Source organism: Camelus ferus, chromosome 19 (assembly GCF_009834535.1).
Source record: "Camelus ferus isolate YT-003-E chromosome 19, BCGSAC_Cfer_1.0, whole genome shotgun sequence".
Lineage (NCBI taxonomy): Eukaryota > Metazoa > Chordata > Mammalia > Artiodactyla > Camelidae > Camelus > Camelus ferus.
In genome coordinates, this window is record NC_045714.1 from 24223781 (window position 1) to 24283100 (window position 59320).

Consider the following 59320-nt stretch of genomic DNA (forward strand, 5'->3'; position numbering starts at 1 on the left):
GTGTCCTTTTCTCTACATTCTTTGCAGCACTGAATATAAATAAAAATCTTTTTAATTTATCCAAAATCTGATGGGCAGAACATAGCATCATGTTTCAATTTGCATTTCAGGTTAGAAGTGAGGAAAATTTTTGAAAACTTTTTTATTTTTCTTGACTATCTTTATTTCTTTAGTGAATTGACCATTTATGACTTTTCATATTTTTCCATTTTTATTTGTAGAATATGGGTGTTATATATACTTTTAGCCATGTATATTTCAACATTGATTTTAATGTCTTTATGTTTTAATTAAGTGATACAGTAATTTTTAAGGTTAATGAAAACCACATCTATTTTTTGTAAACAATACCTTTACTATCTGGTTTGAAACAGAAGAAATCAGGTCTTTTAATCTTTAGTATTTTCTGCAGTGTGCTTTGATTAGAAAGTCTCGCCTCCAAACTAGGATTTTAAAGGCAGTTTACTGACTTCATCTAATACTCTTGCTTGTTTTCAGTTCTTAGGCACTTGGAACTCATTTAAGATGTAAGAAAAGAATCTCATTCCCCTCATTTTATGCCCAAGTTTAAGATGAACTTCCTGATTTTCCTAACAAATGTTTTGAGTCTTGATTGGAGTTGCACTGAATTAATAAATCTGGGTGCAAATTGATAATGTTGTAACACCAAGTTCTTCCAAAAGGATGACAGTATTCTCTCACTTTATTTTACTCTGCTCTTCTTTTATTTCCATCAGTCAGATTTCATATGCATGCACATATCCATCTGTATACATATATTATGCTTCATATTTCTTTTTAGGATACAAGATTTAATGGATTTTGAACAAACTGTGAATGCAACCTATTGTTAGGATATAAGAAAGTAATTGGTTTTTATGTACTTATCTTCTATGGTACCAGACCAGGCTTTCAGTTGATTTTCTTGAATTTTCTGGTAAACAATCATATCACCTAATTATAATTTTGCCCCTACCTTTAATTTATATAAAACTCCTTTCTTCTCTTGAGACTCGGAGAAGATGGCAGAGTAGAAGGGTGCTCGCAGCTCACCCTCTCCCACAAATGCACCAAGACCCACATCCACAGACCCACTCAGCCAACCAGAGCACCTGCGGAACTCCGACAGAACATTGCCCTCTTCAAAAGATAAAGACGCTAAAAATCTGGTAGGAGAAAAGGAAAAAAGAAAGAACAAAAGGCAAAGCAGAGCGGGACAGATCCCACGGGGAGGGAAGCAGCAAAGGAGGACAGGCACTTGCTCGCTGGGTCTCCCCTCTCCAACTGAGAGGCCAGCAGGACGGAGGGGGAGCCTCCGAGGCTCGGATCTGTACAGAGCAGCCCTTGACTAACAGAACTAAGTTAAATGGGCACAGAGGGTACCCCCGACACCCAGCCTGAGATGCGGGCCGGCAGCGGCGGGCAGGGCCAGGCTGCACAAGCCGGGCGGAGGACGGGGGCGGCTGCACGGAGGCAGCCCCGGGGGAACGCAAGGGGCTGTGCGCTGTGGCTGTGGGTGCACAGGGCAGAACAACCTGGGCCCTCCATAAAACAGCAAGGTTGATGTGCCCTGGGGGGGAGGGTACATACCGCCATCTATGAAAACCCATGGAAAGTTTTCGGGGGAAGAGAGGTGGGGCTCAGGAACAGCCGCCATATCCTCTGGCGCTTAGCACCCAGGCGGGGGCGGGGGCGAAACCTGCATCCGCACCTAAGGGCTTAGCAGCCTCAAAGGCCAGACTGAGGCTTGCCTACAGCCCAGGGCATATAGGATCCTTCCATCCTGGTCCCTCAAAGAACTTGCGCCACAAAGACAAACAAGGAGCTGGGTTTTGGCTCGGAGCAGGGACAGGGCTCCACCCACAGAGTGCCGACCAGGGCGGAGCGCGCAGCCGCACAGAGCAGCGGAGCTACCGGCAGCGCAGGTAGAGGGAGAGTGGCCCCCCGCCTTTCGGGCAGGAACACAGCCCCTGACCGAGGTGCTGGGAGGGGGCACGACCCGCCCTCCTACCTGGCCAGTCTGCAACATCTGACTGCGGCATCCGGAGCGGCAGCGACCCGCCCGCCCACAGCAGAGGAGAGCTGCACCTGACCCAGTGTTAGGAGGAGGCGCGATCTGCTTGCCGACAGGTGCTGGGAGCAGCACAGAAGAGGGCGCCAACAGAGGGCCTCTGAAAACAGCAAGCTGAGCTTCCAGAACAGGACGAAGACAGAAAGACTTCACATTAAAAGCACACAGACTCCAGGAGAACACCGACAATCCCCCCCCTTTTTTTAAATCTGTTTTTACCTGTTCTATTTTCTATTACCCTATTAATATTTACTTCTTAATTCATCTCTATTTCTCTTGGGTTTTGATGTCCTGTTATTGATTAGACACAGGTTTCAAATACATCTATTCATCTCCCCCCCCCCTTTTTTTTTTTAAAGGTTTTAAAAGGACATCTACCCGATTAATACTCTGCTTCAACTCGCTCTTCTACAATTCATTATACACTGTTTTCAAACTTCTTTCTCCCTTCTTTTAAAATTCTTTCTCTCTCTCTCTTATTTTTTTCTTTTTTTCCTAAGTTCTATTCCTAAATAGGCATTAGAGAGATAAACTCCTTAAGGACCAAAATAGACAACTGATACTCCATAAACCACAGTGCCAAGAGAGGTATGAGTAAGATGAAGAAGCAGAGAAACCTTTCCCAGTTAAAAGAACAAGAGAAATCCCCTGAAAGAAAGATCAATGAAATAGATATCGATAACTTACTAGATCAAGATTTCAAAAAAGGAGTGATCAAATTGCTGAAGGAATTAAAAGAGATAGTGTTTAGAGATATAAAATATGTCAAAAATGAAATTGAAGCTATAAAGAAGAGCCAAGTAGAATGGGTAAACTCATTGACAGAGATGAGGAATGATCTAATAGCTGTGCAAAACCGACTAGATAATGCAGAGGAACGAATTAGTGATCTAGAAGACAGGGCAATAGAAAGCACCCATTCAGAAGAACTACAAGAGAAGCAAATAAAAAATAATGAAAATAGCATAAGGGACCTATGGGATAATATAAAGCGTCCCAATCTTCGCATAATAGGGGTCCTAGAAGGGGAAGAAAGATCAAAGGGGATTGAAAAGGTTTTTGAAGAAATCATGACTGAAAACTTCCCAAACTTAAAGAAGGAATCAGATATCCAAGTACAGGAAGCTCAGAGGGTCCCAAACAGGAAGAACTAAAATAGAGCCACACCAAGACATATCATAATCAAGATGGCCAGAGTCAAGGATAAATAAATGATTCTAAAGGCAGCAAGAGAAAAGCAAAGAGTAAGTTACAAGGGAACCCCCATAAGGCTCTCAGCTGATTTCTCTACACAAACACTACAGGCCAGAAGGGAGTGGCAAGATATATTCAAAGCCCTGAATGAAAAAAAGATGCAGCCTAGGATCCTTTATCCAGCAAGGCTATCCTTGAGGATAGAAGGAGAAATAAAGAGTCTCACAGACAAAAAAAAAAAAAAAAAAAAAAAGCTACAGGAGTTTAGCAACACTAAACCCATGCTAAAAGAAATGTTGAAAGGTCTATTCTAAATAGAAAAGCAGCAGAATGCTACAGAAATGAGAAACCCACAACTGGAAAGGTGATAACTCGTGAATTACAAATAAAGTAAACACAAAATTATAAAAGAAGACATACAAATCATTGAGAGTGGGAGAGGGAGGCAGGGAAATATAGAATATATTTTTTTCTTTGTTTTTTAAATTTTTTTAACAGTAGGATGGGTTTGAGATCATGTTACTATCAGTTTAATAAAAACAGTTATAGTAATGGGCTAATAGATTTACAAAAAAGGGTAACCACAAGCCAAAAACTTACAAGGGAGTCACAAAAATTAAATAAAATCAATGATAATACAAAGGAAAATTACCAAACCACAAAAGGAAGAAGAAAGGGACAAAGAGGATATACCAATTCAACTGCAAAGATAAGTTCAAAATGGCAATAAACACACATCTATCATTAATTACTTTAAATGTTAATGGACTAAATCCTCCAGTCAAAAGACACAGAGTGGCAGACTGGATAATAAAGCAAGAACCTTCAATATGCTGCATACAAGAGACCCACTTTAGGGAGAAGGACACATATACATTGAGAGTGAAACGATGGAAAAGGATATTCCATGCAAATGGAAAAGCCAAAAAAAGCAGGTGTTGCAGTACTGACTTCAGACAAATTGGACTTTAAAACAAAGACCATAAAGAAAGATAAAGAAGGACATTTTATAATGATTAAAGGAGTGGTACAAGATGAGGATATTACACTCGTTAATATATATGCACCCAATATAGGAGCACCTAAGTACATACAACAATTACTAACAGAGATAAGGGGGGATATCGATGGGAATACAATCATAGTTGGAGATTTTAACACTGCATTAACATCACTAGACAGATCTTCCAGACAGAAAATAAATAACGCAACAGAGAAATTAAATACTACAATAGAAAAACTAGATTTGGTGGATATTTTCAGAGCATTACACACCCCAAAAATAGGATATACATTCTTTTCAAGTGCACATGGAACATTTTCCAGGATCGATCATGTACTTGGGCACAAAAGAAACCTCAACAATTTTAAGAAGCTAGAAATTATCTCAAGCATCTTTACTGACCACAATGCCATGAAACTGGAAATCAACAACAGAGAAACAAAGGAGAAAAAAAGGAAAGCGTGGAGATTAAACAATATGTTATTGAAAAAAAAATGGGTCAATGAGGAAATCAAAGCTGAAATTAAAAAATAACTTTAGACAAATGATAATGAAAGCACAACCCCTCAAAACCTATGGGACACAGCAAAGGCAGTGCTAAGAGGGAAGTTTATAGCAATACAGGCATTCCTCAAAAAAGAAGAACAATCTCAAATAAACAATTTAACCCACCACCTGAATGAATTAGAAAAAGAAGAACAAAAAGCCCCAAAAAAGCAGCAGAAGGAAGGAAATAATAAAAACCAGAGAGGAATTAAATACAATAGAGTTTAACAAGACCATAGAAAAAATCAACCAAACCAAAAGCTGGTTTTTTGAAAACGTAAATAAAATCGACAAACCTCTGGCCAAACTCACAAAGAAGAAAAAAGAGAGAGCACAAATTAGCAAAATAAGAAAGGAAAATGGAGAAATTACAACAAATAAAATAGAAATACAGAATATCATACGAGAATATTATGAAAAACTATATGGAACCAAACTGGATAACCTAGAGGAGATGGACAAGTTTCTGGAAACATACAGTCCACCAGGACTGAATCAAGAAGAAACTCACTACTTGAACAAACCAATCACTAGAAATGAAATCGAAATAGCAATAAAAAACATCTCTACAAATAAAAGTCCAGGACCAGACGGCTTTCCGTGGGGAATTCTACCAAGCATGCAAAGAAGAACTCTCAAACTCTTCCAGAAGATTGAAAAGGAGGGAATACTCCCAAACTCGTCTATGAAGCCACCATCACCCTGATACCACAACCAGGCAAAGACACTACCAAAAAAGAGGATTACAGATCAATATCACTGATGAACATAGATGCAAAAATCCTCAGCAAAATATTAGGAAATAGAATCCAAAAGCACATAAAATATATTATACATCATGATCAAGTGGGGTTCATCCCAGGGACACACGGCTGGTTCAACATACACAAATCAATCAATGTAATACATCACATCAACAAGAGAAAGGACAAAAACCACATGATCATCTCAATCGATGCAGAAAAAGCATTGATAAAATTCAACACCCATTTATAATAAAAACTCTCGCCAAAGTGGGTATAGAGGGAACATATCTCAACATAATAAAAGCTATATATGACAAACCTACAGCCAGCATAGTACTCAACGGTGAAAAACTCAAAAGCTTCCCACTAAAATCTGGGACAAGACAAGGATGCCTACTATCACCACTCCTATTCAACATACTCCTGGAAGTCCTAGCCACAGCAGTCAGGCAAGAGAAAGAAATAAAAGGGATTCAAATTGGAAAAGAAGAGGTAAAAGTGTCACTATATGCTGACGACATGTTACTATATATAGAAAACCCTAAAAGGTCCACACAAAAGCTACTAGAGCTGATTGAAGAATTCAGCAAGGTAGCAGGTTACAAAATTAACGTTCAAAAATCAGTTGCATTTCTTTACACTAACAATGAATCAACAGAAAAAGAAAGTAAAGAAACAATCCCCTTTAAAATAGCACCCAAAGTAATAAAATATCTGGGAATAAATCTAACCAAGGAGGTGAAAGAATTATACACAGAAAACTATAAACCACTGATGAAGGAAATTAAAGAAGACTTTAAAAAATGGAAAGATATTCCATGCCAATGGATTGGAGAATCAATATTGTTAAAATGGTCACACTGCCCAAGGCAATCTACACATTTAATGCAATCCCTATCCAATTACCCAGGACATATTTCACAGAACTAGAAGAAATGATAATAAAATTTATATGGAACCATCAAAGACCTAGAATTGCCAAAGCATTAGTGAAAAAAAAGAAAGAGGCTGGAGGAATAACTCTCCCAGACTTCAGACAATACTATAGAGCTACAGTCATCAAGACAGCATGGTATTGATACCAAAACAGACATACAGACCAATGGAACAGAATAGAGAGCCCAGAAATGAACCCACAAAATTTTGGTCAACTAATCTTTGACAAAGGAGGCCAGAATATACAATGGAATAAAGATAGTCTCTTCAGCAGATGATGTTGGGAAAACTGGACAGCAGCAAGTAAAACAATGAAGCTAGAACACTCCCTTACCCCATATACAAAAATCAACTCAAAATGGATCAAAGACTTAAACATAAGACAAGATACTAGAGGAAAACATAGGCAAAACATTATCTGACATACATTTCAAAAATTTTCTCCTAGAAGAAATTAAAGCAAGAATAAACAAATGGGATCTAATGAAATTTAGAAGCTTCTGCACAGCAAAGGAAACCAGAAGTAAAACAAGAAGACAACCTACGGAATGAGAGAAAATTTTTGCAAGTGAAACCGACAAAGGCTTGATCTCCAGAATATATAAGCAGCTCATACGACTCAATAAGAAAAATATAAACAACCCAATCCAAAAATGGGCAGAAGACCTAAACAAACAATTCTCCAAGGAAGACATACAAATGATCAAAAGGCACATGAAAAAATGCTCAATATCACTAATTATAAGAGAAATGCAAATCAAAACTCCAATGAAGTATCACCTCACACCAGTCAGAATGGCCATCATTCAAAAATCCACAAATGACAAATGCTGGAGAGACTGTGGAGAAAGGGGAACACTCCTACACTGCTGGTGGGAATGCAGTTTGGTGCAGCCACTATGGAAAATAGTGTGGAGATTCGTCAAAAGACTAGGAATAGACTTATCATATGACCCAGGAATCCCACTCCTGGGTTTGTATCCAGAAGGAACCCTACTTCAGGATGACACCTGCACCCCAATGTTCATAGCAGCAGTATTTACAATAGCCAAAACATGGAAACAGCCTAAATATCCATCAACAGATGACTGGATAAAGAAGAGGTGGTATATTTATACAATGGAATACTACTCAGCCATAAAAACTGACAACATAATGCCATTTGCAGCACCATGGATGCTCCTGGAGAATGTCATTCTAAGTGAAGTAAGCCAGAAAGAGAAAGAAAAATACCATATGAGATCGCTCATATGTGGAATCTAAAAAGCAAAAACAAAAACAAACAAACAAACAAAAACAAAGCATAAATACAAGACAGAAATAGACTCATAGACAGAGAATACAGACTTGTGGTTGCCGGGGGGGTGGAGGGTGGGAAGGGATAGACTGGGATTTCAAAATTGTAGAATAGATAAACAAGATTACACTGTATAGCACAGGGAAATATTCATAAATTATTATTGATTACCCACAGAGAAAAAAATGTGACAATGAGTGTGTATATGTCCAAGAATGACTGAAAAATTGTGCTGAACACTGGAATTTGACACAACAATGTAAAATGATTATAAATCAATAAAAAATGTTAAAAAAACTTTATTTTTCTTTTAATCAGGGTTTTTCAGGACCTCCAAATTACTAAACAAAAACAGGATACTAGACATCTTGTTTCTCATATTAATGAGAACCTAATAATATCCATAAGAAGTTTTTAAATTTCTAAACTAAGAATTTTTAGGAAGCATAACATTAAGATACACCATATGCCTTTTCATCATACACTGAAATAATCATCCTTTCCTTCTCTAATCAATTAACATGATAAATTAATATACTTCTTAATGTTAAATCACTCTTGTATTCCTTAATCATATTTTTTTAGCATATTTCTATACTTACTTTTTCAGATTTTACTTAGGATTTCTGTATCTGTATTAAGTGAAATTGATCCATTGTATTCTCTTTTTTTGTACTAATATTTTAGTATCAATAATCTCATAGAGTAAACAGGGCAGTTTATTCTACCTTTATCTAAAAAGTTTTAAATAATAGGAAAACTTCTGACCTTGGAAAAGAGAATACAGCCTTAAAACCATCTGAGTCTAATGCCTTTGGAGCAAAGAAATTATATGTGAAAGATATTATGTTTCAAAATTTATATTTGTTGTCTTTTCTTGGGTTGATTTTGCTAATAATTTATACATCAATTATCTGTTTCAATACATTTTTATTTGCAATATAAATTATACACATTATCTTATAATTTTAAAATCATCATTATCTCTTGACAGTTCCCATTTTTCACTTTTTTTCTTTTTCATTGTAGCATAGTCATTTTACAATGTTGTGTAAATCCACTTTTCATTTTTAACATTGTTTTTTCTCATCACTTCATAATCAGATTGTTAGTTTGTTCTATTTTTTTTCCTTTCAAATTAAATTTGCTCTTGGCTTAAGTTAAACAATTTCTTTTGTTATATTTATTTAATTTTATGTGTCTTATCCATATTAATTTCTTACATTCTTTTAAAGAAATTCTCAAAATGAATATTTAAGCAATTTATTTCCCATCTTCCTTATTTCCTAAAATGAATACAATGCTCTCAGCATCAGCTTGTCCTCATCCCAAAGATTTAGATATGCAGATTTTTACTGTGGTTCATTAGTAATTGTCTGTAATTTGTTTTCAATTCCCTTCAGCCACAAGACAATTAGAAAAGTACCTTTAAATTTTTTCACATCTTTAGGAAATTTTTTAGGTATCTTTTCTGTTCTTTGATTTCAGTTTTATCATATGATCAAATAAGCTGACCTCTGAGGTATAACTTTTTAAAAATTTATTAAGATTTTCTTTATATTGTGATACATGCTTAGTTTTTTTCTTTCATAAATACTTACAAATTAATGTACCATCCTTCTGAAGTATTTCATCTTTTGTATTAACCATTTCTTGAAAGGACTTCAAAGAAGACTTCTTTGCTTAAATTGGTGCTTCTCTTCCATGCTAGAAATGTTTTTTTTCAAATATGTGGAGATTCTTGCCAATCCATTTGTATTTGTAAAGAAGAATACAGTAATGAGTACTGACTGGAGATAGGTATCCTCAAAACCACCAAGGTGATAAGTACATTTAGACTACAAAACATGGACATACAGTAAATATGCAGATACCTTTAGTGTTTGACTCAAGTTCAAAGTAACCCAGGTTACTATTTTGTTTCTCTCTTTGGCATCAATCCTCAAACCAAGAGTCTCCTCTCAGGACAACAGAGACCTTATTACAAATGTTTTTTTTTTTGCCTAGAAGATGGAGGCCAGATCTGTTCTGTGATTGACCGCTCTGCACACCCTTGCAACCATTTACTGTATCAGCCACCCCAGAAATGACTATCATTGACTCAGAACTTGGGGGATTTTCTGAGTTCCACTGGAAGCAACATTACACACCTCTTTCATGTCACTCTGTTCTAAGTTTCATGAAGGTGATAACATAGGTCTTTTTCAGTTATGTAACTAGCCCTATCATCTAACACCCATCACTAGTGCCTGGTACTAAATAAATGTGCAAGAATATATATTTGATTTTGATATCAATGTGATTTCATTGACTTTAGAACTTACAAGGTCATCAAATTTCTGGCCCATTTATGAAACCCTTCTGCTTCTGCCCTTTTTCCTCATTTTTATTTATTTACTTTTTCATTGCAAAAGGATTTTGAAAATGAGGAAAGTAAACAAATGTGCTTGATTGTTTTAGAATTTGCTTAACTGTGGCACTGATCACTCACATTCAAAATCCAGTTATCTTATATTTTCTGGATTAAAAATTACATAGATATACCCATAATAATTGATTCCAAATATTCTGTAAGTTCTAGAGTGAACCACAAATAAATATTAAAAATCATTAATATAATTAGGAAAGACAAATCTGAATATATCAAGTCAATCTATTATTTTTTTCAAAATAAAACAATCGTTACTTCATACTGGCAAGTACTGAAGATCTGAACAAATTCTTTTAAGAATTCTTGAATGTTGTCTATACAAGCAAGAGGCATGTAAAGTACTAAATATATCTAAGAAACCTGGAAGTAAATTATAAAAAGTAAGTTTTCTATTTGTCAGATAAAAAACATCATAAAATATAATAAATAATTTTACCAAATATTAAAAAAATGAATTTTGCTTTTTATTTGTCCACATATGGTTCTGCTTTTAGAAATTTCTAAAAGCACTGCAAATCTAATCAAATTTCTTTATCATTTTATTGTCTATCACTTGTCCATTAGATTATCTTTTGTAATATAATATACAAATATAGCTACTAATGAAATTACCTTCAAACCAAGAGATAAAAGATATATATGGACCAACACCACTGCTAGTGAAGCCTGTGTACTCCTCTCTGCAATAAATGCATGTCAGAGATTTTGTATATATATATATATATAACACCTTTTGGTTAAGAGCATAAGGAGACAAAGAATTGTTATTTCCTAGAGATGGTTTCAAAACTCTAGTGAACAATATAATACAACACTGGAAACCAGAGATATCATTATGTTTCTTAAAGTTCCATAGACTTGAGTATAAAGTTCTCTCCAAAGCCATGAATGCCGTCATCATTCTTCCTGACTCCTGTCCTTGACTAATGGGCTCCATTCTACCTAACACCAGGGTTCCCAGGGAATTAGGATGCAGGAACAACAGAAACATGTTCTCCTCTCTCCTTAGATGCCAGTTAGAATTCAGAGATTTTTGTAAGAAATCCTTTAATCACATCAAGAAATCCTTTCCTAATACCTCTGACTGCCTAAGCCAAGAAGAAAGAGCTGGTAGTCAGAGGAACATCTTAAAAGGAAATGTAAATATGCAGACCAGGTGAGAAATATTAATAATAACAATACTATAAAACAATGACAATAACAAAAAATTTGACTCTGCTTATCACTTACTGTGGGCCAAGTACTTTACTTAGATGATTACATTTGACCCTCCAAAGAGAGATCAGGAGTTATTCCTCACACTACATATGAGAAAAGAGAGATTTATTGTAAATACCCCAATCACTCAGTGGCAGGGCTGGGTTTGGCCCTAGTCTACTCCTCACTCTCAATCTCTAAGCCTCAAGGCCTCTCTCAGAAAGGAGACAGTAGAGCATAAAAAATAAGAAACCAGAATCAAATTTTTAGTCCAAGCCTCTAAGCTCAAAAACTTCATTTTTTCCCTTACTTATGAATTCTTTATTCATCCTATAGTGCTCTTTTTTTCTTCCAAGAAGGGAGACACTGGGTGTCTCCAGAATGGCCTGAGCAAGGCTCTGCAGCACCAGCCTGTCCCACCTATGATCCTGGCTGGTCACTACTTTCCCATCCTGTAGCTCATATACAAAATAAAGGCAAAAAAAAAAAAATGAAGCATTAGTAAATAATTTAAGTTTATGTGAAGTAAGTTCTAGAGCTTCAAATCAAACATTCCTCATAAAACTATTCAAACCTGTCCTCTTGTTCCAGGGCTTTTATCACTTGTATTGATATTTTAAAGTCTGCTCTTCCATCAACAAGTATTTTGATAAGTTTCTAACATCCATTTTTTAAGTACCATGAAATTGACATCCCTTTCAATAAAATGCCCACTTATTATAAGACACAAATATAAAAATACATAGACATTCTTTAAAAGAAGGGACCACAGATGTTTCTTTAATGTATTCTCAGAGGACAGTATGTTACTTGGAATCTAAAAAAATTTGTCATACAAAGCTAAAACAAGAACAACAACATTCCACTATTCCAAATGCTATGTAGTATGCTGTATTAGGTCCTGGAAAAAGAAAAAAGAACCCTAGTAAAAAAAAACTAGTGATTTGGGGAAATTAAATTTTATTTGGTAAAGCCTAAATAAAGCGTATACTTTAGTTAAAACTATTGTACCAATGTTAATTTCTTTTTTTAACATGTTTTATTGATTTATAATCATTTTACAATGTTGTGTCAAATTTCATTGTAAAGCACAATTTTTCAGTTATACATGAACATATATATAATTCATTGTTACATTTTTTCTCTGTGAGCTACCATAAGATCTTGTATATATTTCCCTGTGCTATACAGTATAATCATGTTTATCTATTCTATATTTTGAAACCCCAGTCTATCCCTTCCCATCCTCCACCACCTTGGCAACCACAAGTTTGTATTCTATGTCTATGAGTCTGTTTCTGTTTTGTATTTATGTTTTGTTTGTTTGTTTTCCTTTAGATTCCACATATGAACGATCTCATATGGTATTTTTCTTTCTCTTTCTGGCTTACTTCACTTAGAATGACATTCTCCAGGAATATCCATGTTGCTGCAAATGGTGTGATGTTGTCAGTTTTTATGGCTGAATACTATTCCATTTATATTTATTATACAATATACCACTTCTTCTTTATCCAGTCATCTGTTGATGGACATTTAGGCTGTTTCCATGTCTTGGCTATTATAAATAGTGCTGCTATGAACTCTGGGGTGCAGGTGCCTTTTTGAAGTAAGGTTCCTTCTGGATATGTGCCCAGGAGTGGGATTCCTGGGTCATAAGTTAAGTCTATTCCTAATCCTTTGAGGAATTCCATACTGTTTTCCACGGTGGCTGTACCAAACTGCATTCCCACCAGCAGTGTAGGAGGGTTCCCTTTTTGCCACAGCCTCTCCAGCATTTATCATTTGTGGACTTTTCAATGGCCATTCTGACTGTTGTGAGGTGATACTTCATTGTAGTTTTGATTTGCATTTCTCTGATAATTAGTGACATTGAGCATTTTCTCATGTGCCTATTGATCATTTGTATTTCTTCCTTGGAGAATTGCTTGTTTAGGTTTCTGCCCATTTTTGGATTGGGTTGTTGTTTTTTTCTTATTAAGTAGTATGAACTGCTTATATATTCTGGAGATCAAGCCTTTGTTGGTTTCATTTGCAAAAATTTTCTCCAAATCCGTAGACTGTCTTTTTGCTTTACTTATGGTTTCCTTTGCTGTGCAGAAGCTTGTAAGTTTCATTAGGTCCCATTTGTTTATTCTTGCTTTTATTTCTATTGCTTCAGTAGACTGTCCTAGGAGAACATTTCTGAGATGTATGTCAAATAATGTTTTGCCTATATTTTCTTCTAGGAGGTTTATTGTATCTTGTCTTATGTTTAAGTCTTTAATCCATTTTAAATTTATTCTTGTGTCTGGTGTAAGGCAGTGGTCTAGCTTCACTGATTTACATGCTGCTGTCCAGTTTTCCCAACACCATTTTTTGAAGAAACTGTCTTTATTCTATTGTATATTCTTGCCTCCTTTGTTGAAGATTAGTTGACCAAAAGTTTGTGGGTTCATTTCTGGGCTCTCTACTCTGTTCCATTGGTCCATATGTCTGTTTTTGTACCAATACCATGCTGTCTTGATGACTGTAGCTCTATAGTATTGTCTGAAGTCTGGGAGAGTTATTCCTCCAGCCTCTTTCTTTCTCTTCAGTAATGCTTTGGCAATTCTAGGTCTTTTGTTGTTCCATATAGATTTTATTATGATTTGTTCTTGTTCTGTGAAATATGTCCTGAGTAATTTGATAGGGATTGTATTAAAATTGTAGATTGCCTTGGGCAGTATGAGTATTTTAACAATATTGATACTTCCAATCCAAGAGCATGGGATATCTTTCCATTTTTTAAAGTCTCCTTTAATTTCCTTCACCATGGTTTATAGTTTTCTGTGTATAATTTTTCACCCCCTTGGTTAGATTTATTCCTAGGTATTTTATTACTTTGGTGCTATTTTAAAGGGGACTTTTTTTTTTTTTTACTTTTTTTTCTGCTGATTCATTGTTAACGTAAAGAAGTGCAACTGATTTTATGAACGTTAATCATGTAACCTGCTACCTTGCTGAATTCTTGATTAGTTCTAGTAGTTTTTGTCTGGACCTTTTAGGGTTTTCTATATATAGTAACATGTCATCGGCATATAATGACACTTTTACCTCTTCTTTTCCAATCTGGATCCCTTTTATTTCTCTCTCTTGCCTGATTGCTGTGGCTAGACCTTCAATACTATGCTGAATAGGAGTGGTGATAATGGGCAGCCTTGTTCCAGATTTTAGTGGGAAGCTTTTGAGTTTTTCACCGTTGAGTACTATACTGTCTGTAGGTTTGTCATATATAGCTTTTATTATGTTGAAATTTATTCCTTTTATACCCACTTTGGTGAGAATTTTTATCATAAATGGGTATTGAATTTTATCAAATGTTTCTTCTGCAACTATTGAGATGATCATGCGGTTTTTGTCCTTTGTCTTCTTGATGTGATGTATTACACTGATTGATTTGTGTATGTTGAACCACCCTTGTCTCCCTGGGATGAACCCCACTTGGTCATGATGCATAATCTTTTTTATGTGTTGCTGGATTCTATTTCCTAATATTTTGCTGAGGATTTTTGCATCTATGTTCATCAGTGATATTGGCCTGTAATCCTCTTTTTTGGTAGTGTCTTTGCCTGGTTGTGGTATCAAGGTGATTGTGGCTTCATAGAACGAGTTTGGGAGCATTCCCTCCTTTTCAATCTTCTGGAAGTGTTTGAAAGTTCTTCTTTGTATGTTTGGTAGAATTCCCCGTGGAAAGCCGTCTGGTCCTGGACTTTTATTTGTAGGAAGGTTTTTTTTATTGCTAATTCAATTTCATTTCTAGTGATCAGTGTGTTCAAGTGGTCAGTTTTTTCTTGATTCAGTGTTGGTGGACTGTAAGTTTCCAGAAATTTGTCCATCTCCTCTAGGTTATTCATTTTGTTTCCATATAGTTTTTCATAATATTCTCATATGATATTCTGTATTTCTATGTTATTTGCTGTAATTTCTCCATTTTCTTTTCTTATTTTGCTTATTTGTGCTCTCTCTTTTTTCTCCTTTGTGAGTTTGTCCAGAGGTTTGATGATTTTATTTACTCTTTCAAAAAGCCATCTTTTGATTTGATTCATTTTTTTTCTATTTTTTCTTAATCTCTATTTTATTTATTTCCTCCCTGATCTTTATTGTTTCCTTCCTTCTGTTGTCTTTTGGGGTTTTTTCGATCTTCTTTTTCTAATTCTCTTAGCTGGTGGGTTAGCTTGCTTATTTGAGATTGTTCTTCTTTTTTGATGGAGGCCTGTATAACTATAAACTTCCTTCTTAGCACTGCCTTTGCTGTGTCCCATAAGTTTAGTGTGGTTGTGTTTTCATTTTCATTTGTCTCAAAGTATATTTTAATTTCAACTTTCATTTCATCATTGATCCATTGGGTTTTTTTTAATAGCATTTGTTTAATCTCCATGCTTTCCTTTTTTTCTTCTGTGTTTCTCTGTAGTTGATTTCTTGTTTCATGGCATTGTGGTCAGTAAAGATGCTTGAGATAATTTCTATCTTCTAAAAGTTGTTGAGGCTTCTTTTGTGCCTAAGTACATGATCGATCCTAGAAAATGTTCCATGTGCAATTGAAAAGAATGTCTATCCTATTTTGGGGGGATTGTAATGCTCTGAAAATATCCACCAATTCTAATTTATGTATTGTACCATTTAATTTCTTGGTTGCCTTATTTATTTTCTGTCTAGAAGATCTGTCTAGTGATGTTAATGTGGTGTTAAAATCTCTGACTATGATTGTTTTCTCAACAATATCCCCTTTATCTCTGTTAGTAATTGTTTTATGCACTTAGGTATTCTTATGTTGGGTGCATATATATTAATATGTGTAATATCCTCATCTTGTATTACTCCTTTAATCATTATAAAATGTCCTTCTTTATCTTTCTTTATGGCCTTTGTTTTAAAGTCCAATTTGTCTGAAGTCAGTACTGCAACACCTGCTTTTTTGGCTTTTCCATTTACATGGAATATCCTTTTCCATCCTTTCACTCTCAATCTATATGTGTCCTTCTCCCTAAAGTGGGTGTCTTGTATGCAGCATATTGAAGGTTCTTGCTTTATTATCCAGTCTGCCACTCTATGTCTTTTGATTGGAGCATTTAGTCCATTAACATTTACAGTAATTGATGATAGACGTGATTTATTGTCATTTTGAACTTATTTTTGCAGTTGATTTGGTATTTCCTCTTTGTTCCTTTCTTCCTTTTGTGATTTGGTAATTTTTGTTTGTATCTTGGCTTTTATTTAGTTTTTGTGAATCACTTATTTTTCTGGTGATTACCCTTTTTTGTAAGTTTATTAGCCCATTTGCATAACTTTTCATTAAACAGACTGTAATATAATCTCAAACCCATCCTACCATGAACAAAATGTTTTAAAATGAAAGAAAAACATACTCTATATTTTCTTGTTTCCCTCTCCCACTCTTAATGATTTAGATGTCTTCTTTTACAATTTCATGTTTTTTTCTATTTGTAATTCATGGTAGTTTTCACCTTTCCAGTTATAAGTTTCTCATTTCTGTAGCACCCTTCTTTTTTCTAATTAAAGTAGAGCTTTCAATATTTCTTTTAGCATGGGTTTATTTTTGCTAAACTCTTTTAGTTTTTGCTTGTATGTGAAATTCTTTATTTCTCCTTCTATTCTAAAGTATAGCCTTGCTGCATAACGTATCCTAAGCTGCATCTTTTTTTCCTTCAGGACTTTGTATATATCTTGCACCTCCATTCTGGCCTGTAGTTTTTGTGTAGAAAAATCAGCTGAGAGCTTAATGGGGTTCCCTTGTAACTCATACTTTGTTTTTATTTTGCTGCCTTTAGGCTCATTTCATTATCATTGACTCTGGCCATCTTGATTGTGATATGTCTTGGTGTGGGTCTGTTTGGGTTCTTCCTGTTTGGGACCCTCTGAAATTCCTGTACTTGGATATCTGTTTCTTTATTTAAGTTTGGGGAGTTTTCAGTCATGATTTCTTCCAATACCTGTTCAATCCACTTTGTTCTTTCTTCCCCTTTTGGAATCCATCTTATGTGTCCATGCTTTATATTATCCCATAATTCCTTTATGTTGTTTTCATTTGTTTTTATTTGTTTTTCTCTCAGCTTTTCTTACTGGGTGCTTTCTGTTGTCCTGTCTTCTAGGTCACTTATTCGTTCCTCTGCATTATCTAATCTGCTTTGCACAGCCTTTAGATCAGCTGTCATCCCACCAAATGAGTTTACCAATTCTACCTGTCTCTTCTGTATAGCTTCAATTTCATTTTTGATGTATTTTATATCTCTAAACACTATCTCTTTTAGTTTCTTCAGTTCTTTGATAACTCCTTTTTTGAAATCTCACTCTAGTTGGCCATCAATGTCTATTTCATTGATTCTTCTTTCGGGGAATTTCTCTTGTTCTTTTAATTGGGAGTGGTTCCTCTGCTTCGAGTTACTCATATCTCTCTGGCATTGTAGCTTATGGATTATCAGTTATCTACTGTGGTCCTTAGGAAGTTTATTTATTTATCTATCTAACACCTATGCAGGAATAAAACTTAAGAAAAATGGAAAGGATTTTAAAATAAAGGAAATATAAAACGTTTGAAAACCATGTGTTACCAATAACAGAAGAGCAATTTTAACAGACTAGCAATTGAGTTGAGTTGTCTTCTTAAAAAACCTTAAAAAGAAAAAAGAAAAATAGCACAAAACAATATTTGAAACCTGTGTATAATCAATAACAGGAGATCAAAACCAAGAGAAATAAAAATGAAATGAGGTGGATTTTTAAAAATAATTATAATGAAAATATTTTAAAAGAAAATTTTTAAAAGGATTAAAACTGGATACATATATAATTGTTTAAAATGTAAAAATTAAAAAAGTAATTGAAAATAGAACAGAGGAAAAAAAGATTAAAAAGGTGAGTTTCTCTTGGAGACTCTGTACTCGTAATGATTTTATAGATGTCTTTCTGTCTTTGCCCTGATCATGTGCCCTACCAACACTGCAGTCAGATGTTACTCTTTTTCTTGGTGGGTGGGTGGGTCACTCCCCCTTCCAATGCTGCACTCAGGCAAGGTAGGCCAGCGGTTCATGCCCCCTCCCAACACCATGATCAGGTGCTGCTTTCCTGCCAGGAAGACCAGTGGCCACCTGCCCTTTCTCAGTGCCAGTTGCTCCCCTACTGTGTGGAGTTTCCTGCTCTACCTCAGGTCCGAGCTCCATAGGCGGGCTCGGTGAAGACCACAGAACAGCCTCAACTGTTCTCCACACCAAAATTCAGCTCCTTGTTTGTCTTAGCAGCATGAGTTCTCTGAAGTACCCAGGCAGAAAGATTTTATCTGCCTCGGGCTGTAAACACGTCTTGGAATCAGGTTTCGACACTGCCCCTGCCTGGGTACTAAGCACAGGAGGATATGGCAGCTGTGCCTGAGCCCCGCCTCTCTTCACCCAAAAGCCTTCCACGGGTTTTCAGAGATTGGGCTATGTCACCGTTCCCTCCAGGGCATATCAGCCATGTTGTTTTATGGAGGGACCAAGTTGTTTTGTCCTGTGTACCCACTCATCCATGGCATGCAGCACCCTGCAGTCCCCTGGAGCTGCCTCAGTTCAGCTGCCCCAGTTCTCCGCCCGGCTCAGGCAGCCTGTCCCATCCCCCACCTGCTGACTCGCATCTCGGGCTGGGTGTTGCAGGGACCCTTTGTGCCCGTTTAACTTAGTTGTGTCAGTCAAGGCCTGCTCTATACAGATCTGAGCCTCAGATGCTCCCCCTCCGTCCTGCTGGCCTCTAGTATCACTTCTGCATATAGTGGCAATTTTATCTCTTCTTTTCCAATTTGCATCTTTTTTATTTCTTTTACTCTCCTGATTGCTGTGGCTAGGACTTCCAAGACTATGTTGAAATGAAGTGGTGAGAGTGGACCACCTCCTCTTGTCCCAGTATTAGTGGGAATGTTTTCAGTTTTTCACCATTGAGAACTATGCTGGCTGTACGTTTGTCATCAATAGCTTTTATTATGTTGAGATATGTTCCCTCTATACCCATTTTGGTGAAGTTTTTTTTTTTTAATCATAAATGGATGTTCAATTTTATCAAATGTTTTTTCTACATCTATTGAGATGATAATGTGATTTTTGTCCTTTCTCTTGTTGATGTGGTGTATTACACTGATTTATTTGCATCTGTTGAACCATCTTTGTGTTCCTGAGATGAACCCTGCTTTATCATGGTGTATGATCTTTTTTATGTGCTGTTAGATTCTGTTTGCTAATATTTTGTTGAGGGTTTTTGCATCTAAGTTCATCAGTGATATTGATCTGCAATTCTCTTTTATGGTAGCATCTTTGGTTTTGGCATCAGGGTGATGGTGGCTTCATAGAATGAGTTTGGGAGTATTCTCTCCTTTGCAATCTTTTGGAAGAGTTTGAGAAGGACCAGTGTGAGTTCTTTATATGTTTGGTAGAATTCCCCAGTGAAGCCATCTGGTCCTGGCCTTTTATTTGTAGGGAGATTTTTGTTGTTGTTGTTGTTGTTGTTAATTCAATTTCATTTCTAGTGATTGATTTGTTCAAGTTGTCAGTTTCTTCTTGATTCAGTATTAGTGGACTGTATTTTTCAGAAACTTGTCCATTTCTTCTTGATTATCCATTTTGTTTCCATATAATTGTTCACAGCATTCTCATATGATATTTTGTATTTCTGTGGTATTGGTTGTAATTTCTCCATTTTCCTTTTTTATTTTGCTTGTTTGTGCTTTGTCATTTCTCTTCTTCGTGAGCTTGGACAGAAACTTGTCAATTTTGTTTATTGTTTCAAAATACCAGCTCTTGGTTTGTTTGATTTTTTCTATTGTGTTTTAAAAATCTCTACTTTATTTGTTTCCTCTCTGATATTTATTATTTCCTTCCTTCTGCTGACTTTTGGTTTTTTTGGTCTTCTTTTTCTAATTCTTTTTGATGGTAGGTTAAAGTGTTTATTTGAGATTGTTCTTCTTTTTTGAGCAAGGCCTGTGTCACTATAAACTTCCCTCTTAGCACTGCCTTTGCTACATCCCCTAGATTTTGTGTGCTTATGTTTTCATTGCCATTTGTCTCAAAGTATTTTTAATTTCTTTTTTGATTTCATCATTGACCCATTGATTTTTAGTAGCGTGTTGTTTAATCTCCATGTTGTCATTTTTTTCTCCTTTGTTTTTCTGTAGTTGTTTTCTAGTTTCCAGGCATTGTGATCAGAAACGATGCTTGAAATAATTCTATCTTCTTAAAATTGTTGAGGTTTCTTTTGTTCTGGAGAACATGATCTATCCTAGAAAATGTTACATGTGCACTTGAAAAGAATGTATATTCTATTTTGGGGGGACATAATGTTCTTAAAATATCAGCCAAATCTAATTGTTCTCTGGTATCATTTAATTTCTTTATTGCTTTATTAATTTTCTGTCTTGAACATCTGTCCAGTGATGTTAATGTGGTGTTAAAATCTCCTACAATGATTCTATTCCCATCAATTTCTCTTTTTAAATTTGTTAGTATTTGCTTTATGTATTTAGGTGATTTCATATTGGGTGTATATTTGTTAATGATTGTAATATCCTCATCTTGTGTTACTCCTTTTTTTCATTGTAAAATGTCCTTTATCTTTCCTTATGGCCTTCGTTTTAGAGTCTATTTTGTCTGAAATCAGTATTGCTACTCCTGCTTTCTTGTCATTCCCATTTATGTGGAAAATCTTTTTTTACATCCTCTCACTCTCAATCTATGTGTGTCCTTCTCCCTAAAGTGGGTCTCTCATATGCAGAATATTGTACATTATCTGGCCTGCCACTCTATGTCTTTTGAATGGAGCATTTAGTCCATTGATATTTATAGTACTTATTGATAGATGTGTGTTATAACCAGTTAGAACTTAGTTTTGCAGTTTATTTTGTATTTCCTCTTTTTTCTGTTTTTATTTTTCTTTTTGTGGTTTGATAATTTTCCTTTGTATTATCTTGGTTTCTTTTTAGAGTTTGTGTCTCTGTAGTTTTGTATGTATATTAACTCGTTACTTTGTTTGTTTTAAACAGATAGTAATATAAGCTCAAACCCATCTTACTGAGAACAAAACAAAACAAACAAAAAAAGAAAAGTAAAAAGAAAAAAAGAACTGTATGTTTTCATTCTCCCTTCTCCCAGCCTTAATGATTTAGATGTCCTCTTTTACAATTTCATGTTTATTCTGTTGTAAGTCATTGTAGTTTTCACCTTTCCAGTTATGGTTTTCTCCTTTCTGTAGCAGCCTGCCTCTTTTCTATTTAGAGTAGACCTTTCAATATTTCTTTTAGCATAGGTTTAGTGTTGTTAAATTGTTTTAGTTTTTGCTTGTTTGTGAAGTTCTTCATCTCTCCTTCTATTCTAAAGGATAGCCTTGCTGAATAAAGTATCCTAGGTTGCATCTTTTTTTCATTCAGGACTTTGAATATATCTTGCCACTCCCTTTTGTCCTGTAGTGTTTGTGTAGAGAAATCAGTTGAAAGCCTTATAGGGGTTCCTTTGTAACTAACTCTTTCTTTGCTTTTCTACTGGTGCTTTTAGCATCATTTCTTTATCCTTAACCCTGACCATCCTGATTATAATATGTCCTGGTGTGGGTCTGTTTGGGTTCTTGTTTGGGACCTTCTGTGCTTCCTGTACTTGTATATCTGATTCCTTCTTTAGATTTGGAGAGTTTTCAGTCATGATTTCTTCAATTACCTTTTCAATCCCTTTTGCTCTTTCTTCTTCAGTGATCTCTATTATGCATAGATTGATATACTTTATACATCCCATAGATCCCTTATATTGTTTTAATTTGTTTTTATTTGCTTTCCTCTCAGCTGTTCTGATTTGGTGATTTCCTTTGTCCTGTCTTCTAAGTCACTTATTTATTCCTCTGCATTATCTAGCCTACTTTTTGCAACTTTTATCTCAGCTCTCATCTCAGCAAATGAGTTTTCCAGTTTTAATTTGTCTCATTTTTATAATTTCAATTTCCTTTTTTGATATATTGTATGTCTCTATACACAATCTCTTTTAGTTCCTTCAGCACTTTAATCACTCGGTTTTTTTTTTTTATTTTAAGATCATGATCTATTAGACTATCAAGATCAATTTCATTGATCATTCTTTCACCAGATTTATCTTGTTTTATTAATTGGGAGTAGTTCCTCTGCTTCTTCATTTTATTTATGTCTCTCTGGCACTATCTTATGGAGTATCAGTTATCTACTTTGGCCTTTAAGGGGTTGGTTGCTAGGTTTATTTATTTATCTAAAGGAAAGGTGGAAATAAAACCAAAAAATTTAGAAGAAAAAATTTTTTGAAAACAGTATATTCAATAACAGAATAAAACAAAGAGAAATAAAAATCAAGTTGAAACTTAAAAAAACAAAAAAGTAATAAAAGTTTGAATACAGAGTATGATTCATAACAGAAGAACAAAGAAATAAAAATGAATTTGAGAAAAATTAAAAATAATAATAAATGTATTTTTTAAAGAAAATCTTAAAAGGGATTAAAAATAGAGACTAAAAATTTTTAAAGAAAGTAAAATTTTAAAAAGTAAAAGAAAACAGAAAAGAAAAAATGATGCAGTCCCATGGAGACTGTGTGCTCTTAATAATTTTGTCAAGAGTTCCTTCTTAAGTATGGGTGGTTGCCAGGTCTTCCTTCTGTGCCTTTTGCCTGTTATCCCTTTGGTTGTGGTTGTGGCCAGTGATCTGGTAGCCAGAGCCTTCCCTGGCTATTGAATGGGGCTTTCTTTCTCTTTTGTTTGTTGTCACCCCTATCTTCCGCCTGCTGCATGAACTCCACTCCCTGGTTCTAACAGTCCTCAAGACAGGCCCCTTGTTTGTGCTGCTCTCCTAGCTGGTCAGCAGGCAGGTTTCATCTTCTCCCAACTCCTCATCTTTGTGCTAAGCTAGGGCATTTTAGACAGGTGGGTCAAGCCCCCTCTGGAAGCCAAGGTCCAGCACAGCCCTTGTGCATGTTAGGAGGGAAGGTTGCTTCCCCTATCAGTGCCACTCCCCACTTCATGTCAGGTCTTTAGACGGTCTCAGGGAAAATAGCCGCACCAGCCCTTGTCCCTGCTCTGTGACAAAATACCACTACTTGTTGGTTTGTCTTAGAGGCCGGAGTTCATAGAGGCACCAGGGCAGAGTGATTCTACCTGCCTGGGGCTGTAAATAAATCTCAGCTCGCCTATGTGTTTGCAAAGCCCCTAGGTACTGATTCAGGTTTTGACCCCGCCTCCACCTGGGCAGTGCACACCTGAGGATATTTTGGCTGTTGTTCAGTCCTGCCTCTCTTCTCCTGAGAACATGCCAATAATGGTGCTGCAGGTCTGTGGAGACAAACGTTATGGCACCCCTCCTCCCAGGGCACACCAGCAGTGATGGTTTGCTTTTTTTTTTTTTTTGTATTTTATGGGCGGCCCATGTTGTTCTGCTCTGTATACCCTCCAGGCCATATGGCAAAGCACACAGCAGTCCCCTGAGGTTGCCTCTGTACAGTTGTCCTGAGTCCTCCTCCCAGCTTGGGCAGTCTGTCCTGTCCCGCCCCTGCCAGTTTGCACCTATGGATGGGGGTTGCAGAGACCCTTTGTGCCCATTCAACTTAGTTCTGTCAGACAAGGGCTATCCCATACAGATCGGAGACTTGGGGGTTCCTCTTCCATCCTGCTGACCCCTCTGTTGGAGAGGGGGAGACCTAGCAAATGAGCACTATTCCTCCTTTGATGCTCCTTCCCATGGGACAGGTCCTACACTATTTTGCTTTTTCTTTCTTCTTTTTTTTTTTTTTTCCTTTTCTCCTAGCAGATTAGTGGCATATTTTGTCTTTTGAAGAAGGCGATGTTCTGTCAAAGTTCAGCAGGTGTTCTGATTGGTTAGGTGGGTTCATGGATGTCAGTCTTGGTGTATTTGTGGGAGAGGGTGAGCTAAGAGTGTCCTTCTACTCTGCCATCTTGTCCCTTCTCAATAATTGCCTTTCAAATGGAATTAAATGGTGTTCATAAAAAAAATTTTGTTTAAAATCTATATTCTAATGTAACAATTGCTACAAATAAAAAAATTAACGATAAATTACATGGAGATTGTTTCCTTTCACTGCAAGAATTCTGCAATATGAGTTTTCTGATGAAGAAGAAATCCAACTGGACAGTTTTGGGGAACCTCCACAATGCTGGCCCCATCTCTCACTTACCATCTTGCACTCAGTCCTCAGTGCAATCTAAGGAACTCTCAAGGTTTTTTCACTCACATAATTAAGTCTGAGCCTCACAATTAGTATCTTTATTCACAAATGATGTCCTCTCACTAAGTATTGAGCACAAACCGGTTTTGATTATGGTAGAAGGGAAGCAGAACATTAGACTTTTAGACCTGAAAGGAATCACACGGGTAAATGACAGAGATAACATCAAGGTCAAGTAAATAATATTGCCTCAAAACTGATAAATAAAATTGTGCTTGAGTTGGAGAAGATTAATTAAAACTAAAAAGAAAATCAACATCTTCATTTTGCTAACACTTCAGGGAGGAAATGAAGATTCTGAGCACTCAAATTAAAGAGGCGATATGGTATGTCAGGAGGTGATAAGTTTTACTAATAATAGAAACAGGAAAGGGTGAAACAGTGGAATTGGGGGTAGTTTGGTAGAAGTGGCTCTTTAATGTGCCCACCACCAGGGGACACTTAATCATTGTATACACTTGGAGAGGAGCCTCCTGTGGTGCTGGGACAATACAGGTCATATAACACTGATCATCATGTTTGGGTGTGTCAGCCAAAATCCAGAGGGCAAGAATGCAATGAGCAACTGGCAGACATGGAGGTATAGGCCACCAGGAGAAAGAGGGAGCTGACACCACAAATAAGAATTTTATTTCTACTTAAAAGGACAGTGCTACCACTTTGGAAAAGGCAAATCAGGTGGAAGACCAAGACAACGTTTTAAGAATGAAGACAGTGGTGGCGGTACCAAAGCGAGCAGTGAAATTGGAGACAGAGAGATGGAATTGGATCCAGGAAGAATCATACAGGCAGAGACCATGAGACATGATGATGCATGTGGATTTGAGAGAAGAGAAGAGTCAGGATGAAGATGAAAATTCCTATGTAAGCATTTGCACTAGAGATTGTGTCATCCAGAGAAATAGAGATGAAGGCAGAGGAGAATATTTAGATGAGAAGTGGAATGAGACTATTTGGAAGGAGACTTTAGACAAGGTCCCATGACAGTAGAATAAAAATTCCAAGTGCTGAGGTTATTACAAAGGTCTCAGGCTCAGGAATTCATCACAACTGCAGCTATCTATATGAAGGGTCAATGGGGAGTAAAGTTACTTTAACAGAGAAATAGTCCAAGGGCTCATCAATTTCACAAGATAAACTCCAGGGACCTGTTTGTGCTCACAGGTCAAATTAGGTTTCCCAGCATCAACAAGAAAACAAATGGCCACACTCCCTGTGTCTGTCCCCAGGTGTTGGGGCTTGGGTTGTACAGAATCTCCACCCTGGTCCCATTTCACAACAAAGGAAGAGACATCTCAGGTAGTCACAGAGCCCTTGAGAGAAATGAGGACTATGGTCTGAACCATTACATATGGTCATGGTAAAAGAAATACTTATTTTCATTTGGCTCTTGTAAAATGATGTCAATCCATGTTTGACAAGGAGACTCAGGCTTTGTTTGGGTTTTAACTCTGAAATTTTCCTCCAGGTACTGTTTTTCCTTTACTATCCAGTGATCTTGGGTTGGTAAGAAAACCCACTTTTCCTTACGCTTCTGAGGGTAAATTCCAGCACTATCATCCTATGAATCATTGAATCCATTACCTTCCACTTCCCAATGCTGGGGTTCAGTATTCTTTAGCCAGAATGCCAGAGCACATGCAAGCTGCATGAGTCTCCCTAAGCTGCCCAGCGATTACCCAGAAACTGCCCAACCCAGGCATGAGAAGGGAATAAAAACACATAGATTTTTTGGATTTTCTCATTCAATCCTCCTGAGGACAAAACAAGAAAATATTTACCACATAAAACCAAGGTGAAAACCAAGATGCAGGACAGTGCACTCACTGCTACTTAACCACTCTTGTGAGAAAAGGCCAGTATTCCCAGGGCTCTAAGATGATGACACCGCATGTGAATTTTAATCTAATGTATCCTGTGGGAGACAGTGGGCCAGGGAGCACAGGGAGATTTTCTAAACTGTCTTAAAAGTCAAGTTGTTAATAAAACCATTTGTGGTGCTGTGTTATGGGAATATCTGAAGATGATATATGTATTGAGAGTGCATTTTGGGAGCCTTTTCTAGGGAGCATAAATCCAAGTGGTTGTGTTCAAATTCTCCAAATAGGTCAGGAGTTTCCTATTCCATGCAGATATTGAGAGCTGCAAATGAGCATAACAAGCCTGTTGGTGGAAGTTTCTGAGCGGTTGTGCAACCATGTACGTATGCATATTATATATGCACATATAACTGTACATACATTTAAGTATATTTACTGATATATAGTTGTTCTATATGTAAATTATAGTGCTGATTGGATACACTATCTTTTCTATTTACTTGAAATACATTAATATAAACCTTATTTCATATTTTTCTATGATCTATGTAGTTTTTTCCTGTTCCTTTGGTACCTCTCTTCCATGTTTTTCCCCTTCCCCTTTCATGCTAGAAGAGGTCCGCATATGTCACATAGTCCTCGCCTGACCATTCGTGTTTGTGTGCTTGGTAGGAATCAGCTGAATATGAAAGCTATGTGCCTGCATGATGACTTGGATCTCTCAGTGTTCTACTCTGTATTAACTAGGGAGATGCATATGGATCTGGAAGTCTTTGAGTTGGACAGCTCCAGATATCCCACAAGTGTCCTGCAACCTCCCATCTGGCAATACTGAGCATGGCTGCCAGGATTCAGGAAGCTGAACAAGGAAAGAAGGGGTGGGGGTTCAGCTTAAAATTTGTAAATAAGGCTCTTGTTTTCACTAAGACAGATTATCCCCCACCTCACCTTTGCTCTCAGCATGATTTTTATGAGATTTAATCATTTCTGAAACTATGACCCATTTCAATCCTGAATGTTCCACTTTAAACCTTTATATGGCTGTACTACATTTATCCATTCTCCTATTGCCAGATATTTAATGTGTCTCCAGTTTTGGAAAGAATGAGGGGAAAAAGCTGCTATAAATATATCATTACAGTTTTTTTTTTTTTTTTTTTGGTGTGGAACTATTTTTCCCATGGGTAAAAAACTGGGGAGGGGGTCAGGAATTACTGATTCACACACAAGGTGTGTGGTTAAATTAATATTTCCAAATGTTTGTATCATTATAACATCTTATCTTCAATCTAAGAGCTCAAGTTGCTCTATATCATTCCAGTACTTGATATTTTGTTAGCTATTATAATGGGTCTAGTTGTTATTGTTATTTAGCATAAAAGTCAATATGTTATTTGTGTTTTACTTTTCCTTTTATTTATATATATATATATTGTAATACCCTTTTAAGGGGGGAGAGGTAATTAGGTTTATATACTTGTTTTAATGGAGGTACTGGGAATTGAACCTAGGACCTCTTGCATACAGCATGCATACACTCTACCACTGAGCTATACTCTCCCCCTCCTTTTGTTTTTCTAAAGAAAAATGTTACCCATTTTGTCAACTGCCAGGGACACGTAAGTCTTGATGATGGAGAAGTGCACCACATGCACAGTTGAACCCAAAATGAGTTATTTCTTGGCTCCACAAGGTGAGTGCAAAGCACCAATACCACTTGGTTGATTTTCTGTCACCTTAATGTCACTTTCTTAATGCTAATTTACTGTTTCTGTGTTTTTTGCTATGTTTACATCTATAAGCTGGTGCCCATTACTGGCAACAATGGTTTGAAGGTTGTTTTCTATTTGTTTTTAAAATTATTTTTATTTAGATATAATTCACGCAACAAAAAATTCAATATGTTAACCATTTAAAAATGTATATTTGGGACATCAACACAATGGTAGAATCGGAGTCTCCTCTCCACTCCCATGGATGTACTAAATAAAAGCTACATGAGAATCAACTTGCTGTGAGAGACATCTAAAAACTAGTGCATTCTCCTACACACTGGATGGCTGGGCAAATATCCAAATGTTAGGAAAAACTGAGATACACCTGTGCCATAACCCCAGTGCCCAGCACTGAGCCTTACACTCAGAATGCAAACCCAACTCTCATCTTCTAAGGAGCACAGAGTTGGAACACAGCATCTACGGTGCCCAGCTTATTGTTGCCTTCTGAGGGACTGGTCCCTAAATCACTTAGCTCAAGGAGCTCAGTGGGCTCAACATTCATGTGTACCCCAGGGAACCACAGGTAAGAAAGCAGTGGTGTTAAATGGGTGTGCAAGCACATCCAAGGGTCGTTCCTCCTAACTCAGCACCAAGCAAGTGGGCAAAACACTCAGGTGCCAGTTTTTCCCTGGAAGTGTGTAGACAGCACATGGAATGTTCCAACTATCCCAAATGCTCCCTGAAAGTCAGACTTCAAATTGCTTGTATCTGGGAGCATTCAGGGTCCTCTGGGAGCCTGAATGGGCAAGCAGGCACTTTCTGTTGTTCCTTCCTCCAGCATGCTCCATTGTGGTGGGGATGTGTTTGTGGTGAGGGGAAGGGAAAAGTCTTCCAGCTTATCCTGGAAGGAGAAGGTCCATATGCCTAGTACCCTGATTTTTCTAGCACCTGTTTCTTGGGAGTTTAGGGGGCCCCCCATTAACTAGTCACATTCAGTGTCTACAGAGAAGGAATCAAAGTTTTTTGTTTGTTCATTTTTATTAATCATTCTCATGCACTCTCCTGTAACTCCTCTCTCTCACTCATCCCAGAATAAATTCAAGATCACAGATCATTCCTGGAAGACATTTCACTTCACATCTACTGCTCCAACTTTACCAGCTGCTGCACAAGGATCTGTCTTCTAATTTGCCTATCTCTGGAAATGAGGAGAAAGTCAATCCCTAGCTCCCTGGGAGGTGGGTACTTAATGCAGCTTCTTTCCCCAGCTAGCTCCAGAGACAGACTCAAGCCTCCAGCTAACCTACCCACATCTGAGATATGACAGAACCCAGCAATCACTAGGCCCCCAGGAGTGACAAAGCACAAATCACTGTTTTGAAAAGGTATGCAGTCTGAACAAGGGTTCAGGCATTTTTCACAGATTCTCTCCCCACCATAATACAGAGTGAGTGGGAGAAAAATTCTGGTTCCCAGCCTCTACCTAAGGAGAAGAGAAAATTGGCCACACTTGTAATAGAAAAGAACAATCAAGCTCCATGTTAGATGTGTTCCTTTGACTTTAACCCTGTGCTCTTTCTTATTCCTTGTCTTAGTCTTGCTGATTCTGCACCTTTTGTAAAACAATGTTGCAAATAGCATGAAATATACAGGAGAGCCTATTCTCAAGGCTCTGACCTTTAATGATATTAGTACTTTTCCATTCATATAAAGGTAACAAGTTGCAGAATAGAAAATAACTTTTGTTTTGTTGGAGTTTTACAGGGACACCATGACCTGACCTACAAGGACAGCTGCAAGAACAAAGGATTCCAAGAACAAAGAATTCCTACACCAAGAAGTTTACAACAACCACATACCCCCTCTGTTTTTAGTATAAAAGGAGACTGAATTCTGGCATGGGGAAGATAATTCACAGCACATTTGCTGGCCATCTTCTCAGCCAGCTTTCTGAATAAAGTCACTATTCTTTTCCCCAACACCTCATCCCCTATTTTATAGGTCTGTCATTTGGCAAACAGAACAAGTTTAGACTCAGTAACACACTTAGAACATCCATTTTTCTGGCTGCTATACAATAGAGTGACTTCTATCTTATCTGCCTCAAGGCATTGATGGGCCTTGGTACATTCTAATTCCCTGGGGGCCACTACGAATGAAGATGGCAGCCTAGATCAGCACAAAGACAAGTACCAAATTTGTGGACTAGCTGATTGGTGAGGTTTATCTCTTCTGTGAGGCCAGGATCCTTTCCTACAAGGTTCTCACACTGAAAACTGGAGAAAATGAGCTGCACTTCTAGCAGGGAAGAAGGAAAGTAACTATTTTGAAATAAGCCAGAATATTCTGTTCTCCTTAATAAGTCCTGCTCTCAAGAAAAACTATTTTACCTTACCCTAAACAACTAGGTTTTTATCAAAACACAACTGACCTGAAGGAAGAAAAATATCCATATCCATCTAATTGTAGAGAAATCATATAAATGTAACACATATAAGAAAAGCAGCAGGTAGAAAGCTAGCTTTTATTTAAACCAAAGAACTTACACAGAAAAGAAACTCTTTTCAATCAATACAAAAATATGTTATTGATAATGTATCCCTTCAACAAGAACACATTCCCACTGTTGAGAAAATACAGGTCTGTAGTCACTCTGGATGGGCCTTCAGAAAAGCTCCAGACCTAGTGTGCAAAAGAAAACTATACAGAGGTTAATTCTCACTGCAGGAAAGTGGGGAGAACAGCTTTAATTTAGAGAAAAAACTCAGGTTACATGGAAAAATTTTTAATGGGAAGCAGTTCAGCCAATTACACATTGGAAGTCTATTACCCATAGAGACATTTGTAGGACATGAGGATTCTCACTGCATTAAACATTCTCAGTGTCATAAAGGAAAGAAAGCCTTCGGTGATCACTCATTCCTCACTCGATTTTTGTGATCTTCAGATCATCATGATCACAGACCCAAATCTAATAGTTCTGAATAATCATTCAAGAAACAACAAAACATAGGGGCATTTTACAACATTAACATTTATTACAGTACCATTTAACATGTTTCTACATAAATTAACCCACTTCACATCATTAAAGTTATCTCCATCAATAAACAACATAAAGATCAAATACAATTTGGGAAAATGAAAGGAATAATCCTTTTATCACCACTAATTTTAATACTGACATAACTTCTTCCTCTAAAATCAATTTTATCAGTAATGGTCTAAGACTTTAAGTTAGCATAGTTCAAGAGCCTTCAAACTCTAAGCAAATCCAATTAATTTCTGAAAAATGATTTTAAAATTTATCCCGCACAAACTGAATACAAAGTTAACATTTTCTTAAGCTAAATCGTTGCTAGATTTCTTGATTTTGACTCCACAATATTTTAATTAATAGATAATTACTCTAATCAACTGGTTTCAAGGGGAACAAAGCAGGAGAAACCTTAGTAGAATTGAATCTGCTTCTTTGAACTTGCAGTTCAATTACATTCACCACAGAGCATGGCAAAAAGAGGGCTCAATCTCTGTCTTTAAATGTAAAGTCTGCTTTTTCAGCCATTTTACTTATTCTCAACTAAACATAAGGATATCAGCAATTTTTATCCACTATTTAGTGTCTGAGCTGAAATGGCAGGTACTGGCTTAAGCCTTTTAATCCATGCCAAACCAGGTTAACCTGGAGCTTTACTAGGAGAAGACCTAATCTATAATGTAGTAATAACCACCCACACATTTGTAAACATTTTCTTCATACTTATACCTATCATAATTGGAGGATTCATAAACTAAGTTCCATTAATAATTGGAGCACCTGATTGTTTCAAAAACTCTCTCCATCATTTGGACTTTTGCTTACATCATCAATAGTTGAAGCAGGTACGGGATCAGGTTGAACCATACACTCCCCTCTAGCTGATAATCTAACTCATGCGGGACCTTCCACTGACCTAACAATTTCCCCCCACATTTAGCATGTATTTTTCAATTAAGGCTGCTATCAGTTGTATTACAATTATTAATGTTAAACCACCAGCCTTATCTCATTATCAAACATCATTAATTGTCTGATCAGTCCCACTACAGTCTTACCATTACTACTATTGTTCCCAGGCTTAGCAGCTGGAATGTCTATATTATTAATAGACCACAATCTAAATCCTACTTTCTTTGTGGTACAGGAGATGCAATTTTATATCAACATTTATAATTTCACATGTTGTTACATGTTACATATAATTCAGGGGAAAAAGAACCTTATGGATATACAGTTAAAGTTTTAGCTATAATACCCACTGTTTTTTTAAGGCTTTATTGTATGAGTTTATTCATATATTCACAGTAGACATCAATGTTGACACAGAAGCATATTTTACATCAGTTACCTTAATTGTTGCTGTTTCTACAGAAGGAAAAGTGTTTAGCTGACTTGAAACCCTCAATGGAGGTGATATTAAATGGTCATGAGCCATATAATGAGACTTAGGTTTTATTTTCTGATTTACAGTAGGATATCTGATAGGACTTGCTTTAATTCATCCTTGGGCATTGTTCTCCACAATACAAATTATGGAGTAGCACATTTTCATTATGTCTTATTAATAGGAGCAGTATCTGCCATGATAGGAGGTTTTGTTCACTAATTCCCATTATTTTCAGGCTATACTCTTAACCTAAGCAAAAATTCAGTTTACAATGTTATCTATAGGTGTTAACATAACTTTCCTCCTATTACACTTTCTTGGACTTTCAGGAATGCCATGACATTACTCTGATTAATCAGATCCACATACAATATGAAATACCATCTCATCCATAGGTTCATTCATTTCATTCACAGCAGTAGTATTAATAATTGTAACATTTGAGAGGCATTTGCTTCTAAAGGAGAAATATCAATAGTAGAATTAACAACTACTAACCTCTAATGAAAACATGGCTATCCCACACCATATCATACATTTGAAAGACCTACTTACACAAATTTAAAATAAGAAAAGAGGGAATTAAAACCTCCTACAAATAGTTTCAACTTAAAACCATAACCACTTTTTCTCAAAAATTGAGATTCTAGTAAGAATTATATACTTTGTTAAAGTTAGAGCATAGGTTCAAACTCTTACATCTCTATGGCATATCCATTGCAGCGATGTCTCCAAGATGCACACTTTTACACTTTCATGATCATGCATTAATAATTGTTTTCCTGAATAGCTCCTTAGTCCTTTACATTATTTCATTTATGTTAACAACAAAATTAACTATCAAAAGGTCACTACAAGCACAGGAAGTAAAACATTTTGAATTTTTCTACCAGCCATTATCCTGATCTTAGCTACACAAATATCACTAGAAATTCTTCATATATTATACAGAATTAATACTAATTTCCTTACTATGAGGGTCATCAATGATGAAGCTATGACATACAAATTAGGATTTAAACCTCAATTCCTAGGTAATTTCTAAATCAGACTTAAATCTATGAAAATAATAACTACTGCAGGTGAATAATCTAGCAGTTTTACCTACAGAAATAACAATCCAAATATTAATTTCATCTGAAGATGTCATACACTCATGGGCAGTTTTCTTCTTAGGCCTAAAAAAGATGCCTTTTCATGACACCTTAATCAAACAACCATAATATTTACATGACCAGGTTTATATCATGGACAAAATTGAAAAATTTGCATGTCAAACCATAGTTTTATACCTATCATTCTTGAATTGATCCCACTATGGTATTTTGAAAAATGAATTGCATCTTTCCTGTAAATAAAATAATAAAAGTGACAAAAACTATTCAACAATATACACTTCTACCCTCAACACCCCTCATCAGTGTGGAATATTTGGTACAATCAATGAATGAACATGGACACATTATTATCAACCAAAGTGCATAGTTACACTAGGATTCACTTTTGATGTTGTACATTCTATGGGTTTTGACAAACGTATAATGACAATGACATGTAGCCATCACTACAGTATCATACAAAATAATTTCATTGTCCTAAATATCTCTTGTGCTCCATTTATTCATTCCTCCCTCTTTCCTCTCCCCAAACCCCTGGAGACCACGATCTTTTTATTGTTTCTGTAGCTGTGCCTTTTCCAGAATGTCATTTGTTTGGAATCCTACAGTTTGTAGCCTTTTCAGACTGTTTGTTGTTTTTTTTTTTTCTCTTAGTAATACGTCTTTTAAGTTTCTTCCATGTCTTTCATGGTTTGCTATCTCATTTCTTATTTTTTTTTTACTGTACATATATTTCTTAATTTACATATATGTGCTGTTCACTGTTTCTAAGGACATTTAGGACTTTAGCTTTTTCAACTTACATAGTTATCAAAGGAATAAAGCCAACCACAAAATATACTCATTATTCCAAACATTATATTAATACCATTAACGTGATTATCAAAAATTGTATCCTCTGAATTAATACTACATCTTATGGCCTATTAACCAGACTTATCAGCTCATTCTTCCTCAATCAACTGAATGATAATAGCCTTCACTTTTCACTAACCTTCCTATCTATTAGTCCCTCCACTTGCATCAACAACTTGTCTTCATCTACCAATACACAGGGCCAGCCAATTTCATCTATCCAAAGGATCAAACCCCCAACTATATTATCACAGTGCTAATCTTATTACAAATATCCTTAAAATTTCACCATTTCACAATTGATCACATTATGTAGTTTAATAAAAAAAAACTTTAGTCAAAACCCTTATCATTTTTTGCCCACTGAGAAAATCAGGCAAGCTGATTAAATTCAAGATTTTCTTATTGTATATACTACTTGGATCACTTCCACTTGTCATTGCACTAATTTTTATCCAGAATCTTATAAGTTCACTACATTTTCTAATAACTCAGTACTAAACTTAGACAGCATCCATTTTTTAATCTAGCATTTTCCTACGACTGACATATATAAAAGCATTTATGGTAAATATACCCCTTTAGGACCTACACCTTTGATTAACAAAATCATAATTAGACTTTCCATTCCTGGGTCCAGAGTACTTGCAGTTATACTACTCAAATTAGGCAGTTGTGCCATACTACAAATTATAGTATTAAAGCCCTTGGAAAATTATATGGCATATCCTTTCCTTATAGTGTCTTTATGAGAAATAACCATAACAAGCTCTATCTGTCTACTCCAAACAGACTTAAAATTGCTCATCGCATAGTCCTCCATCAGCCACACAGCACTAGTTACTGTAGTCATTAATACTCAAACAGCATGAAATTATAGAGGTGCTACAGCCCTAATAATCACCCACAGCCTGACATTATCAATACTATTTGGCCTAACACATTCAAACTATGAACAGTATTACAGCTGAACTATAATCCTAGCTTGTAGACCACAAATATTCCTTCCACTAGTAGCAGCATGATGGCTCCTAGGAAACAATTTAATTGGAGAACCATTTGTATTGACATCAGTCTCATGGCCTAACATTGCTACTACTCTAATGGGAGTTAATAAAGGTATTACTCATCTATATTCCCTTTATATGTTACTTATAACACAATGAGGCAAATACATGTATCATTTTAATAATGGTAAGCCATCATTTACACAAGAAGATGACTTCATAACCTTATCTTTACTACTCCTTTTACTTTTATCATTTAACCTCAAAATTACTTGGGTGCCTATATACTGTAAATATGGTTTAATAAAAATATTAGATTGTGGAGGAAAGAGATCAAGATGTTAAAGTAGGAGGTCATTGGGCTCACCTCCTCTCACCAACACATTAAAGTTACACTTACATATAGAGTGAATCTCACTAAAAAATTGATCTGGAGACTAGCAGAACAGCTCTTCTACAATCAAGGCTGTAAAGAAAGAGCCACACAGAGTTGGGAGAAAAGGGAGGAGAAATGACTTGGTCAGTACCAACACTCATGGTGGGGAACCTAATGATAACAGGATATCACAGGCTAAAGGGTCCTCCCAGAGGAATGAGGGGTTTGAACCATATATCAGGCACCCAGGAATGGGGTTCAACACTGAGATGATGAGCCCACTTAGCTGGTTTGAAACCCAGTGGGTTTACTGGAGCACTGTAAGAAGCTGAGACTCTGCTCTTGAAGAGCCTGTGCAGAGGCTTGCTGATTCCCCATCACAGCAGGGAAACAGCAGGCTGAACACTGCCTGGGGCTCTGGCAGCTTCCATGGATGCCTCAAGTGGGGCCCCCAGACTATACAGGCTCCTGCTCCAGCCTTCCATGTTCTGGTGCTGCTCCCCACTCAGGTGGTAGCTTCCATTGCCAACAAGAGTGCACACAGTGTGAGAAAATGGTGCTGGCCTGGATGTGGCCCTACCTCTGAAAAGACTGTAAGCAGTCACTGCTAGCTAGTGTCCCTTCACACACTCTGGCAGGAGCAATACAAGCACCAGGGCAGAGACTACCATCATGAGAACTCAATTTCCTGAGTTTCCACAACTGAGAGGGGGTGGGACTAGCTCAATGGTGTGTCCCCAATGTCTCTGGCCCTGACCCACCCTCAAGTCAAGGCGTGCACAGTGGGGAAAATGTAAAACCAGTATACAGGGCCACTGCAAGCTCTCAGGCCTCAGCCACATCCCAAACCAAAGCAGAGACTGACATCACCCCAAGAGAACCCAACAACCACGGAGATTCTGCTCCAGCCCACAGGACCCTGTGTGACCCCTGCTAGGGCTGTAACAGTCATTGAGCAGAGAAACCCCTGCTTGCACCTGAAACTGGCTCCAATCTCTCTAACTCCAGCCCTACTGACCCATTTCAGTGCTGCCAGCACATCCTGGTAGAAGACAGCAGCCTGTGTTAACTTCATATCCAACTCTTCCCCAAAAATCTGCTGGGCATAAAAGACTGCAAAGTCATGCTCTCACACAGGACACACCTTTATTTCTGGGACAGGAAACTGTTTCACCTAATTTCACAGAGATATAGAAAGTTAAAATAAGAAGATACAAGAACATGTTTTAAATGAAAGAATCAGAAAATAACCATAATGAAAAGAGATAAATAATCTACCTGACAAAGAGGTCAAAGCAATGATAACTGAACTGGGAAAAAGAACAGATGAACACAGAGAGGTTTTAAAAAGAACTAGAAAATATAAAAAAGAACCAATCAGGGGAGAACTGTATGTAATATAGAAGATTAGGCAATACCAATGATCCATTAGTAATCTGGAAAATAGAATAATGGAAAACACCCAATCAGAGAAAAACACCCAATCAGAAATACAAGCAGAAAAAGCATGTTACATGAGTTTAACGGACTTCTGAGACAGCATCAGGCATACCAACATTCATATTAGAGGAGTCCCGAAGGAAGAGAGAGAATGGTTAAGAAAATATTTGATAAAATTATGGCTGAAAACTTCCCTAATCTGAAAAAGGAAACAGATATCCAGACACAGGAATCATTGAGTCCCAAATGAGATCAGCTCAAACCGACCCACACCAAGATATATCATCAATCAAAAAACAACATTTATAGACAATGACAGAATTCTAAAGGTAGCAAGAAAAAAGGAAAGTGTCACATAAAAGGAAATCACTCATAAGACTATCAGCTATTTTTACTGCATATGTATATATTATATATATATGTAAATTTATGTATATGTACTGTTCATCATCTCTAAGAATGTTTAGAGCTTTAGCGTTTTAAACTTACATAGTCATTAAAGGAATAAAGCTAATACAAAATAAGAATTAATTCAAAAAGGTACATACACCCTGCTATTAGCAGCAACACTATTAACAGTTGCCAAGACACAAAAATATCCCAAGTACACATCAACAGGTGAATGGATAAAGAAGATGCACGATATATACGTTATGAAATACAACTCGCCCATAAGAAAGAAGGATATTTTGCCATTTGTGGCCTTTCATTCACTCTTTTTTTCACTTCAAAAACCAGAATTTTATAACTGGCATAAGCATTTCCATTGCATCAAAAACAACAAAATACCTAGAAATAAACTTAACAAAGGAAGTTATCTATACTCTGAAAACTGTAAAACATTGATGAATGAAATTGAAGGTGATACAAAGAAACAGAAAGATATGTTATGATCTTGAATTGGAAGCATCAACGTTATCAAAATGGCTGCACTATCGAAAGAAATCTACAGATCCAATGCAACCCATGTCAAAACACACATGACATTTTTCACAGAATTAGAACAATTTCAAAATTTATATAGAACCATAAAAGACCCCAAACTGCCAAAGCAATCTTTTGTAGGTTTTTTTTTTTTTTTAAATTCTCTTCCTTCTTTTTGTTCTCTTTTCTTATGGTTTCATGAGTAGAGAAGTTCCTTTAAAATTTGTTGTTAAGCTGAGTTGGTGCTGATGAATTCTCTTAGCTTTTGTTTATCAGTGAATCTTTTGATTTCTCCACCAATTCTGAACAAGAGCCTTGCTGGTAGAGTATTTTTGGTTGTAATTTTTTTTTTTCTTTCATCACTTAAAATACATCTTGCCACTCCCTTCCGGCCTGTAGAGTTTCTGCTGAGAAATCAGCTGATAAACTTATGGGAGTTCCCTTGTATGGTATTTTGTTTCTTTTCTCTTGCTAATTTTAATATTTTATCCTTATCCTTAATTGTTGTCAATTTGATTACTAAGTGCCTTGGTGTGTTCCTCTTTGGGTTGATCCTGTGTGAAACTCTGTGCTTTCTGGACTTGGGTGACTGTTTCCTTTCCCAAGTTGGGAAAGTTTTCAGTGATTATCTCTCCAAAATTTTCTCAGGTTCTCTCTCTCTTCTCTTTCTGGGACCCCCATAATGCAAGTGTTAGTGTGCTTCGTGTTGTCCCAGAGTTCTCTTAAACTATCCTCATTTCTTTTCATTCTTTTTTTCTGTTCTGCAGTAGTGATTTCCACTAATTGGTCTTCTAGCTCACTGATCCATTATTCTGCTTCATTTAGTCTATTCTTGTTTCCTTCTAGTGTATGAGATCACTAAAATCATTTTAGTGATTGTATTCTTCAACTCTGTTTGGATATTCTTTATATTTTCCAACTCCCTGCTAAAAAGTTCACTCTGTGCATCTCTACTCCTCTTGAGTTCTCCAGGACATTAGTTGGCCATCTCAGTCAGTCACCTTTTCAAATAAAGTCCCTATTCCTTGCCCCAACAACTTGTCTCTTAATTTATTGGCCTGTTGTGCAAAGAGCAGAATGAGTGTGAACTTGGTAAAAATAACAAACAGTATAATTAATGTGCAAATATTGAGAGAGTTTTCTCTGTAACCAGAACCAGATGCCTACTTTAACCTTCTCTACTCAATACTATACTGAAGACACTGTCGAAATAATAATGCAATATAACAACAAAATGGGAGACATAAAGATAAAATTTTAAGCAAGAAAACTGTCATTTTGTGTGCATGAAATTATTATATGCATGGAAAATCCACCATAATCCAAAGACATTTACAATTAGTAAATAAATTAAGCCATGGTTACTGGATTGAGGATCAGTATATAAAATCATCTGGATTATTCTGCATGAGCAAGAAACAAACAGAAAATAAAATTAACCTACAAACACAAGACTAGGAAATAAGTATCTGCAGAAGAAAAGAATCAATAAAAGATTAAATTATGCCACATTAAAAAAATTCTTTAGGCCTCATGGGGCCTGGCCTGCCCACACCTCAGGGGATGTGAGGTCTCCCCAGCCAGGCTGGGTCCAGCCCAGGTTGCAGTGTGATGTGCACAGGCTGGCAGGGGCCCAACATCAGCCTCCCTGTGCAGCTGGCACTAGCATCATGCTGGCCCTGGCCAACAGGCATCCAATGCCTCTGAGCCCAGGGCCTCTGGGTAATAGAAATTTTAAAAATAGGTCTTCAAATCAATGTAAGAAAAACACAAAGAACCAACAGATAAGTAAGCAGAGAATATGAATAAAAATAATCCCAGGAAGATGACAGACCTTCTGAACTAACCTGATACAGGTCCAGATTAGAGCATCCTAGCAGGGGCCCAGGACAGGATGCAGGAGGTAGAACCATCAGGGAGGTGACAATACCCCCTGCTGTGGGAGAGTACCAGGTCTAGGACTTCCATTGGGGGCTCCAGGCCTCCTGCATCAGCCTTGGCCCCCACTGCATTGTCAACCACAACCACATGTCACCATCCCCAAGCTGAGGAGGATTCTGATTGTCCAGGTCAGAGAAAGTCATATAAAATGTGACTGTCACATGAGTCAAGGACTCAACTCTCATCACCACACTGCCTAAAGAAGAAACCTTAATTTCACCCTCCAATCAGGCAAGAGGTTACAAAATGCTTAGATGAAAGTCAGACTCACATATTCATCACCTGGATCACCAATGGTGGAAGAAAAAATGACCCTGTATTGATGAACGGGCCCATTAATATGATCCCAGTCTACAGAAAGGCTTTTGGTTGTCTCCCCAAAGACTCTCAGATTTCTGAGTTCACTGCATGATCCTAAATAAATAAACACAATAGAGTTATTTGCCTGTCTGTGAGCATGGTGCCCATGAGGGTGGAGAGAGGGGTATTAAAGAACTGTAACCAGGTCAGAGTAACTGTACCCAGGGACTTCACAACTCCCTTGTGATAAACTCCCCATCTCCTATAGTTCTTGCATGGATCCAAAAACAGTAGAAAGCGCTCCATTTAGCTTTTCAGACAACAGAGGTAATCTATATTTCAAACAAGTTTTTCTATAACAAATTAGGATCTTAAAAAAAAAGATTGACACAACATTGTAAAATGACTATAACTCAATAAAAAATGTTTAAAAACAACTCAATTCATTCATTCAAAAAAAAAAAAGTAAAAGAGAAGAGAAAGAAAAAGTTAACACTAACTCTATCTTATCTGAGTTTCCAGAAGGGGCCCAGGTGATTCTGAAGAGAGATGCATCAGAACCTCCACGATCCCAAGTCCTTTTGAAACTCTCTGGTGTTACTTCTGTAATCTTCAGATTGGTTGGGGCTGGCACAGTGCCTGTTATGAGAAAAGGAAAGATGATATTTTTGGAGGTGATCTACAAATTGCATTTAATCAAACTGCCTTGTTGTCTTTTAATGGACACAGGGAAACTGGCTGATGACATGGCTTAGAACCAAGTATCTTACCAATTCAGTTCATTTGAAAGTTAAATATAAGACAGAGTTCTGAAATTGCAAGCATTTTATTGATACAGTAGGTTACTATTTATATTCTACTAAAAATGGTGACTTTTTTTAAACTTGCATTTAGTCACACTTTTAACTCAGTAGTTCTTAATCACTTTGCACCTCACACTTTTGGGGAATCTAAGAAAAGCCATGGACTCCTTCACACAATACCCATTAAGTGCAAACTTTAGCCCACAATATAGAGAGTGCATGGAACTTCATGGTCCATATAATGTTATGATCTAAGTAATTCACACAAGCTTTTCCTATAGGTCACTCACCTTAAACACAATGTGCAGCTGACTGTACTGACTCTATCTAAAGACAGGAATAGCCCTGCAGTGCTGATAACAGCTGAAACCTCAATTAAGATCCCTGATACTGACCAGTAGTCTAGTTAGTTTGCAGCTTAAGCAATCTGGAATGTCTGCCACCAGTTCAGAGCTTTCATTGTCAATTATTTCTCCATCTCCTGGTAATCAAAGCCAAATACACAAAACCCAGAGCCATCAAAAATTTTGTTTCTAATCATTACAATTAAAAAGCCTATTGAGATCAAGAGGCTGGTATCACTTTCATGAGCACAACTGCAAAACAAACCAGCCATTAGGAATGCACTTTGGATGTATCTAAAAATACTTAGGCAATCTTGAGGATTACAAACATACATTGAAACTATCCATTTGGTATGTTAAATGACCTGCTTCCACTGGTCTTTCTTCCTGACTTTTTCTTCTTTTGACCACCCCTGCTATGTTTATGAAAAAAATCTGTCAGTCTGCTCATGTGGACACATTTCCATCTCTAGCCACTACCCTTCCAGGTAAGAACTGTTGTCAAGAAGGCAATGGGAGTTGCTAAGAGATATTATACAGTCAGAAAAGGGCAGAAGTGAGTACTGTCTGATGTTCAGGGGCAGGCTGGGACACCTGACAAGATATCTTAATCATGTATAGACAGCTGGGCATCAAAGGAGAAGTTTCTAAGCCTCCATGAGGGAGTTGCTGGATAGGAAGGAAAAGTTCCAGACTATAGCACTAATCCCACTACTAGCTTCCTGGGTGACACTGGGCAAATCATTTAAATTCTGTAGACTTGTGCTGTTCACAGAGCCACCAGCCATATGTAGCCATTGAGTACTTGAAATGTGGCATCTGAATTGAGGTGTGCTTTAAGTGCAAATTAATACACAGTGGATTCAAAGATAAAATTATTACCAAAAATGTAAAATATCTCATTAATAATTATGATACTGATAAATGTCAAAATGTTAATATTCTGGATATACAGGGTAAAATATAACACATCATTAAAATTCATTTCATTTTTTTCTTTACCTTTTCTAATGTGGCTACTAGAAAATTCTGAGTTATTTTTGTGGCCTCCATGATATATCTTGGGGAACCTAGCTGGTTCTGGACCTCAATTTCTTAACCATGATTGAATTAGGAAATTATATGCTGAGCACTGGGCCAGAAACTGGAAACACAAATTGAGCAAAAATAAAAAAGTCTCTGCCTTCATTAGAAGGGGAAAGCCAAACAGATAGAAAAAGACCAACAGGTAATGCTAATTAGGTTAAATTCCATGCAAGCACCATGAGAGGGACAGAAAGGGACATTCCTTGAAGTGGCCTCAGAATGGAGCAGGGAAAGTGGGGCCCAGGAAGGTGTCCAGCATCTTCCTGACCTTTCCAGTTTGGAAGTCTCCCCTCTCTCTAAGCATCATGCACCTCACCTTTTTTTTACATGATCTTATGTATTGTTACCTTTTATCTTCATAACAAAATCACAAACTACTGAAGGCAAAGATTCTAAGATTCTGTTAGTCCTGATAGCACTTCACATATAGGAAGAACTCAAAACATTTGATAACTAATTCATGGTTTCCAGAGATAATTCCATCAAGAATGTTCTTTCTCTCCACCCCCCTACAAATACCCACACCCAACTCACACACACACACACACACCAGTCAAGTATCTAGAAGATGAATGAGTGGCAGTGGCAGGTAGAAAAATAGGAGAGAAATTATTATAAAAGGAAAAAAGATAGAAGATGGGAAGAAAATAAGGGAAAAACAAAAACAGTCTAGGAACCAAACATTATTAAATCCAGGCAAAAATAACATGAAGAGATGAAGTAACCAAGGAGGCTTAGCAATAGTTTCCCAATGATCAATAAAGTGCAAGCACAACTCACAGGTGGTTTCCTGAGCAGTCCCTGGGGGAGCCCTCTCATCACACACTGCAGAAATGCTGACTGTGTACACAGTCTGTGAGAAGAAGTCTTTAAGACGCATGCTGGCCTATGGCCTGTCCACCTCTAACTATACGACAGCCCAAAAATGCATGGACTAAAGCTGTGCCTGGCACTATTGTCTGGTAAATGATGACTGCCTAGGAATTCAAACAACCTAATCATTTCCCCTGTCTCCCTTTACATCACTGCCTTATTTCTCTCAGAGAAATTCTCCTGTGCATTAGCTTATTTATTATGCACAAGAACCCTGTGTGACCCAATGGTCATTATACCGCTTTTGAAATTGAACTCCAGAATGAGATAAACATGTTCACATGTATAAATGAGCTTCTGGACAATCCAAAGGAGCAGCATAGTCCATAACTGGGTGCTTACAGAAGCTATCTCTAGCTTCCAAAAATATTTCTGAGATCCTTACATGAATGGCCCCTCTGGCAAACATGAGTTTTAAATCCATTCACTTTTGGAGCCCCTCAGTTTGCTCCCATTTGGAGGCAGGTTGTCATGGAAACAGCTCTCCACACCCATTATCATCTCAAAACTGCTCGGTCCCAATGGGACTCTCCTCAAATATTCTATTTATACTTTCCCTTTGTCCTACTCAACTGTCCTGTCCTCCTTTTACCTGACACACCCAACCTCTTTCCAGTATCCCCTTGCTAGCTCTCATTTTTAGAAACATTATTATGACAATTTTTAGTCATTCATAGATGGCAGAGCATCATATAGGCATCTGGATGACAGGGAAACACCATCCTGATTCTATAACTCTATCTACTAAGGGATAATGTTTTTGAGATTAATATCATACAGCAAAACATTTATAAACAAAATGTGAGACAGTCCAATATAGTATCAATACTCAAACAGTGTTTTATTAATGTATAGTATAACAAGTTTTCAACACTAGATCAATAAAATAACAAGTATGCAAAATATGCTATCATCTATGCTTGTTTAGATTCTTTTGTTAAACCTACTAGGAAAGCAAGTATTTCTAAACCCATTTTAATCTCAACCTACCTCTTTGACATCCTTTCTGACATTTTGTAGTGGACAATATATTTACACACTTTTCTAGGGGCAGGTCCCCATAAGACATTCCTGGTGCTGTGAGACACGTCTTGGAGTTTCAGGTCTCAAGGAGTGGGCAAAGGCACTGGAGATGCATGACAAATTAGGTCCATATGTGGTTCTCAGTGACAAAGCTCTAAAGCATCCACATAAGATTTCAAGAAGTTGTTTGGAGAAAACACCAAGGTGTGCAGCAAAATTACAAACTGGTTGTGATGATACAAGTACCATGATTCTACCAGGTACAGTTGGATTCTTCTTAAGAAGGCTTCTTAGAAATAGGATAAATTTAAATTTTTATTACAACTCTAACTTCTCTATGTTAAATTTCTTTTACTGTATTTAAATAAGTTCTTACTTTCTGCTCAGCTCTAATAAAGCATAATTCACTATAAGTGTATAGCCCATGTTTATCAGATAGTTAAAGCAGTTAAGAGAGAAATCAAAATCAGTGATATGCTTCCTTAAGAATGTGATAGAAAAACAAATGGTTACAAGAGTGAAGAATGAAGATGAGCTGGAATTCATCACAGATGCCTAAACAGAAGAAAATCCCAATGAAAAATCCACAACTTTATTGTGGTATAATTTCTGTACAGTAAACTACACATATTTTAGGATGCACAATTTGATGAATTTTGACAGGTATGTACACCTATGAAGCCACCACCACAATCAAGATACCTAACATTTCATTGGGAGTTTGAAATTTGAACGTCTTGGAGATTTTCTTTTGCTCTCTGAAACATATCCTACTTTTTCAAGGTGCCTGTTTGACCAATTTCCTTTTTCTCTCATTTCAGCTCTATATATCTCTCTTCTTGAATCTCTGTCTACACCTTCATGTTCCTGCACCTCCATCCCTTCCATATTTTCATCTATGTGCCCTCCCATCCTCTGCTGTTGCAGTCCAGCCCCGTATCCCAATCTAGAACCACATTCAACTTTAACCCCACCATGACTCTTGGGACTTTTCTCCCAGCACTCCCAGAACATGTCTCCATCCCTGGCTGGCTCCCCACTCTTCCCACCTGCCATCACTCCATTCCACAAGCCAGCAGCTCCTGACAGGATCCAACATATATAAGATGATTATTTGCTGTCAGTGAATTTCTCCTGCCCCACCTTGCAGGTGCCTATTTTCTGCTTCATCATGCTTCCGTATCACCCCCTATCCTTCTTGAAGTTTCCTTCCAACATCTTAATTTCCTTTGAAATGTAAGCTGAGACTCTCACATTTAAGCCAAGTCAGCCATCCCAGAGTGCCCACCTCAAGAAGCAAGAAACAAAAATAGGCAAGGCAAGGGTCCTAAATATAATCACTGTCACTTTTCAAGAAAAATAACCTAAATGCTACTGAAACAAACCAGAAACATGAAAAGGGCTGAATAACACACAGACAAGAAGTGCAAATCATGAAGGAGTCCTGCATCTTCTGTATTGTTCTGTATTATTCATTACCCACCACCTAAGCACAGGACTGGAGTATCATAGATGATCAATATACTTTGACATTTAATTAATTGATAATTTGCTTAACTGAAACAGACTATCCATATGGGCCATAGAGTTTCTACTTCAAGAAGAAGAACTTGGAACACCTTGATCTTAAACTTAATCTCTTCCACCAAAACTACACTCACCCAACATTCCTGCCTCACCAGTGCTACATACCATCTTTCATGTATCTACAACAAAATTGATTGTAAGATACACCATTCTTTTGTATCTTACTCCCTGATCGACACCTCACTAACAACAATTGTAAGACATTGCTGACTGTAAGATACATCTCGAAATCAGGCGTGTTTAATATGGAAAGATAAATGCAAATCCTAGAACCAATGTAAGATGCTGCCACAAGTCTAGAAAGAATCTTAATTCTCAAATTTGATTGCAGTAAGTTATAACCCTACAACTTATGCACACATTATCAAATTATTATTAGCATCATTGGGTGAAAGAAAAAGCCTAAAGAACATTATATTCACAGAAATAAGGGAAGAAGGAAAACTAGTGATGTCTTACAGGTCACCTCCATTGTGGTGACAGGTTAACTTGTGAGGTCATACAGGATGGCCTGGAAGATGACCATGTACTCTGTGTTGGGAAAGAGTTCACTCAGCTGCACATCATTCACTGTCAGCCACTACATATCTGCAGATGGACATTACTGAATGTAAATAACATATTCAGATTAAATGTTTCCACTAACTGGGGACAGCCAGTAACACTGATTTGTAGATTTTTGTTTTCTTTTCCATTATACTTTATCACAAGATATTGAATATACTTCCCTGTGTATACAGTAGGCCTTTGTTGTTTATCTCTTTTATATATAGTAGTGTGTGTCTGCTAATCCCAAATTCATTTATCACTCCCCTCTTTCCCATTTGGTAACCATAAGTTTGTTTTCTGTATCTGTGAGTCTATTTCTGTTCTGTAAATGAGTTCATTTGTATCATTTTTTAGATTCCACATATAAGAGATATCATATATTTATCTTTCTCTGTTGGACATACTTCACTTAGTGGGATAATCTCTAGGTCCATCCATGTGGCTGCAAATGTCATTATTTCATTAGTTTTATGGCTGAGTAATATTCCATTGTGTATATATACCACATCTTCTTTATCTATTTATCTGTCCATAAGCATGTACATAACACAACATTTATTTTTTATCTCTCTGAACTGCCTTTCCTTTTATTGCAGTAATATTTGCTAAGATGTGTCACAGACCATAAATCCAACCTGCTGTTTTTCTATTTTGCATGTAAAGTTATAAGTGAGTTCATAAGTAACTGCCATTTCATGGGGACTCTAAACCAGTGAATTATCAGGAGGACTCAATGATAAAGAAACAAACATCTCCCACCTCTTTGGGTTTGGTCCATTCTGTGGCATTGATGAGTTCATATAACAAGGTGTAGCCCCTCCCACTGGCTGTCACTGGACCTGCCTGGTGGTAGAAGCCAATGTCATAAAAGTTGAGGCTGACTACAGGGACTGGCACTGTAGGAATGCAAAAGCAGATATCAGTCCACTTCCTCTTACTCTGCTCATTTTTAAATTGTTTTTTTCCCACTTAATTATTGATGTTTGTATGCACTAAATAGAGAAGGGATTACTGTGAGTAATCAGTGGGAGTTAATATAATCCTTTCCTTTCTGCTAACAAAAACCCAAGCTCATTGTTTATCTCCACCTCATACTCAGGGACTGCATGTTATAACTATTTCATAGAGAAAAGAAGTTTAAATTTAAAATGACATTCCAGTGAGTCCATATGGCAGACAAACAGAGACCAACCTCCTGAGATATCAATCCCTTTTTCTGGAAAATCTTTAAGTTGATGATTTTTGTTTTTCAATCATAGGATTTAATACATAAAAAAACAATACAATATTTCATTTCATCTTTCTTTTTAAAACATTTTAAATGAGAGCACCTTATACTAATATGTGAAACTTAGGGGATGATAGGGCTTTTTGAAGATCAGCCCATGAGGCAGAGTAAAATGTTTACAGTCTCCTTTCCACATAACACCCACACATCTTTCTACTTTTTGTCCAATGTTTAAGTTTAAAGTTTTAAGGAATTATCAGATTAATCTTGCCCACTATGAAATATATTATTTCCCACCTCTGATGGTCTAATATGAAAGGAAATAAGAGATAAGGACCTAAGAGACTGGGCAGTGAGTAGAGTCAGTTCTTGCCTTGGAGAGAGTTACACCCACTCCTTCTTCTTACAAGTGGCCTCCCTGTTTCCTGGAGACCAGCCAAGAAGATGGAAGAAGAAAAGGGTATTTTTATATGGCCTCAGAAACCCTACTGGGAAAAGGAGTGAGAAACATCTTGCCCCAAAGCTGTACTCAAAGCCAAAGTCATCAGATCTTCTCTAGCAAAGGCCCAAATCCAAAAAACAGGGGATAAAGGGGGGAAATCTCACTGCCAGCCTGAAGATCTAGCCATGTGCAGCACTGAACCTGGTTACTCCTGCACAGCTGCTCTTCCAGACAGTCCTAGACCCACTCCCCACATGGTATCTTCCCTTAAGTGGAGAACTACTTGTAGATAGATCATGGTGAGAGTAAAATTTATATATTTAGATGTCTGAGAAAATGAGATTTGGGGTGTTAACAGCTTCTGATTTCATTAATAAATTATAAGTAATTCTAAAAATGTTAAGGAAAAGGTGAATAACTGAGAAAGATACTGTTCTCTGTGAGATATCTCTGGCCATGACTACCCATTCCTACCAGTGGGGACCCGTGACATCAGGACCAGACAGTAAAAGCAGAAACCATACAGTATTTATTGAGCACAAACAGCACACTCAGTAAATGTGCATTGAATGGATATTGAATAAAAGAATGCTTCAGAATTCTGACAAAAATCCCACATGGGCTTCATCTTCTTTACCTTAAAAAATAAATCAAGGAGAAGATCTTTTTAAAAAATCAGACTAACAGGTTTTTTCTATGCTCTTCAGAGGCTCACTATATTCATTTTCTACCACTGAAGACACACTAACAACATATTCAGTTTTGGGCTTCAGATCTTTTATGACTGTGTTACTTTCCAACTGGTTCTCATAAAACTAGGGGAAAAGTAAAAAAAATAAAATAAAAACAACTTAGATTATCATCATCTTCTCTCTTTTCTACTATAATCACACTGAAGCTGTTAACTCCAATGAGCTTAGAAATTAGATTTTAATGAGGCCCTTGTCTTGTCTTTTGGCAACCACCAGATTGCAATGAGATCTTGGACAATTCACACAATTTATTCTCCCAGCTGTTGCTTCTTTATTTGTGAAATGCAGTGGGTAAAACTAGATCATCTTCAATGTTCCCTTCCTCTTCTATGATTCTTTATAAACTCATGAATAAATTAAGCATCCTCCAATAAAATTTTAATTAAAAATTGTATTGCTATTCTGCAATTCTTAGAAACCATAAGAATTTAAGCCAAGCTCTTTGCCTCTAATTAAGCCCAAATAGAAGTGCCTGCCTAGCAAGAAATGCAAAGCACCCTGGACTCAGTTTGGCCCCCTCTCCATTCCTCTTGCTCCTCATCCAGCACTGTTCTCAGGGTCCTAATGAAGAGGACCTGATCTCTGGATCAGGAAGGAGGGGGCTGTAGGTGGTGTCTACTCACTTCTTGCCATTTCCCTCCAGAAACTGAGTAGGATTCCACTTCATATCTATCCACACTGTCAGAAGTAGGTGTCTAGCTCACTCTCAAACTTGTGATGGGTTCACTAAGAAATGATAAGTTAGAAGGTGCCTCCAAGCCACCTACTCATGGAAATAAAGTGCAAACACTTTTTTCATTTTTAAGCAAGTTGTTGACATTTAAATTAGGTTTGAAGTAGGGGGAGAGGGTATAGCTTCAGTGGTAGAGCTCATGCTTAACATGCATAAAGTCCTGGGTTCCAGCCCCAGTACCTCCATTAAGATAAATAAGCAAACCTAATTACCTCCCCCACCAAAAAAATCCCAAAATAATAAACAATTTAAAAAAGTCATACTTCAAAAAAAATTAAGTTGAAATATTTTCCTCTCCATATTTCAAGCTTTTACACACATTCTTTCACATGCTAAGTAGTCACAGTAACTCAGTTTAGAGGCCCAATGCCCAAAAGTCCTTTCTGAATGGATGGTCAAAGAGTTCTTCAGCCTCAGAAGACTCAACCTTGAGCTCACTCTCTCTCACTAAAACTTGCTCCCCCTCTTCCGGATGGCACCACAAGTTCATCACCTCACCTAGAGCTCAAAACCTCTGGATCATACTTTAATACTTTCTCCTCTATCTAACCTGGCACATGTATCAGTAAACGACAACTGGGATCCTGACAATTACACTACCTGTATCACTACTGGCATCATCCAAGTTCACTGCCCTCATTATCATTCTGAGGGCATTTTGAATATTATTTACATCCACGTCTTATCTCCTTAACTATAACTCATGCTCTATGAGGACAGAACTGGCTTCTTATTCATATCTAGTTCCCTGACAAGATCTAATTCAGTGATAAAAGAAGCTAACCTTTTTTCTCATTCAAGACAGAGGAAGAATAACCACATTTTCTAAAACTTGGGAAGATTCTACTGCCTTTGTTTTCTCTGTGGAAATCATTATAGGTAAAATGACTAATACAGAAAAATATTTGGAATAAATATTAATGAAAAATGGAAATATTCATTTAAATATGACCATTAGAAAGATGTTCCAAATAATAATTATAGAAGAATTAATCCAATGACTCCATAAGCATGGACTTTCATTCTCAAATAAGCCCATTCTACTTTCTTTGTAAGCCAAAACTGGGGAAAAGCATTTCCATTCTTAGTATCCTAACCTTAATTGCACAAAATTATCAAGCAATTTTACTGTCTGGGAAACTAAATGAATGCCACTATTACACAGTAGATAATAAAAAAAAAAAAAGGAAAATAGATAAAAGATGTTTTCATCAACACTCAAAGTTGTCTCTAACTGAATAAAACTACAGTTCCCTTTGCTAATCTAGAGCCAGAAACCTACAGTATCTGGCTTCCTGGCTGTTATGTTTTTCCAGGGAAAATGTCAGTCTGTTGTTCAAAATCCAAAAAGAAAATTCTGCAAAATTTTGGAGACAGAATTACAAAAAACATTCAAATTAATGTATCCTCAGTACCCAAAGCATGTGACCCTTTTCTGCCACTTTGTTAAATGCATTCCAACTTTCCAAAACCAGAATAAATTAGTGAAAGACAGCCTTTACTATAATCTACATATATTTGAAAGAAATTATAATCATATAACATGAGCCATGATTTTTATCATTAATTTTCCAAAAACCTTCAATTTGGTGCTTACCATGTTTTGTCCAATGATTTACACAGAAAATAACCATTTCACACTACCCTTTGTCACTACAAATTCATTTCTATAACTTTATTTCTAAATCTTAATTCCTTATCAATAGCTACCTTTTTAAAAAGGAATTCTATAAACATCTTTAACAATTTGACCCTGAGTAAGTAATTTAACTTCCCTAAATCTGTTTCTTCACTGATAAAGAGAGATGACATCCTTTATAAAAGTCCAAGCTCTAAAATTATAATTTGTCTTTATATTTAAAGGTTATAAGTGTAAAGTATCAAATGTGGATCATCAGTAGTTGGGGCAAAACAATTCATATATAAGATCCCTCTTCCATTCCTAATCAGAAACAAAAGGTAGCAAGTTTTAGAAAACAATATCTGTGAAAAACCATTTAATAGTAGCTTAAGAGTTACATAGAGTGAAGATGCTTTACCAGAAAGTAGATATATACCAGCAAAGAAATTATCCCTCAAATGAGCTAGAAGTCATTTATAGTTTGATGCCAACAGGAAAAAAAAAAAAAAAAAGGCAAGGACTAAACCAATGATTCTCAACTGGGGGCAGTATTCTCCCCAGAAGACATTGGCAAATTCTGAAGATACTTTTAGTTGTCACTACTCAGGTAATGCTACTGGTATCCAGTGGGCAGACTCCAGGGAAGCTGCTAAACATCTCACAATGCACAAAAGAATCCACTCCCTCCATCCAAAAAAGAATTATCTGGACCAAAACATCAATAGTGCTGAGGATGAGAAACCCTGGGCTAATCTGACCTGGTCCTTTGACACTGTCACACAAGTTGATGATGAGGTCATCCATGATCTTGGAGAGGGACTCAAAATCTGCCACAGTTAGTATGTGTGGGTATCATCGAGATCTGCTGCAATCATCTTTAACTCAGCTTCATCAGCATTTTTAACACCTTGTAAAAAATAGATGCATACAAATTTAAAAAAAAAAGTCTAAGAAAAAAAAATCAATAGGAATAAAGCCAACATTTCATGGGCTATACCTATATATTTGATGTTAACGAGAATGTTTATATGATTTTCCTCAATAATCAAATGATCACATACCTCTAGCTATAAAATAAAAACAAAAATTAATATTAACCAAAGACAACTTTGTTTAGATTCTCCTAAGTGTTTCCAGCAACAATTACCCACCAAAAAATGTCTCTCCAGTGTTTTTTCTGGAAAGTAAAATAACAGATATCAAAAATAAACATGGTGCTGTGGAAAAATGAACAGAAATTTTCCTGAGTCCTATTAATATTACATTTGTTCTCTTGATCCATTATTGTCTTCCAATAAGCCACAGAGTTTTGGCCCATTGCAAGGGGAAAAGAAGAAAGTGAATTAACTTCCTGGCACAGCATTTTGATAAATTATGTCATAGGGAAAATGCATTTGCTTGTTCGCCCATGCTTCATAAAATATTTTTAACTACACAATGATCCTCAGCACATGTGTAAGCACTGAGGGCACAGCTAGTCTTTTCAGTGCTTACCAATAGCAAACATCTGCACACATTCATCCTTCAGTTTCCTTGACGATGTCTCAGCATCATCTTGGGATTCTCCATCAGTGATGAGAACACCAATTTCTCGATCTCGAGCCCTCATGCCAGCTTGGGTCTTGAAGCTCTGTTGGTGAATGAAGTTCAAAATCATACCTCATTGAATTTTAAAAGATAATCCATCACATGGTTATCTAGCCACAAGCTTTGACTGCAAGCAAGAGCTCCAAGTGCACCAGATCACTTTGACTCACCTGTGAGGGTATTGCCTCCTTTGCAAGGTAAGTTTGCCACAGCTTGCAACAAGATCTTCTTGTCTCTGTGAGTATTTAACAGCCACTGTGTTCTGAGGCCCCCACTATACTGAGCAAGGGTTAAAGTGACACCATTGGTGTTAGCGTATATCAAAGAGCATAATGGAAATAGCTAAATGTCTTCAATATTGTCAGACCTACCAATCTGCACTATTTTGGGGCCAAACTCAAAGACTTCCACAATGCCAGAAATAAAACTTTTCACAATTCTAAAGTTTGCTCAGCCAAGACTCCATGATCTGTCCACCAGCAACACGATGTCTGCTTCAGCCCTTCAAACACTCCATCCCTGATGTGGTAGTTGTAAGACAGCATAGAGTCAGGAATCAGGTCCTTTGTAGGGTGACTTCCTAGCCAAACCTCTGCCACCCTCACAGACTCGGTGTCAACTGTCTCAGCTGTGTGGCTTAGCTAGGTGATTTGGGTTTAAGACTTCACAAATATGTCCCTATGACTTATTAACCTCAAATAAGAGTCCCAAGAATCATCAACTCCTGCAATAATTATTTCAATGGAAAAGCTTTCCTTCTTTTTTGACTGTATTTCTCAGCCACAACTGTAGAACATGGAGACTTAAACTGTCATTGTAAATTTGAATGAGCTCACAAGCCAAAAAGCTGATATATGTAAATGGAAAAGTAAGCCATCTAACCATAAAGCAATAACAGTTTTAATTAAACTTTTAATAGGACCTAAATATTAGATTTTGCTTATATCTCAATATTTTTAAAACATACTTCCTTTCCTTTTTATGTTGCTGTTAATGTTTTATATTTATTTTTATTTTGGGGGGAGGTAATTAGATTTATTTATTTATTTTTAATGGAGGTACTGGGGGTTGAAAGCAGGACCTTGTGAATGCTATGTCTGTGATCAGCTATACCCCCCCCTTGAATTTTTCTCAACATTCAATGGTCATTAGCAGACAAGTATGAGATAAACTGTCAAAATGCAAAGCTGCAAAACATTTGAATGAGCCAAAAATATCCTTTAAATTAATGAAAGTTCCCAGTTAAGTATTACATCATATGAAGGATTAGGCACATATATCTTAAAATTAGACATTTTGAATTCAAAATATATTGTTTAAAAACCTGTTAGCTAGTATATTATTCAGTTATTCATTACTCAAATTAATCATCTGCTGTGTATAACAATTAGGTAAATACATATGGTAAAGTCTGCATACTTAAAAAATCAAGACAGAAAGGAGACAATCTAGAAAAAAGGATGTAAACAAGTATACAAATTGAGAGCTACAGAGACAGCAAACACAAACTCTCATACAAAGCTTCAGTGCTTTGGAAAGAGAGAATTATCCCAATATCCTCAGTGTGCACAAGCTACAAAATAAAAATATCAGTTAATATCATCATAGAAGAAACAATAGAACATTCATGCAAAGCTGCAAGAGTTGACTCTTTTTTATGTATTTCTTTTTTTAACTTTTTTTATTAAGTAATACTCATTTTACAATATTGTGTCAAATTCCAGTGTAGAGCACAAATTTTCAGTTATACATGAACATACATATATTCATTATTATTTTTTTTTTTTTTGCTGTGAGCTAACACAAGATCTTGTATATATTTCTCTGTGCTATACAGTATAATCTTGTTTATATATTCTACATATGCTTGTCAGTATCTACAAATTTTGAAAATCCAGTGTGTCCCTTCCCATCCCCAGTCCCCTTGGCAACCACAAGTTTGTATTCTATGTCTATGAGTCTGTTTCTGTTTTGTATTTATGGGTTTGGTTTTGGTTTTGGTTTTGGTTTTTTTTAAATTCCACATAAGCAGTCTCATATGGTGTTTTTCTTTCTCTTTCTGGCTTACTTCACTTAGAATGACATTCTCCAGGAGCATCCATGTTGCTGCAAATGGCGCTATGTTGTCGGTTTTTATGGACTGAATAGTATTCCATTGTATAAATATACCACTCTTTCTTTATCCAGTCATCTGTTGATGCACATTTAGGCTATTTCCATGTTTTGACTATTGTAAATAGTGCTGCTATGAACACTGGGGTGCAGATATCATCCTGAAGTAGGGTTCCTTCTGGATCTATGCCCAGGAGCAGGATTCCTGGGTCATACAGTAAGTCTATTCCTAGTTTTTTGAGGAACCTCCATACTGTTTTCCACAGTGGCTGCAGCCAAACTGCATTCCCACCAGCAGTGTAGGAGGGTTCCCTTTTCTCCACAGCCTCTCCAGCATTTGTCATTTGTGGACATTTGAATGATGGCCATTCTGTCTGGTGTGAGGTGATACCTCATCGTACTTTTGATTTGCATTTCTCTGATAATTAGTGATACTGAGCATTTTTCATGTGTCTATTGATGATTTGTATTTCTTCAATGGCGAATTGCTTGTTTAGGTCTTCTGCCCATTTTTGGATTAGTTTTTTTTTTTTTTTTTTCCTATTAAGTTGTGTGAGCTGCTTATATATTCTGGAGATCAAGCCTCTTTCAGTTTAATCTTTTGCAAAAATGTTCTCCCATTCCGTAGGTTGTTGTTTTGTTTTACTTATGGTTTCCTTTGTTGTGCAAAGTTTGTAAGTTTAATTAGGTCCCATCTGTTTATTCTTGCTTTTATTTCTATTGCTTGGGTAGACTGGTCTAGGAGAACATTTTTGAGATGTATGTCAGATAATGCTTTGCCTATATTTTCTTCTAGGAGGTTTATTGTATCTTGTCTTATGTTTAAGTCTTTGATCCATTTTGAGTTTATTTTTGTGTATGGTGTAAGGGAGTGTTCTAGCTTCACTGATTTACATGCTGCTGTTTAGTTTTCCCAACACCATTTGATGAAGAGGCTGTTTTTATTCCATTGTATGTTCTTGCCTCCTTTGTTAAGGGGTAGTTGACCAAAAGTTTGTGGGTTCATTTCTAGGCTCTCTATTCTGTTCCATTGGTCCGTATGTCTGTTTTTGTACCAATACCATGCTGTCTTGATTCCTGTAGCTCTGTCGTATTGTCTGAAGTCTGGGAGAGTTATTCCTCCAGCCTCTTTCCTTTTCTTCAGTAATGCTTTGGCAATTCTAGGTCTTTGATGGTTCCATATAAATTTTATTATGATTTGTTCTAGTTCTGTGAAATATGCCCTGGGTAATTTGATAGGGATTGCATTAAATGTGTAGATTGCCTTGGGCAGTGTGACCATTTTAACAATATTGATTCTTCCAACCCAGTAGCATGGGATATCTTTGCATTTTTTTAAGTCTTCTTTAATTTCCTACAATCAGTGTTTTATAGTTCTCCATGTATATGTCTTTGACCTCCTTGGTTGGATTTACTTCTAGGTATTTTATTACTTTGGGTGCTATTTTAAAGGGGATTGTTTCTTTACTTTCTTTTTCTGTTGATTCATCATTACTGTAAAGAAATGCAACTGAATTTTGAATGTTAATCTTGTAAACTGCTACTTTGCTGAATTGTTTGATTAGTTCTAGTAGCTTTTGTCTGGACATCTTAGGGTTTTCTATATATAGTATAATGTCATCTACATAAGTGAGACTTTTATCTCTTCTTTTCCAATTTGGATCCCTTTTATTTCTCTCTCTTGCCTGATTGCTGTGGCTAGGACTTTCAAGACTATTATGAATAGGAGTGGTGATAGTAGGCAGCCTTGTCTTGTCCCAGGTTTTAGTGAGAAGCTTTTGAGTTTTTCACTGTTGAGTACTCTGCTGGCTGTAGATTTGTCATGTATAGCTTTTATTATGTTGAGATATGTTCCCTCTGTACCCACTTTGATGAGAATTTTCATCATAAATTGGTGTTGAATATTATGAAATGATTTTTCTGCATCTATTGAGATGGTCATGTAATTTTTATCCTTTCTCTTGTTGATGTGATGTATTACATTGACTGATTTGCATATGTTGAATCATCCTTGTATCCCTGGATTGAACCCCAGTTGGTCATTGTATATAATCTTTTTTATGTGCTGTTGGATTCTATTTGGTAATATTTTGGTAAAGATTTTGCATCTATGTTCATCAGTCATGTTGGCCTGTAATTCTCTTTTTTGGTAGTGTCTTTGCCTGGTTTTGGTATCAGGGTGATGGTGGCTTTATTGAATGAGTTTGGTAGTATTCTCTCCTTTTGAATCTTCTGGAAGAGTTTGAGAAGGACTGATGTGAGTTCCTCTTTGATTGGTAGAATTCTCCAGTGAAGCTCTCTGGCCCTGGAGTTTTATTTGTAGGGAGGTTTTTTATTGCTAATTCAATTTTATTTCTAGTGATCAGTTTGTTCAAGTAGTCAGTTTCTTCTTGATTCAGCCTTGGTGGACCGTATGTTTCCAGAAACTTGTCCATCTCCTCTAGGTTATCCATTTTGTTTCCATATAGTTGTTCATAATATTCTCGTATGATATTCTGTATTTGTATGTTATTTGTTATAATTTCTCCATTTTCCTTTCCTATTTTGCTTATTTGTGCTCTTGCTTTTATCTTCTTTGTGAGCTTGGCCAGAGGTTTGTTGATTTTATTTACTCTTTCAAAAAGCCAGCTCCTGGTTTGATTGATTATTTTCCTATTGTGTTTTAAATCTCTACTTTATTTATTTCCTCCCGTGATCTATATTATTTCCTTCCTTCTGCTGAGTTTTGGAGTTTTTTGCTCTTCTTTTTCTAATTCTTTTAGCTCTTGGATTAGATTGTTTATTTGAGATTGTTCTTTGTTGAGGAAGGCCTGTATCACTATAAACTTCCCTCTAGCACTGCCTTTGCTGTGTCCCATAAATTTTGTGTGGTTGTGTGTTCATTATCAATTGTCTCAAGGTATATTTTTAATTTCAACTTTGATTTCATCATTGAGCCATTGGTGTTTTAGTAGCATGTTGTTTAATCTACAGCCTGTAATTATCAGCACCTTTTCAATGCTGCTTGGCTTTGACAGCATCACATAGAAGCCGAGTACCAGAGATAAGTGACTCAAGTTGCTGAGACTTTTTTCCTATACTTGATAGTAGCTTTTTCTTTGGAGGGGTAGACAGGAGGGTCTGGGGTAGGGGAGACTAGATTGCTAAGTCATTAGATTGACAGGTCACTAGATCGCTCCAATTCCAAAACCCCTGCTGTGGGCACCCAGCCAGTCAGGAGGCATCAACAGTGGCCACTGTCTGCAGTCCTGCGTGCCTCAGTGCAGAGGGTATTCTTAAGTTAGGCTGGTGTTTTTTGGTTCCTCCCTGGGGACCAGAATCCTAGCTTTATCACTTGTTTCAGTTGTTGCACAGTAAGAAGAGATGACATTCCTGGATTGATGACCTGGGAGCCAAGGCCTGAGAACTCCATCTTTTTAAAGTGGCTAGAACCTGAGAATCCCAATGGATTGCTTCTAGTGTATGAAATAAAACATGGACCACAAGTTGAGGTAAGACAGGGGCAGTGGCCCATGTCCGGGTGTGTTTCCATTACAGGTGATAGTGGATATTATACTGTGACACAGAGCACCTGGTCAGCTTAGGACTTTAAACAATAACGTAAGGAGTTAAGTCCAGTCAGGATTTAGGATCTTGCTACTGGCTCCACACTCCTTGAGGAATTCTCAGAGTGTGCAAGGAGCTGGCTTATTCTCACCCTCAAGACACTACTTTGTTGCATAAAATGATTTTTCAACCTAGACTATATTGGGCTTAATAACTTAATCTTTCTGGAACTCTTTTTGGTTAAAAAGATAAGAGTTGGTTAACTTGGGTGTGCTTAGAGTTACTAGAGGACTGCCACTGGTGTAGGACTTGGCTTTTCCCCTTTTACTGCAAATAAAGGTCACTGTTAGGTGGGAAGTTGCCTGGTCCTCACATGTTTGTGGGAAATTGATACATGTGTTTTATTTCACCAGGATCAGCGGGAATGGGTATTCAGACAGAAG

General features: G+C 36.8%; 1 long non-coding RNA gene across 1 annotated transcript; it reads right to left on the reverse strand.

The window, feature by feature from the left end:
* Window positions 1-964: 964 nt before the first annotated feature.
* Window positions 965-19157, reverse strand: LOC116657927. Its single transcript, XR_004313105.1, has 3 exons — window positions 18780-19157; window positions 14248-14250; window positions 965-976 (listed from the first exon to the last, which is right to left on the reverse strand). It is a non-coding gene; the product is annotated as an uncharacterized LOC116657927 (long non-coding RNA).
* Window positions 19158-59320: the final 40163 nt, after the last annotated feature.